Below are 52,621 nucleotides of genomic sequence, written 5' to 3' on the forward strand. Positions count from 1 at the left end.
ACGACAGGAATCCAGTGTTCATCATCTAATAGTTTGACCAGACACTTGGTCTGGACACTGTTAGTACCAATTACTCAGAGAAACAAGGGAGGAAACAGCGGAGGCTCTGACCAGCATTTTCCAATCTTCTCTGGTTACAGGTGTGGTGTCAGAAGACTGGAGGACTGCTAACATTGTACCATTGTTTAAAAAGGGAGAAAGGATAGACCGAGTAATTACAGGCCAGTCAGCCTAACCTCGGTGATGTGCAAATTATTGGAAAAAATTCTGAGAGACAGTATTAATCGTCATTTAGAAAGGCATGGATTAATCAAGGACAGTCAGCATGGATTTGTTAAGGGAAGATCGTGTCTAACTTGCTTGAGTATTTTGAGGAGGTAACAAGAAGGATCGATGAGGGTAGCACGTTTGATGGATTTTAGCAAGGCTTTTGACAAGATCCCACATGGCAGACTGGTCAGAAAAGTAAAAACCCATGGGGTCAAAGGGAAAGTGGTAAGTTGCATCCAAAATTGGCTCAGTGGCAGGAAGCAAAGGGTAATGGTCAATGGCTGTACTAGATCCCCTGCTTTTTGTGGCATTTATCAATGATTTAGACTTCAATGTAGGGGGCATGATTAAGAAGTTTGCAGATGATACAAAAATTGGCCGTGTGGTTTAGTGAGAAAGAAAGCTGTAGATTGCAGGAAGATATCAGTGGACTGGTCAGGTGGGCAAAAACGTGTCAAATGGAATTCATCCAGAGAAGTGTGAGGTAATGCATTTGGGGAGGGCTAACAAGACAAGGGACTACACAATAAATGGTAGGATACTGAGAAGCGAGGAGGAACGAGGGACCTTGGAGTGCATGCCCACAAATCCCTGAAGGTAGCATGATAGGTAGATAAGGTGGTTAAGTAGACATATGGGATACTTTCCTTTACTAGCTGAGGCATAGATATAAAGGCAGGGAGGTTATGTTAGAACTGTATAAAACACTAGGTAGGCCAAAGCTAGAGTACTGTGTACAGTTCTGGTCACCACATTACAGGAAAGATGTGATTGCACTAGAAAGGGTACAGAGGAGATTTACGAGGATGTTGTCAGGACTGGAGAATTTTAGCTATGAGGAACAATTGGATAGGCTGGGGTTGTTTTCTTTGGAACAGAGGAGGCTGAGGAGAGATTTAATTGAGGTGTATAAAATTATAGGGTACAGTAGCATAGTGGTTGTTACTGGACTAGTAATCCAGAGGCCTGGACTAATGAGCCAGAGAAATGAACTCAAATCCCACGGCAGCTGCGGAATTTAAATTCAATTAAATAAATCTGGAATATAAAAGCTAGTATCAATAATGGTGACCATGAAACTATCAGATTGCCGTAAAAACCCATCTGGTTCACTGATGTCCTTTAGGAAAGGAAATCTGCCATCCTTACCTGGTCTGACCTATATGTGACTCCAGACCCACAGAAATGTGGTTCACTCTTAACTGCCCTCTGACATGGCCCAGCAAGCCACTTATTCATGAAGGCGGCTCACCACCACCTTCGAGGGCAATTAGGGATGGGCAATAAATGGTGGCCTTGTCGGTGACACCCACATCCCGTGAATGAATTCAAAAAAGATAGAGTGGATAGTAAGGACCTATTTCCCTTCACAGAGAGGTCAATAACTAGGGGGCATAGATTTAAAATAATTGGTAGAAGGATTAGAGGGGAGTTGATGAGAAATCTTTTCACCCGGGGGTGGTGGGGGTCTGGAATTCACTGCCTGAAAGGGTGGTAGAGGCAGAAACCCTCATCGCATTTAAAAAGTACTTGGATATGCACTTGATGTGCCGTAACCTACAGGGCTACGGACCAAGATCAAAGCGACTGTGCGGCACCGTCTTTGAACCGAATGTTTCCTCACACTAAGTTGTGACTGACTGTGCCTTGCTATTGTGGAAAGTGGGATTAGGCTGGATAGCTCTTTTTCGGCCAGCACAGACACGATGGGCCAAATGGCCTCCTTCTGTGCCGTAAACTTCTATGATTTTATGACTTGGTCTGGACACTGTTACCATCAATTACTCCAGTTCAGTTCAGACTCAAAGACGGAGGCAGTCAATATCTCAAAATAACACACATGCATATGCAAATATAGAATAAAATAAAAATTCTCCACTCTTGTCTGTTAACGTGATGGTATAATCACCAACCGACAGTTTATTAAAACAAGTAGTCACTATTACAATTGTACATGAAGAAGAAACAAATGGCTTTCTCGCCCAAGTGAAGAGAGTAGGATAGCAGGGTACAAGCAATCTGTTTGTTAACTTATCACAGCAGTGCGTGTGTGAACCCAGGGTGAGGACACCAATGTAAAGTTAGCATGAGAGGGTGAAGGGAGAGCTAGAAACAGACAGATGCCAAAAGAGAAGCATAATTAAGGAAGAGGCTTTGGAGCTGCCAGGTTTCCAGTGACAGATGACTGGCCAGCTACACACACACATGCGCTGGGTGGTAAGGTGTTGGTATCAATTGATAAGAGGTACGAGGCCTTCAGTGACAGGCTGCAGGAAAAGAACATGTGATTGGACTCTTTCTGTGTATCAGAGTGTGAGAACAGGAATGGATGCAGCTAGTGAGAAATGGTGACTGTCACATACCCATGAGCAATGATAAGAAAAGGTTTAAAATACTGGGGGCAAAATTGGGCTCTGTAGTGCTGTTTTTTGGGTGCTACGAGGCCTTCTGAACTACCAAAAGCGACGTACACACACGTCCAACAGGAGGTGCACCAGACGCCATATTTGTAAAGGGGTTTGCATGCCTAACGACCACAGGCAGCATGCAGAGCAGGCAGATCATGATGTCAATCAGCTTGCAACGCTGATTTGATGCCAGCACTGCTATTTTCAAAAGCCACGCTACAGCCTAGGCCCTGTCTTAACCTCGCATAGCTGATCACGTATTCAGTGGCCTGAAGGACCCCCCACAACAACACTATTTAAAGGGATAATCAACTACTTGCAGGTTAGATGCTGGATTATTTCTTCTGGCTGTTGCTGCAATTCTCCATGTTTTGGGTGCTTTTCCATACTTGTTTAAAGTTTGAATAGTGTACAGGCAGTGGTCTGGCTGGCGTGGAAGTACTTTATTGGTGACTTAAAGGCTTGTGCACGAACCAGTTGCTTCCAGGCATGGGTGGCCTAATAGGGCTTCCTCTTGGCATTGAGCATGACGGATGAGCAGAGGCCACGCAGAACAAGACAAGCTGCTAGAAGAGGGAGGAGGGGGAGTGGGAGAAGGGCTCTTCCCATAATGGCCAGCACTTTCTCCTCCATTGGGGGTTGAAACATACAGGTGCACCTCTCCCCCCTCCCATTAATTCCTGCTGCCTCCAGTTCTGCGCCACCTTCTCCTGCAAGAAAGAGGGAAGTGTGATAGTGAGCATCATGCAATATGTTTGGGTGATGTGGGTGTCATGGTTGAATAGCTGCCAGTGTGTGCAAGCTGTTAGATGTGGGTACGAGGCTTGCAACGGTGCTAAGTGTGTGAGGGTGAGGTAAAGCATTTGAATATTAGGTCTGAGTCCTGATTGATAGAGATCATTTGTAGGTAAGTGATGGGGGTGTAGTGAATTGAGCAGTGGATGAGGCTGGTGGTGCAGTAGTTTGGATATGGCATTTGAAGAGGCACTCCTGACCTTGACAACTTGTGTGAGATCATTAAACTTCTTCCTGCACTGCATCCATGTTCTTGGAGCTATACTCTTGGCATTGGTCTCCGAGGCTATCTCTTGCCACTGCCTTCTGTCTGGGGGGTCTCTGCCCCCCCTGAGGGTACAGGACATCTCTCCTTCTTTCCATTTCCTCCACCAAGACCTCCAGTGTAGTGTTCGAAAACCCTGGTGCATGCTATCTCCCAAGGTCAGCCATTGTTGAATCGTCCACAGCACAATATTCAGAATGATCTCAGCACCACAAGCAGCCACAATGCACTGCCCCTTTAAAAGGTGCAGGTTAGCTTTAAATAGTGCTAGGCACTCACGATATTGGGTCCCCTGCTGATGCATGCTGCCAATCAACAGGTCGATGCTGGGTGGTCCGACCGGTTTTATTCTTATTATACATTTTCGTAGCGGTTTGATACAACTGAGTGACTTGCTAGGCCATTTCAGAGGGCAGTTAAGTGTCAACCACATTGCTGTGGGTCTGGAGTCACGTATATGCCAGTATATGGCAGGTTTCCTTCCTTAAAGGACTTTAGTAAACTAGATGGGTTTTTACAACAATCAGGTAGTTTCATGGTCACCATTACTGATACTAGCTATTTATTCCAGATTTATTGAATTAACTGAATTTAAACTGCCATGGTGGGATTTCAACTCAGTAGCATAACCTCTATGCTACCATACCCGTCTAAATTGATAAATAGATTGGCGATTGCGGACCAGCAGCAGTCCTCAGGAGCATCGTGGAGCAAGGAGGAAACATTCCACAGAACGGTAAGTTTAAAAAGAAAGTTTAACTTCTATTGGCAGTTGCAGCAATCCCAGCAAAACCAAGATAAGCAGGCCCGGTGCCTGCTCTGCTCAATGCTGACCAGTGTTACTGTGGGATCCTTTAGGCCTCACTTTATCATATTCTGGGGCATTTTCTGATGCTAATATAAAGTCTAATGCAGTTGAGGTGCCCTTAGCACAAAGCAAAGCCTGTTTGTGCCCATTTTGCAGACAGAAATGAGGACCAATTTCTACCCACTGCTTTGGATGAGATATTAACCTGTGGCCCCCATTTGCCATTTCAGGTGTAATAATTGGAGAGGAACTGTAGAGTTTTGCTTAAGTTTTCCCTGTCAACCAACACCCCAGAAACAGATTAAATGGCCAACCAATTTGCTTACTTGCAGGAGCTTGCTGTTTGCTTATATATAAGTGGTTATTTGTGGCTGTGAAGGGCTTTGTGACTCTTTGAAGTTGTGACAGGTGCTGTATAAATGCAGCTTTCTGTTTGACTTTAAATAGTTCTGTTATCTCAATGTCCACCAAAATAGGCAAATAGGCCCTCAGGGGGTATGTCACTGAAATGCAGCACCCCTGATAATACCCCACTGAAGTGTCAGACCATTTAGATTATGGACTCCAGTCATGAAGTGGGACTTGAACTCGCAACCCTAAGTTAATATCAACTGCTATAGATGGATGGAAGGAGGTTGCAAGGGAAGGGGCTTGATGTTAATGTTTGCTTAATTTTCAGCAGAGAATATGTTTGCCATGTGACTTCAAATTGCTAGATCTGTGGTATGGTACTGAAAGTGACTTTTTAGTCTGAGCACTGGTCCATAACTGTGACCTAACATTCCACTCCCCTTACTCAAGTTAATGGTACTCTACTAAAAAGTTGTTGATGAACAGGATGACTGAGCTGCAGTTCATAACATCTGAAATTCAAATAGAAAAGTGGGGATGGGGGATGGGAATGAGGAAATCGCCTTCTAGCACAACCTCAAAGAAAATAGAACTACAGGCGACATGAGGGATTTTTTTTACGCAGTGAGTTGTGATCTGGAATGCATTGTTTGAAAGGATGGTGGAAGCAGATTCAATAGTAACTTGCAAAATTTAATTAAATAAATACTTGAAGGGAAAAAATTACAGGGCTATGGGGAAAGAGCCAGGGAGTGGGACTAATTGGTTCGCTCTTTCAAAGAGCCGGCACAGGCACGATGGGTCGAATAGCCTCCTTCTGTGTTGTAAGATTCTATGATTCTATGAATCTATGTACCATTGGTCAGTGAATGAGTGGCGATGTACAGACCTCTGTCTGAATAGATGCTGCATAATGGGACATGTGTCATTGATCAGTGAGTGAGTGGAGAGGTACAAACCTCTATCTGAATAGGTGCTATATAATGGGACATGCGTCATTGATCAGTGAGTGGAGAGGTACAAACCTCTATCTGAATAGGTGCTACATAATGGGACATGCGTCATTGATCAGTGAGTGGAGAGGTACAAACCTCTATCTGAATAGGTGCTATATAATGGGACATGCGTCATTGATCAGTGAGTGGAGAGGTACAAACCTCTATCTGAATAGGTGCTACATAATGGGACATGCGTCATTGATCAGTGAGTGGAGAGGTACAAACCTCTATCTGAATAGGTGCTATATAATGGGACATGCGTCATTGATCAGTGAGTGGAGAGGTATAGTCCTGTATCTGAATAGGTGCTACATAATGGGACATGTGTCCTTGATCAGTGAGTGGAGAGGTATAGTCCTGTATCTGAATAGGTGCTACATAATGGGACATGCGTCATTGATCAGTGAGTGGAGAGGTATAGTCCTGTATCTGAATAGGTGCTACATAATGGGACATGCGTCATTGATCAGTGAGTGGAGAGGTACAAACCTCTACCTGAATAGGTGCTACATAATGAGACATGTGCCATTGATCAGTGAGTGGAGAGGTACAAACCTCTATCTGAATAGGTGCTACATAATGGGACATGCGTCATTGATCAGTGAGTGGAGAGGTATAGTCCTGTATCTGAATAGCTGATAGGCCATTCAGGAGTGAAATCAGAAATCATTTTTTAACACATAGGCTAGAATAAATCTGGAACTCTCTTCCACAAAAGGCTGTGGATTTTAGGACAATTGGAGATTTCAAGACTGAGATAGATAGATTTTTGTTAGATAAGGGTATGAATGCAAATTGAACAAAAGTGGGTAAATGGAGTTGATGTACAGATCAGCCATGATCTAATTGAATGGCGGAGTAAACCCGAGGGGCTGAATGGCCTCTTTCTGTCCTATGCTCCTGCAAGAGAGTTTTTTTTCCAAAGGGTGGATGCAGATAGAAATGGGGTTAGAAGGTGATAGAGGGTTATGGGTGATACAATGAATTGGTCAGAGATGGCCTTGACAGTGATTGAGACCATGGAAGTAGTGACGCCAGGAGAGATGGCAAAGTAGAAGGGGTGGATGTGATGGGTAGGAGTGTTTTAGGGACAACAGGATGGCAGTAAAATTGTAGGAGAAATGATAAGGGGAGTTGAGATGGAGATTGAAATGATCGAGGATAAGAAGTCACTGAGTGCAGAGGCTGAAGGAGGAAAGCAGGGAGGATATGTGGATGAGAAACCTGGGGTGGTAGGCGATAGAGAATAAGGATTTTAAAGGAGAGAAGAGAGGAACAAATGTCACAACAGACTGCTCTGATGTCACAATGAACCACTCTGATGTCACAACCGACCACTCTGATATCATAACAAAACGTTCTGATGTCACACCAACATCCTCATGACATCATTAAGCAGTTTCAATCCCTGACACATGAACATCCCAATTTGGGGGCAATTCTACTAGAAATGTCTGTCCTACACTGCCATTTCTACAACTTTTGTCACAAGTACTTTGAAAGCCTGTGGTGCAGTAGGTTCTTTATTAGGAACAAACAGCTGCTCAATCCAATATGGCTGCCAAGGGTTGCAAATGTTGCCTTGTCCGTATGGTCTATATCTCAGACCTGGACCTTAACCCCCACCACACACCTTAAACTGCCACAAACAGCTGGCAGGCCTTATATGGTCACATGACCCAGGGCCACATCATAACTGAGGGGTTATGTAACCTGACCTCACAATGTAAACCATGACAACACAGAACCTGTAGGAGACAAAATACAGCCAAGTGGTACAAACTGTGCATTTGTGCATGAGAGAGCAATGAGGGGCAAGCTTGAAGACAACTGTGTTCATCAAATCTGCCTAAATGTTGTAACATTACCGGAGAGCAGATTGGAAACACTGTGCAAAGGAACGGTGTTAATTATTGGAGAGAAAGAAGTCAGAGAGGAAAGAGTCATCCAACCAGAGGTCTGATTATAGACTGTCCATGAGTGAAAAAGACAGTCTTTAATTGATCATTAGTCACAGAAATTATTTGGTTAAAATGTTTATTCAGCTTGGGTAGTAGAATTTAGAGTAAAGAATAGGACGGAGCTTCTGAGAGCATATCAGACACCTTAGTGAGAGGGCAGCAATAATCTCTAATACTGAAGGGAGCAATTCTAAACCTCCAGTGGTCTGTGGAAAGACTGCTAAAATGTCCCTCAATGTGGAATCATTCTCAGTGGCCCTCGTGAAGATGATTGCTGAGGAAAATGAAAGATGTCAGCAGAAAATATCAAAGAACCTCCAGACACTGGGGCTTCATCACACAGAAATAGTGTGAATGAGTTGCCACGACTCTCTGTGCCAGCATACCATGCGGATAGCACGACAGGGGGCTGTAGTATGGGAAAGCACGGTGATGATTATTAAGGACGCCTTTGATCAGATTAGCCCCAGCACTAGCTGAGAAAGTTCTCTCTTTGGCTGCACGGTGGTTGACGATGTTAACAGGAGCACAAGCTGACAGCCAGGAAGCTGCCAGCAATCTCTTGGTTACCATGAGCTTCAGGTTTATTAATGAAGTTGTCCAGTTGACAACAAAGAATTTCTAACAAGGGCATCTTCCACTTGTGTACACGGTGAAGACCTTAACAAAAAGTCAATGGAAAATGAGTACAGCATGGTGCCTTTACTAAGAGACCATGATTCCAGTTCTCATTGGAGTTAAACAGGCTGAGCTGAAATCTGTATTCGCATCAGCACTGGGAACTTTTAGCAAGAGCATCCTAATCTATCTTGGAAATGTGAAGAAAGCCACCGACCCTACAGTGACTAAAGAGTCTTTCTCCACTGAGATCGACACTGTCTATAGTCTGTTAGTGTGGCTCAAGAAGGAGTCCTCAGAATTGAAGATCCTTGGTGTGGAAGCTTTAGGCTATGTCATCTCCCTGCTGCCCACAGACACACTGGAGGAAGAGTTGCCCAGGTTAGTTCCAGGCACCCTGTCTCTCTACAGGAAACAACCAACGCATTTTCCATCAGTGTGTCTGTGCCGGGTACTGGATGTTTCCACAGAGACATGTCTTGGGCTGAAAACACAGATGGACATCCTGCTTAACAATCTCCACCAGCAGATTTGTGTTTAGCTGGGGTCTAATCATCATATTGCTGTGCAGAACCATACAGAGATCCTTTGCTGTTTCAGAGTTCTGGCCCCAGCTTACACAGAATTATTGGTCGAATTTCTCCTACCCCAGTTAGAGAACGCTGACCAACAAGTGAGAGTAGGAACACTCAGTGTACTGAGGTATCTCATCATGTTTGAATCCTCGCACTTTGAGGGGAAGAATGCTCAGATTGTAGCTGCAATAAAACCAGTACTTCTAGACAAGAGCAGCAATCAGGAGAAGAAGCTCATTGCCCAGGTAATATGTGCCATGGCCCGGCAAGGTTACCTTGAGCCAAAGGCAATGGTGCAATTCATCAAAAAAGTGTGCTGCGTCCGTTGAATCAGGGACTCTGGTACCGCCCAATCATCAGCCAAACCAGGTAACAGATGAAGACATTGGCCGGAATTTTCACCTTTGAGTCGGGTCGGGTGCGTGCGGGCTGCGTAGCAGGTTGGGAACGCGATGTTCTGACCAGCGCGTTGCTCAGAGCGACTTTCACTTAATGGCCCCAGTTGAAAGACTCATTCCCGTTTCCCTGCCCTATTAAATGGTGCGGGTCTGATGATGTCATCGATGACTCGTTTCCAGCGCCGATATTTAAAGCAGCCTTGCACTCAACTCATTTGAAGGTTGCTAGAGGAGGATGGAACCTCACAAAGAAAGGCCTGAGTACTGTTACAAAGTAGCGAGGATGGATAGCCAAAGGCAGGGGACTGCACCACGCTTCTCAGACTAATCCTTGCATACTCTGGTGGGGCAGTCAGAGCACGCAAAGCGGTCCTCTTCACTGCTGATTGGCGAAGGAGACCGCCACAAGAGACAAAATAGCCTGGTTGGATATAACTGAGGACATCAGCAGTGAGGAGAACCTAGATCCAGTGCAGGAAATGATTCAATTATCTCATGAGGTCAGGAAAGGTGAGTGCAATGCCACACTCCCCTTCATCCTGTAGTGCCTGTCAACACATCCCCATCACTCTGCCTTCCCAAGCCTACTCCTGCACATTATTCCTCACACTAGCATATCTTCCACGTCCACCCATCCTTCTCTCTCTATGCACCTACTCACATCCCCATCTGAGTAACCACCACTGACACTCACCCTCATCCTAATTCAATCATAGCAAGTAGCATGACAGAAGGAGGCCATTTGGCAATGGGCACCCCACTTCCTCATAGTCACCCTCCACAGATGTAGCCCATCCATTCCTTACACTCATTCCATCACTCTCAAACTTCTCTTCTTTCCCTGATTGCAGGAAATAAGAGCCCAGAACAACAGAGAGAGGGAGAGAACCGAAGGTGGCCCTCCAGTCTTCGCACAACTTACAGCAGCAGAGGAGGGGCCTCGGGAGATCTCGGGAGTTCGAGAGACGCTGGCGGTGGAAGACAGAGAGGGGGCATCCCATCAACCTGGTGACAGAATCACATCTCATAAATCCATATGGTGTCCCTCATATGGTGAGTGATGTCAGCAGCCAGTGAAATGTCATCATGTCCATAATGGTAATGTTACCCATTCTTATTATAAGACTTCTAATTCATCTCTTTACTCTACCACAGGCCCATCGACTGCCACCACCGAACAGCGGAGGAGTAAGAACCTTCAGCCTCTGAGGTTGCAGCGTCAGCAGACCTAAGCGCACCCAGCACCAGTGCAGATACGCACACCTCGGTGGGTCCTGTGCGAGATAGAGTAGTGTTGTCACCTGCTTCTCACAATTCACAAGTGAGCAAGAGCAGGTGCTGTTGCAAAGACAGCAATGGAGACTTCTCACCAGAGGGCGCAGGACACTCCAAGCTCTGCTGAGCTGCATGCAGACGCTGAGCCTCGGGGACCATCCAGAAAGAGGGTGATCTTGGAGGAGCAGCAACAATTGCATGAGGCTCTGGCAGCTTTTTCAGCTGCGATGTGTGCAAATGTTCAGAGAATGGAGGAGTCCATCTCCAACGTGAGCACCACCATCTCGCAGGCGATGGCTACTTAGTGCTGTTCCATGGAAAGGATGGCCACCTGCATGGAGCAGCAAATGCGCCAGTCACATGAGCTCATGCTAGCTGTGGACAACAGATGGCAGATGCTCATAGACCTCCTCTCACAGAGGGATAAAAATTAGACTTGGGCCTTCATCGCCCCACTGTTATGCAGCAAGGTGCTCGCCAGCTCCTTGCTAGCAGGGAAGTACAGGTGGCCAATGAGAGGGCTGATGTTGAGAGGGGACATGGAAGTGGGAGCTCTTCTCAAAGCACTCACACTTCTCTCCCATTGCCTTCCCCTCATTCAGAGCCCCACATGCTCCCTCAGATCCCGATGGCCGAGTCGGCCCCTGCACAGTTGCAGGAGGAGCAGTCTTTGGCGGGGCCCTCACAGGCTCCAAAATCCAGAGGCTGTCTGCCAAAAGTGTCTAACGAGTTGCAGCAGGGAAGTGAGCAGCCTGCCTCTACCTCTGCTGAAGCCACAGGGTTGCACCTCGTAGAAGCACTCAGAAAAGAAAAATGACACAAAAGTAGATGCACACAGGTATGCGCGTGGGTGTATCAAAAATGTTAGTATCAAAAATCAGTTATTTTGATGACACACATAAATGTTTTTCATTGTACCACTTTCGGTCTTGTCCATTTTTGCCTCAATCTTGGAAGTGGCTTTGTCACTTGGAGTGAATGTTGAGACCTTATTTAACCTCGAGCATTGGGGCTTTGGGCGAGAGGAATGGATTGGTCATTGTAGGGATGCTTTATGCTGTTGTTGGGGGGTGGGCCAACTTAGTACATCATGTGGCAGCCATGTGGCTGCCTTGGAGCAAGTTAAGTAAATCTGGCCATTATGAGGCCGTCCCAGGCCTCCTGGGCAGCAATATGCACCAGTGCTGGTGCCTCTTCACTTCAGGTTCCTCCTCCTCATCTTCCACCTGCTCCTCCTCCTCCACTGAAGAGGCTGCGTGCTCAGTGCCTTGCTCCTCCTGCAGCTCCAATCCTCGCTGCTGCGCTCTGTTGTGCAGTGCGCAGTAGATGACGATGATTCTGGAGACCCTGGCTGGTGTGTACTGAAGGGCTCCTCCAGATCTGTCAAAGCATCTGAAGCGCATGCTCAGCATGCCTATTGCTTGCTCTATGATACATCTAGTGGAGATGTGGCTCTCATTATAACGCTCCTCGGCCTCAGTACTTGGCGTCTTCAAGGGTGTCATGAGCCATGTCTTCAGTGGATAGCCCTTGGCTCCAAGCAGCCAGCTGGTGAGTCTGTTTGGAGGAGCGAAGAGCTGAGGGAGGGTGGACTGGCACAGCACGAAAGAGTCATGACAGCTGCCAGGGAATCTGCCACACATATGCATAATGATTTTTTTTGGTTGCAGACGAGCTGCACATTGAGGGGGTGGAAGCCCTTGCGGCTCACAAACTCCTGAGTGATGAGGGGGTGCCTTGATGGCCACATGTGTGCAATAGATGTCACCCTGCACCTATGGGAAGTCAGCCAGAGCTGCAAAGCCAAACGCCTGCTCAGTAGCACTGGCTTCATCAGTGGCAAAGTTGATATAATTAGCTGACTTGTGGAATGTGGCATTGGTGACCTCTGTGATGCATCTGTGGGCGGCTGACTGCGAGATCCTGCCAGTGTCTGCTGCAGAACCCTGGAAGGAGCCTGAGGTGAAGAAGTTGAGGGCGGTGGTGATATCGACAGCCATTGGTAAGGAGTGTCCACCAGGTCCTCTGGGCAGCAGGTCTAGTTCCAGCAAGATACAAATGTCTGCGATGACCTGGCCCGATAGCCTGAGCCTCCTGACGCACTGCTGCTCAGTCATGTTGAGGAAGCTCATCCTCTGCCTGTATACCCTGTGTTGGGGGTATCACCTCCGGCATGGTGCAGCCCTGTGCTGACTCCCTCTGTCCTGTGGAGCATCAGGTCATTGAGGAGAAGGCTGCTGTTGTGTTGTGGCTGCTGGTGTTGTTGGTGGTGGGGCTCATCTTGGTCTGATTCCGAGGACCAAGGTGAGACAGTATAAGCGGCACCCAGTAGTAGACGACAGATAACGTGATCAGAGGGCCAACCCCTCAATGTTGTGATAGTGACTTGCAGTGTGGTGAGAGTGGCTTCCAAGGTTCCAAAAATGGCCTGCAAGCTGCAGGCACTGAAATCTGTGAACAAAGTGGAGTGAGCAAGATCCTTTCTATGAGGCTAGTAATGAGGTGTAATGTTGGAGTATTTATGTGCTTTTCCCAGCTGTCAATGAATGAACTCGCCAATGGCCACTGAGCTTCTGCCTCCCCTTCACAGACGAGGTACCCGACCTCTGTGAAGCACGTGCTCCTGAAGTTAAACTCAAAAGCTGGCATTAAAGTCACTTTTAAGGGTCTCTCAACAAGCACTTTATGATTTCAATGAGGTTGCCCGCCACTACCGATCGGGTCCATGTCACACCTTCAAAGCCACCCAAGTTAAATGTGCGAGGCGGCAGGATGGTGGCGTGTTCCCGGCGCGCTCGCTATTTCCGGCATTTTCAATGCCGACCCGCCCCCAAACCCGCACGCTCAGCAACGGGAAGATTCCGGCCTTAGTGACAGTCTGTGAAACAGTGATGCGTTTGATCACAACTGCAGTGAAGATGGAGGATGTCCTTTGGCCATTCTTACTGGAGTTTGTCATTATGGCCCAGTACACCAAGGCTTTAACAGTAATCTGTAATTGTTCAGCACATGTTGGGTAAAAAAAACTGCGAGCCAGCAGTGAAAGGTTTTCCCTTAAGTACAATAAACGTGCCAATCTCCCTAAAGCCCAGGCACTGCTGACCCGGCTCCTCATTGTGTCTTGTTGCCCATATCAAGGAGGAGGCCGAGGAGCTGCGGCACTGAGGCTAATGCAAGTCCTGAGCTTCAGTGTCAGCTGTGTCTCAGTGGGTAGCACCCTTGCCTCTGAGTCAGAAGGTTGTGGGTTCAAGTCCCATTCCAGGGACTTGAGCACATAAAGCTAGGCTGACACTCCAGTGCAGTGCTGAGGGAGTGCTGCACTGTCGGAGGTGCCGTCTTTCAGATGAGATGTTAAACTGAGGCCCCGTCTGCTTTCTCATGTGGACGTAAATGATCCCATGGCACTATTTCGAAGAAGAGCAGGGGCGTTGTCCCCGGTGTCCTGGCCAATATTTATCCCTCAAATCAACATCACTAAAAACAGATTATCTGGTCATTATCACATTGCTGTTTGTGGGAGCTTGCTGTGTGCAAATTGGCTGCATTACAACAGTGACTACACTCCAAAAGTACTTCATTGACTGTAAAGTGCTTTGAGATGTCCGGTGGTTGTGAAAGGCGCTATAAAAATGCAAGTCTTTCTTTCTCTATCCACCCAGCATCAGCAAGGTGGTGGGAAGAGGAGCTTGCAGAATTAGTTAACCATCAACCCCTGGCCGCTGTCTGCGGGCTGTGCCAGATGATAAATAAGCCCGCGTCGGTAAAGGCAGTGACTACATTATTCCCACAGTTATTCAGCGTCCCGCTCATTCATTTCAGCTCTTGTGTTAATGTTTCTCTGCTCAATGGTTTTGCTCCGGATGCTAAATTGAACCAGAGAGAAATCTCAGCTTAGTTTCAAACACCTGTTAGTAGAGATCTGTGTGTGAACAATGTGAGGACACTAAAGGGCCTGGTAGCTCAGACAAATAATAAACCAGTATCTACTTACATGGTGAACAGTGGAGGATGGGACCAGATGAAGAACCTCCGCATATTCGACAAGGGATTGTCCTGCTGGCCAGAGCAATGGTGAAATATGCTGACATCAGCCTGCCTGGCATTGTGGAACAGCTGACAGCTCAGATTCTTACTGTCCAATACTGTCAGACAGTCACAGTGGCTTTCTTCTTTGGAGAGCTATTAAAATCGCCACTGGTTTCGCACCTGCAACTCAGACACTCTGGTGAGCAGATTGCTAAGGTGTTTGCTCGACACTTGTCCAGTTGCCAGTTGCTGTGTGTCAGGGGCCTGAGCAACATTACAATTGGAGCCCATTACTGGTCTCATGAAGTGATGGGCACAATGCTTATTCTGTTGGGGACCAAGCAGAGCCAGAAGGAGGTGCTAACATTTGAGGTGCTGTTGTGCCTCTCTAAGAGCATAATTAAGTTGAGAGGAAACACTATCCAGCCCTTTGTAGACAAAATCCTCGCCAGCATTCAACCCCTCTTCGAGGCCAAGTGTGATGAAGTGCAGGCTGAAGCATTCAGCGTGTTGGGGAATTTGACCAAGTGTGGAATCAGAGGTTCCAGATCCTTCCTCTACCGACAGGTCCATTCCAACCTGGTGTGCTTGTTGTTGCACCTGGATGGAAAGAGTGAGGAGGTCACCTGGTCTGTAGTTCAACACTGCAATTGGTCATCCCTCTTATTGGATCTGCCGAGGCTTCCTCTTTAATCGAGAACTATCTAGGGGAGCCCAACGGGAGCTACATGGACCTCCTAAGAGACCTTTCGTGCCAGTTGGTTCATGATTTCCCTGACAGGAACACTTCCTAAGCCATGGATTGCAAGACCTCCCTCCACAACCCCCAGGAGCAGCTCCGAGAACATGTAGCAGCCTATTCAACTTTACTTCTCCAGCAGTCAGAACGTGTTCGACCCACCCTGAGGGTCACCTGGAGGAATAGCTGTGTAATGAACTGCTACTGTCACCATCAGAATGAAGCCTAAACGCACAGGCCCCGAACATCCTCCACCTACTCTGCTTAGCAGCAAACTGATCATTCTTTCAGCACGACTTTTAAATTTGTAGTTTTGTGAGTTGTAACTAAATAGATATCCTGTTGTGCCATTGTAACTATCGGTTGATCTTCAAATGGTGCAGGTTCCGTTGCTGTGTGACGGAGTGAAATCTCCTCACACTCACACTCACACTCACACTCTTGCCCTCACATTCACACTCACACACAGACACACCGTCACACACCCACATTCCTCACACATGCTCACTGTCACACTCACATTCACATACAAACACACCCTCCTCCTCACACACACTCATTTAAACACATCCTCGCCCTCACACTCACACACTCGCACACTCATACACCAACACAGACATGACACACACACACAGCCTTACACACAGGAATGGTAGCGTAGTGGTTATGTTACTGGACTAGTAATCCAGAGGCCTGCCCTAGTGATCCGGAGACGTGAGTTCAAATCCCACCACGGCAGCTGGGAAATTTAAATTCAGTTAATTAAATAAATCTGGAATAAAAAGCTAGCATCAACAATGATGACCATAAATTTGGTTCACAAATGTCCGTTAGGAAAGAAAATCTGCTGTCATTACCTGGTCTGGCCTATTAGGTGACTCCAGACCAACAGCAATGTGGTTGACTCATAACTGCTGCCTAAAATGGCCCAGCAAGCCACTCAGTTGTAACAAACTGCTGCTGAAAATAAGAATAAAACCAGAAGGACCACCTGGCACTGACTTCGGACATGACAACGGCATTCCCAGCCCAGTCGAACCTACAAAGCCCTCCTCACTAACATCTGGGGACTTGTGCCAAACATGGGCGAACTATCACGCAGACTCAGCAAGCAACAGCCTGACAGAATCATACCTTCCAGACGCCTCCATCACCACCCCTGGGTAAGTCCCGACCCACCACAGATGGCGGTACAATGGTTTGCAGGAGGGAGGGAGTGGCCCTGGGAGTCCTTAACATTGACTCCGGACTGCATGAAGTGTTATGCCTTCAGGTCAAGCATGGGCAAGAAAACCTCCTGCTGATTACCACCTACCGCCCTCCCTCAGCTGATGAATCAGTACTCCTCCATGTTAAACACCATTTGGAAGAAGCACTGGGGGGTAGCAAGGGCACAAAATGTACCGTGGGTGGGGGGGACTTCAATGTTCATCACCAAGAGTGGCTCGGTAGCACCACTACTGGCCAAGTCCTGAAGGACATAACTGCCAGTCTGGGCCTGCAGCAGGTGGTGAGAGAACCAATATGAGGGAAAAACCTACTTGCCCTCACCAATCTACCTGTCGCAGATGCATCTGCCCATGACAGTATTGGTAGCAATGACCACCGCACAGTCATTGTGGAGACAAAGACCTGCCTTCACACTGAGGACACCCTCCATCGTGTTGGGTGGCACTACTGCCATACTAAATGGGATAGATTCAGAACAGATCTAGCAGCTCAAAACTGGGCATCCGTGAGGTGCTGTGGGCCATCAGCAGAATTGTACTCCACCACAATCTGTAACTTCATGGCCCGGCATATCCCTCACTCTACCATTACCAGCAAGCCAGGGGATTAATCCTGGTTCAATGAGGAGTAAAGAAGAGCATGCCAGGAGCAACACCATGTGTACCTAAAAACAAGGTGGCAACCTGGGGAAGCTGCAACAAAGGACTACATAGTCCAGTAGAGAAGGCAGCATGCTACAGACAGAGCTAAGTGACCCTGCAATCAACAGATCAGATCAAAGCTCTGCAATCCTGCTACATCCAGTTGTGAATTGTGGTGGACAATTAAACAACTACCAGGAGGAGGAGGCTCCATGAATATCTCCATCCTCAATGATGGCAGAGCCCAGCACGTGAGTGCAAAAGACAAGCCTGAAACCATTGCAACCATCTTCAGGCAGAAGTGTCGAGTGGATGATCTATATCGGCCTCCTCCTGACATCCCCACCATCACAGAAGCTAGTCTTCAGCCAATTCGATTCACTCCACGTGATATCAAGAAACGGCTGAGCGCACTGGATACGGTAAAGGTTATGGGCCCCAACAACATCTCGGCTGTCGTGCTGAAGAATTGCTCCAGAACTAGCCACGCCTCTAGCCAAGCTGTTCGAGTACAGCTACAACACTGGCATCTACCTGATAATGTGGAAAACTGCCCAGGTATGTCCTGTCCACCAAAAGCAGGACAAATTCAATCCAGCCAATTACCGCCCCATCAGTCTACTCTCAATCATCAGCAAAGTGTTGGAAGGTGTTGTCGACAGTGCTATCAAGCAGCACTTACTCACCAATAACCTGCTCACCCGATGCTCAGTTTGGGATATGCCAGGACCACTCGGCTCAAGGCCTCATTACAGCTTTCAATGGACAAAAGAGTTGAATTCCAGAGGTGAAGTGACAGTGACTGCCCTTGACATCAAGGCATCCTTTCACCGAGTGTGGCATCAAGGAGCCCTAGTAAAATTGAAGTAATTGGGAATCAGGGAGAAAACTCTCCATTGGCTGAAGTCATATGGAGAACAAAGGAAGATGGTTGTGGTGATTGAAGGTCAATCATCTTAGCCCCAGGACATCGCTGCAGGAGTTCCTCAGGGCAGTGTCCTAGGCCCAACCATCTTCAGCTGCTTCATCAATGACCTTCCCTCCAACATAAGCTTAGAAGTGGGGCTGTTCACTGATGATTGCCAGTGTTCAGTTCCATTCGCAACTCCTCAGATAATGAAACCAACCATGACCGTATACAACAAGACCTGGACAACATTCAGGCTTGGGCTGATAAGTGGCAGGTAACACTCACGCCACACAAATGCCAGGCAAAGACTATCTCCGATAAGAGAGTGTCTAGCCATCGCCCCTTGATATGCAACAGATTACCAGCGCCAAATCCCCCTCCATCAATATCTTGGGGTTACCATTGACCAGAGACTTAACTGGACTAGAGACATAAATACTGTGGCTACAAGAGCAGGTCAGAGACTAGGTATTCTGTGGCGAGTGTCACACCTCCTGACTCCCCAAAGTATTTCCACCATCTACAAGGCACAAGTAAGGAGTGCGATGGAATACTCTCCACTTGCCTGGATGAGTGCAGCTCCAACAACACTCAAGAAGCGCGACACCATCCAGGACAAAGCAGCCCGTTGATTGGCACCCCATCCACCACCTTAAACATTCACTCCCTCCACCACCGGCGCACCGTGGCTGCAGTGTGTACCATCTACAAGATGCACTGCAGCAACTCACCAAGGCTTCATTGACAGCACCTCCCAATCCCGCGACCTCTACCACCTAGAAGGACAAGGGCAGCAGACGCCTGGGAACACCATCACCTGCAAGTTTCCCTCCAAATCACGCACCATCCTGACTTGGAAATATATCGCCGATCCTTTATCATCGCTGGGTCAAAATCCTGGAACTCCCTCCCTAACAACACTCTGGGAGTACCTTCACCACACGGACTGCAGCAGTTCAAGGCGGCGGCTCACCACCACCTTCTCAAGGGCAATTAGGGATGGGCAATAAATGCTGGCCTTGCCAGTGACACCACATCCCAGAAACAAATTTTAAAAAACACACCCTCACACACACACACCCACACCCTCACACTCGTACATACCCACACCGTGACACTCACACACACTCGCAGACTCATACACACCCTCGTCCTCACACACTTACATGCTCACACATACCCTCATCCTCACACCCACACACACTCACCTTCACACTCATATGCGCACTCACGAATCTCACACACCCTCACACACACCCTCACACACACTCCCTCACACACACATATACACATGCACCTTCACACACACACACACACACACACACACACACACACACACACACACACACACACACTCATCCTCACCCTCACACACACACATAAACCTGACATTAGAGACAGATCTTGCCCCTCACTCCATGCCATTCCTCGCAGGATCACCATGCTACTTCATTTATAGACTTCCCATTCTCTTACAAGCTGTCCTGAGATTGGCCTGCGAGCGGGTTTTGGGCCTCGTCAGTGCAATGCAGGCGTGCTATTGAGTCTCTGGGGCAGCCTAGCCAGCCTCTGGGCTGGAAGAAGGAAGGTCAGGGGTGAGGGGCATGTTATGCCCAGGACTGTCCTAAAATGGCGATTGAGCTCCTCTGTACGTTACAGGTCCCTGATTTGCATGTTAAAAGGGTCCATTTGCATGACTCAGGTATGTGTTCTGGCTGTCCTGTGGTGTCCCACCTGCTGCCATAACTTCACCGGAAGTATGGCACAAACCCCATAAAGTATGTCACCAACCTCCGCGCTGGGCCCTCCGTGCTGGGGTGGGAATGGAAGCCAGGGTGGCGGGTGGGAACAGGAGCCGGGATCACATATTCACCCCCGGGCCACCCGATGACATCACCTAGAATGCCCTGGGCCACCCAATGACAGCACCGGGCTTGCCCCGGGCCATCCAATGACATCACCTAGAATGCCCTGGGCCACCCAATGACTGTGCCAAGTTTGCCCCGGGCCACCCGATGATGTCACCGAGTTTGCCCAGGCTACCCAATGATGTCAGCGAGCATTCCTGGGCCACCTGATGACATCATTCTTTGGGTGTGCACAAGAGGCTCAGCTCAGCCAGTGGCATCAGTTCCAGGGACATCACCCTCACCCGTTCTTGCTGAATGAAGTTGGCCTCACTAAACCAACCTTGTAACACAAATAATGTGAAATAGTCAATGCTGTGGACTTATCAAATTCAGCCTCAGAAAAAGGATACAGCCCCCTGCGTGATCTGGCAATGCCCATTCATGAAGTCACATATTTGAAGGGGGCACAAGTCAATTGTTTGGTTGGCCTAGTTTGGAGGCTTTTCAGAGTCAAAGCAAGGTGGGACGCTGCTCAATGTGGAGGCCTCATTCACCCAGCAGCTGGGAGTTTGGTGGGTGTTTTTACAGATCCTTCTGAGGTTCACAACCACTGCCACAAATTGGTGCCATCCAGCCCGCTATAGAGTGGGGCCTGGCTCGCCAGACTGGCCAGTCCTCACAGCTACTTCATTCCGCTGCTTGTCCATTTACTCAGCCCTAAACCAGGGAAGTAGCTGCTGTGCTGCTACTCTACTTGGACTAGTTTAGTTCCAGCTCACTGAGTGCAGAACACTTCAATGATTAGTGGTGGTCGGCTTAGATTCTGTGAGAGCCTTTACAATGGCAGCAGTCAGCTCTCGACATGGTGCACGGAAACACTGCGATACTGAAGGGCGGCTCAAGTCAGTTGGTTGCCCTTTGAGAGGGGATCTCATTGAAATGTATAAATTTCTGACAGGGCTAGACAGACTGGATGCAGGGAGGATGTTTCCCCTGGCTGGAGGGTCTAGAACGAGGGGTCACAGTCTCAGGATACGGGGTAGGACATTTAGGACTGAGATGAGGAGAAATTTCTTCACTCAGAGGGTGGTGAACCTGTGGAATTCTCTACCACAGAAGGCTGTGGATGCCAAGTCACTGAATATATTAAAGAAGGAGATAGATAGATTTCTAGATGCAAAAGGCGTCAAGGGGTATGGGGAGAGAGCGGGAATATGGCATTGAGATAGAGGATCAGCCATGATCATACTGAATGGTGGAGCAGGCTCGAAGGGCCGAATGGTCTACTCCTGCTCCTATTTTTCTATGTTTCTACGTTCTGTGTTTTGTACCCCATAAACCTGCTGAATGCTTAGAGAAAGAAGCATCTGAGCAGCCTGGTACCTCCAGAAGGACCCTTCCTGCACCTGATCCTCCCATTCTGCCATGGCATCTTGTTTACTCAAGCAACAGCTCAGATACCCCTACTCAGGGAGGCGGTATTACTGACAGGGCAGTAGTGAGCAGGAGGAGCTGGGGCCAACTTTGAGGAGACATCTGTCTCTCCCCGGAGGTGACATAAGCAAGGGGCCTCAGCTGAGCATTCCAAGACCAAGATCTCAGAGGTCTACACTGTTAAAGATCAATGATTCCCGAGCATTGGTCTCACGGGCAGGCAGTGGAGACAGTCTCTTCTCCATTGGTACTGATGACAGGTCAATTGGAGGAGTCCAGAACCCACATCTGCAATGCCATAATGGAGGCAGGACATGAAGTGAGGAAACCTCTGGGGACTGGCAGTCCAGGAGATCAATGTAGCCATCGGCCAGACATTAGGAGGAGGGTAGAAGAGCTGTGGTCACTTCTGTAGTGGCAACAGTTACTGCTTCCATAGATGACAGTCTGACAAAGTAGCCTTGACTGCTCAGAAACTGCAGTTTCAACATAGTAGACATGACTCCCAGTCAAATCTGTGGTCCAGGATCGCATTGTGTGTGCTCGCATTTAGCCATCCCACCGCCCCTACCACCCCACCCCACCGCCTCATGCATGTGATTCCAGTGGGTGAACAGCCAGCAGAATGATCAGGGCCACAGAGGGGTCAGAGGAAGAGAATCATGGCAGAAATCAAGTTCTGGTGTGCAGTTTTACTGAGGGGGCCTGCCCCAATTCACTTGTCAGACCACCACCCAGAAGTGGGTGGTTTTCATAAGGAAAGTCCAGGGGTGTTATTTTGGTGAAAGGGTGAAAACAGGTGCTAAATGGGTGCTGTGCTAATAAGATATGCCTGTTTTAAAGGCTGGTTTGAGCATGCAATTTTGGGTCTAATTGCTGATTACCATAATTTGAATTTGCCTGGAGGCACTAAAACAGAGACACCTGCAGGTTTAGCACTCAGACACTGATTACAAACAATTTTCATGGAGCAGTATATGTGGGCTCCACGCACCCACTTCCACTGAAGGTGTGGAGTGTGCTGGCTGACACTGGCACATTTCAGGGTGGTTCAGGGACCGAAGGCGAGGGCGCACAGGTTCACAGATGTGGCACTGGAGGTCCTGATGAAGGAGACCCAGAGGAGGAGGGATGTCCTGTACCCGCAGAGGGGAAGGAATCCCCCTCGCCCTCATGACCCTCCTGTCCCTCTCTCCTACAGTAGCTGGTGCTGCTCTGCCTGGTCTCATGTTCTCCTCCCATTCCTCCTCTAGACCAAGGGGGACCCCTAGCAAGATGCTGATGATCAAGCATTCCTTTCTCCTGGTGACTTCTATAAGGTGTCCAATAAGGTACAGTAGCGCAGCACTTACTCTTTTTAGGTGAAGTCCTAATAGAATTTCCAGAATAATTGTTGATAGAGCATTGGTGAAGTCTTGACAAAGTGTCCCCGAAAGTCTCCTGGTGTGTTTCAAAAGTCCTCTTCAAACCTCCAGCAGCAAGTGAACAGTAAGAGGTGATATATAAATAATGCTCAAAATCCTCAACAACGGCATATTTACACCTGGTCGCAGTTAGGAGAGGGCATTAGTTCAAGTGCTAGCCACCAAAATGCCATGCAGCCTCTTTAATGTGCGCCAGCAATGAGCACCTTAACAAACCTCTGGGTATCTATTCCTAGCACATGCTTCAACTCCTTTACCAAGATGGCTCCTTGCGCTAAATGTGGGCCAAACCAGCGTTGCAGCTCAAGACCCCATCTTGGCCACCTCAGAGGCTCTTTAGCGCCTAGCGTGTCAGGGAAAATCACCCCCCAGACCTTTACGTCAGGGGAAGTTGTGAAGAGTCTGCTGCTCAGCCCACACCTTGACTCCCTTGTACAGAGCTGGTCACTGAGGCACAAGGGAGTGACTGATGTGCTGGGGCCGGTGCAGAGAAAGGCCACAAGGAAGATCGCCAGTGTAGGAGAGAACCACACAGCTTCCAATACAGAATGATATCAAGAAATCGATAGCAAAATACTGTAGATGCTGGAAATCCGAAATAACAACAGAAAATGCTGGAAAAACTCAGCAGGCCAGGCAACATCTGTGGAGAGAAAATAGAGTCAACGTTTCAGGTGAGCCCTTTGTCAAGACTAAAGAAGCACAGGAAATGAAATAGATTAAGAGGCCAGGCTGGGAGAGAACAAAAGAGAAGAAGAGACATTAAGAGGTATTAAAAATGAGATGAGATGGTGATAGGACTAGAGGAGACAAAAGATGGCTCTAGATTAGGTGTGAAATGCACTGGCAGAATGGGAGACAGCTGCCATGTGGGAGAGAGGAAAAAAAAGGAAAGGGGAGGAGAAAGGCCAAAACAAAGGTGTGGATAAAAAATATAAGTAAAAATGTAATAGGAGCCGAGGTTATGATCTGAAATTGTTGAACTCGATATTGAGTCCGGAAGGCTGTAAAGTGCCTAATCGGAAGATGAGGTGCTGTTCCTCGAGTTTACGGTGAGCTTCCATGGAACAATGCAAGAGGCCGAGGATGGTGAGGTCCGAGTGGGAATGGGGCGGTGAATTAAAATGACAGGCGACCGGGAACTCTGGGGGACACCCTTGTACAGAGCTGGTCACTGAGGCACAAGGGAGTGACTGATGTGCTGGGGCTGGTGCAGAGAAAGGCCACAAGAAAGATCGCCAGTGTAGGAGAGGACCACACAGCTTCCAATACGGAATGATATCAAGAAATCGATAGCAAAATACTGTAGATGCTGGAAATCCGAAATAACAACAGAAAATGCTGGTGTTCCGCATCATTTGTCACACAAAGAAGGATCAACACTTGAGTCAAGGTGAGCCAAATGGCCTTGCTTATCCATAGTTAACTTGCGATTTTTTGTTTGAATAAGGAAGAGATGGAGCAACGGAAGGAGGAATAGTAGTATTCATAGCAGCAGTCATATCTTATAAAACAGCTGTCACAGCCATGATCTTATTGAATGGCGAAGCAGGCTCGAGGGGCCGAATGGCCTACTCCTGCTTCTAATTCTTATGTTCTTATGTTCTTCCTCTGCATGAACGGATATGCTGCAGGAGGCAAGTGCTTGGAGACAACTGGGAAACACGGCAACTACAATTCAGTGAATGCGTGTAATCTATTGCCAAGGCATGGCTGGACCACAACATTGACAGATTTAAGGTTCAGACCCTACTTCCTTTGGCAAGGCAGCACGAGCACATGTACATCATTGCTTAAGGATGCTACTACTGCAGGGAGAAGTGTTCCAAACATTTACTTACGCTTCACCTACTCTCCTTATGCTTCTGACATGCATCATCCCAATTTAGTCCTGTTGGATGATCTGGAAATGCACTCACGCCTGCAGGAGTTAGAGAGCTCATCTTTGTGGATGGAGCAATCATAATCTTCCAGATAGGATGATATCATTAATAACTAAACATTTAAAGGCCTATTGGATTGGTATCAAATCTTATGCTATGAGGAAAGATTGGAGAGGCTGAGGTTGTTTTCTTTGGAACAGAGGAGGCTGAGGGGAGATTTAATTGAGGTGTATAAAATTATGAGGGACCTAGATAGAGTGGATAGGAAGGACCTAGTTCCCTTAGCAGTGAGGTCAATAACCAGGGGTCATAGGATTAAGGTAATTGGTAGAAGGATTAGAGAGGAGTTGAGGAGAAATCTTTTTACTTAGTGGGTGGTGGGGGTCTGGAACTCACTGCCTGAAGGGGCAGTAACTGCAGAAACCCTCATTGCATTTAAAAAGAACTTGGATGTGTACTTGAACTGCCGTAACCTACAAAGCTACGGACCAAGAACTGGAAATTGGGATTAGGTTGGATGGCACTTTTTTGGCCGGTACAGACATGATGGGCCGAATGGCCTCCTTCTGTGCCATAAATGTCTATGATACGCATAACCCAGCTGGAAGGGTAGCTGTAGAAGTGAAGAAGAGGCACTGCGCAGTTTGTGTTGCCTGCAGCTATACCCAGCAGCTTTTGGCTGTGTTCCAAAAGACGCTGCATTATCTGCAGCTGTGGAGTAGAAGACAATGCTGTTGTCCATTGGCTCCATACCTGTCTGCCATCTTCCCTGCAATTCCATGTTTGAACCTCTCCAATCAGATTTCAGCCCTAATCAAAGTCATGGAGCATCCTCTGTGACTGTGGTGCACTGTCTCTCCTCATCTTTATTTTAGCAGTTTTTAAACACGGTTAACTGCACCATCCTTCTCCAACACCTCTCCTCTGTTGTCTAGCTGAGTATGAATGCCCTTGTTTCTGAAGATCCCATAGCCTCTCTATTACAAAGTCTACCAACTTGTGTCAGCCATGGCTCTGTGGGTAGCACACTTGCCTCTTGAATCAAAAGGTTGTGAGTTCAAGTCCCACTTCCAGAAACCTGAGCACAAAATATCTAGGCTGACACTCCAGTACCGTACTGAGGGAGTGCTACACTGTCGGAGGTGCCCTCTTTCAGATGAGACGCCAAATTAAGTCTGCCCTCTCAGGTGGAGGTAAAAGATCCTACGACACTATTTCAAAGAAGAGCAGGGGAGTTATCCCCGGTGTACTGGCAAATGTTTATCCCTCAACCAACATCACAGAACAGATTATCTGGTCATTATCTCATTGCTGTTTGTGGGAGCTTGCTGTGCGCAATTGACTCCCGCGTTTCCTACATTACAACAGTGACTGTGCTTCATTGGCCCCTTTGGGGCGTCCTGAGGTCGTGAAAGGCGCTATATAAATGCAAGTCTTTTTACTTCCACCACGGTCCAATCAGCTTGGAATGTGAAAGTGGTAATATAACTACAATTAAATTGACAAATACATGCAGAAAGCTCATGGGGATTGTTGATATATGCAGTGAAAAAACATCACAGTGGTATCGGTGCTTTTCCGAGGTTGGCGTTAAGCCATGTTGTTCTTTACACTCGTTGCAACTTTACGCTGCTTCTAACCTACGCTAGATGGTGACACTGCACCTCAAAGTGGAATAGTGTTCTATCCCCACTGAGTTGGTATCGTTTCTCTTTAATGGACATGAAACAAAATTAAGATATGAAAGTGTATCCCTGAGTTCAATACCATCCTAATGGCACACTAAATTCTAACATTTTTACTTAAAATATGAAAAGGTGAGTGCTGACTGCTTGTGGACGTGGAACAGAATTCTGCATGTTTTCCTTTATACCAAATTACATTTCTGTATGTTTCCTTCACTACTCTCACTGACATTTTAATTAGATTTCTTCGGTGATTACAAATGTTTGAGCAGCTATCGGAAATGGCTAAACCCAAGGGCTGCCTTGCCTCCTGGGGAATGCTAGTCACTTCTGGATGACAAGTGCTGTTTTGTCGATCGCTCTTTGGTTACAGGTTCTTACAATTTTTCAGTGCCGGGTGCATAATGCGAGTTGCAGGCCGAAAAGGCAGCTGCAGAGAAATGCCTGGATCTCCAGTGACAGCTGTTGATTTATAAGATGTGATGTACTTGCGCCGCCTGCATCTGGCCTTGTGCCCCGGTGCAGATGTTATCCTGCACTGTGAGTCTGTCTCTGTTTACAGCCCACTCCTGGCGTGTGATGGGGTTTGAAAGTGGACGTGAGGCGGCTGCCGCTCAGCCTCTTTCCCACGCGTCGAGGATTAGCAGAGGTCGAGTCGAACAGCTGCACCGTCAGCACCAAACACTGGACTCTCTCGGAATGGAATTGAAAGGATCTGACAAGCGGAACGTGAGAAAACGGGTACGATGTACTTTCGAAGCTTTTTAAAGTTCTTTCCCGGTGTTATTTGATAGCTAAATGTCTCATTAACTTATCGCCTCAGTACTGCCAGAAATGTTTTTTTTAAACCCGGTGCTACCGGTTCTACACAATTCCTGACTGATTATTGGCTCCGTTCCTTCTCACACTTCAATCATACGCGCGAAGCTGCAGTTCCGATTGAACCCAACATTGATTAGTAGAATACAAAATTATCTGACAAAATAGTATTACAAGAGATAATTTGTCAATATTCAATTTCCTGCACATTCTCCGCCCCAGCAACACTGGACATGTGTGTGTGTGTGTGTGATGGAGGATGAGTGGATTGCAAAGACTATGGAGCGAATCATGGAAACATAGAAACATAGAAGATAGGAGCAGGAGTAAACAGAATGAGGCTAATAGTAAATTCTTGTATGAAGTTTCTCCGTGAATCGATTATCTTGGAGTAACCCGACCACTTCGCGAACTGATTAAAAATCACATTCACGGAGTAGCTGCCCTCAAATTTTAGTCTCCAATCTATCAGTTTTAATATTAGGTTTGTTCCTTGGAAACTGACAATTGTCGCTGAAATCTTCCCACGTGCCATTGAAACAAAACAGGTCAGAGGTCAAGCCCCTGATCAACAGCACAAAGCAAATCCTCTGAAGAAGCTGAACTTTAATGGGCAGGGGTTACCGAGGAGCAGGTCTCATTATTTTTTTCTGGTGCACAGTTGGATATGTTAGACTTACAGAATAACCGAGAAAGCATAATTAATATCTCCAAGATAAACACATGTAATAAATAGGCTTTATTAAATACAACATTTCAGCGTATCAATTAAATACCGTCTCATCACACTTGTCAATCAAGCAGGACATTCTCTTGCGTGTAGCCGGTAGGCAGGTAGTCTGCTTTAGACAAAATGCCACAACAGTGAGAGGAATGATGAGTCTGTCTACATCACCAGTTACAGCACTTTAAAGTCAGTAATTTTATGTGAAGAGCTTTGGGGTGTTTCCGAGAAAAAAGGGGGAGGAAGATCACAAGAAAGAAAGATTGCTTTAATATAAAGACCGATAAGATGCTATATATATATCCAAGTCTTTATTTTTCACAATTGATTTCAACACATTTTCCTCTCAGAAACAATTAAAATATATATATATAATCTTCGCTCAAATATTAGAAGGTGAGTCAAAGCGTAAGAAAGTCCTGCGAAATCATCATACAGATAAATGGAGCAGTTCGGCGTCGGGTATTTATAACTTCTGGGCCACATTGGGGCTACCGGAGATTTTCAAAATCCTATTAATCAGATGCTGAAAACCGGGTTTCCTCACGAATAGAATTCTCTGGGTGCGGATGGGAGGAGCATTCCCAGGATCTCCTAACCTCAGATCAAACTGATTCTGGCAGGGATTACAGCGTTGTCTGCGCGGTCCAGATGCTCCTCAGGAACATGCGGCGAATCGTCAAACAGCGCGGCTTCACCGAGTACAAAGAGTCGCTGCTGCTATTGTGCACCCGGGGAAGCGGATTGGATCCTGAGTGTGGGAAACCCCAAGAAACCCGGAGCTGAGCTTCCCCTGTACAGTACACGGAGGAGCTGCTGAGCTGCCGCCTGTGACTCTGGGACACCCCACCAGTTACTGCACTGTCTCAGGCACAGATCCTCTCCCTATGGCGAAGCTGATGCAATTGAAGCACAAAATACTCTGTAGAAACCTGATCAGTTAAAGCGTACAGTCGGTAACTTCCGTTTTTTAAATATTGTTTATCATGATTCATGTGATACCTGGGACATGGTGTGGGATCATGCTGTTCATCGTTCGATTTTCTGTTTTTTTCTTTCCAGTTGTTTAAAGCAGCTTTAATGCAGAGCCGACCGAATGGGATAAATAGGAGCATCAACAAGCTGAGGACTATCGTGCAAAATAGTTTGACAGTCGAGAACTAAGTCTGGAACCGTGGAAAACCTCCATCCCGAAAGTGACCGTGACTTACCTGAAGCATCTCAACCTGATTCCGCTCGCTGTCGAGGTTTTATACAATGTTACACATCCAGAAATTAAAATATCCATTTTATTATTCTTAATTATGATTATTCTCCTACAAACATCATTGTAACGAGCGTTATTTCTTTGTAGTTACAGTAATGTGTGCACCATGAAGGATACACCAGGTGTTTGCAGAAAGGCACTCGCTGTATAAAACACCACAGAACTCAGTTCAGAAGAAACTGGCGAGCCATTTGCAACAGCCGCCACAATCCAGCCAAGGCTCTGTGTTATCCTGCGTGTCCTCTACTTTCCTTCCACTCCTACCGGCTCCCGGCAGACAGTTCAGCCCCGCCCACAGCTCAGCCCCGCCCACAGCATTCCGTTAGAAGCCGGTAGACCTGAAGCACTGTGATCGTGAGAAAGTGACAGTGACACAAAATAAAACACGGGTGTATTATAGTGTAAAACAGTATTCCATAATGGAACACGCGCCATTAATACCTTCACATCGTTTCTTAGAGATATTTCTGGTTCTTTACCTGTTTAATGTCGCAATGTCCTTACAGTCACCTATCTTCAAATTGAAGGAACTGGGAAGTTTGTTAAAGGGATATTTCTAATCCTTGTGTAATGTCACCCATTTTCTACAATAATTGTAGAGCTTAACGATAATATATCTGTATATTCACGGAAAATATGTGCAGTAATTGGACTATCGGAAAACATCAGTGTAGGAGGAATATCTCCATATCATCCCTGTTGAAGTGTGTCAGGGATGAAAAGTGATTTGTCTTCTTGTTGAAGCTAATTTCTATCTTTCTGTGAAAGGTTTAGCTAATTAATAACTCAGTGAGTACTGCGTGTCCTCCAATACGCCATGTGTCAATTTAAGAATTAATGCAGAAACTCTCCTCTGAATATCTAGTATTGAACTATGTAAAATAATATCTGTCCGCGCTCTTCCATATCCGCAGATTCTGTAGATTTACTGATCAATACATGTGCGCCTTCAGAGTGAATAGATACCGTCTGTGGAACGGGATACCGGGCAACTCTGTGTTAATCTCTGTCACACATGTCAGTGTTGGAAGCTGGTCAGTCTCAATGAAGAGAGTTTGTACCTTTCCAGAAGGTTAATTTCATTTTATCTACTATAACCAGTCAAAACCGGTATAGTAGAAATATGTTTATTTTAAATAACTTCATCAAAGTTAAATACAGAAATATATGGATCTGCTGGTGTCCCGCTTATTCTCCACATTCTGTGAATGTATTAGGAAGAGTGTAGTGTTCCCTTCCGCTCCTGTGACCACCCCACTGTAGCACTGAAGGGATTAACTATTCTTTGTTGAACGTAGTTTAAATCAGAACGGCTGGGCAGAGACATGCTGAATGATCTATGTGATATATTTGATACAGCTTCACAATGGAGCAAATGTGTGTGTTATGGAAAGTACACTTGGAGATAAAGTAGCAGTGCTGTGCACCATATGAATGTATTTGTTTAATAGAATGCTTCTTGTATTGCTAGCTGAATAATCGATTAGTTCCATTACACACATGTTGTACTTGTTTAGAAATGACACCAGCTCCGACCTATGTATTCATTGACTTGCCTCGATCTACCCGCTGTTATTCTGCGATGTATTTTTAAAACTTAAATAAATATTCTTAAACATTGCTTTTATGACTGATAAATATTATGTGCGAGATTGTCTCATGTGTGTAATTGTCTAATATTTCATTAACAGTAGTTAAATTTTGCAAAAATGTTTAGCATGTCTCGGAGAGTCTAGGGTACATTTACACCGCAGCTTTATACGGCTACGCAAAACACTGACGTTCAGGATACATCCGGAGTCAGGGTGTAATGTAAATCCGGAGTCAGGGTGTAATGTAAATCCGGAGTCAGGGTGTAATGTAAATCCGGAGTCAGGGTGTAATGTAAATCCGGAGTCATGGTGTAATGTAAATCCGGAGTCAGGGTGTAATGTGAATCCGGAGTCAGGGTGTAATGTAAATCCGGAGTCAGGGTGTAATGTAAATCCGGAGTCATGGTGTAATGTAAATCCGGAGTCAGGGTGTAATGTAAATCCGGAGTCATGGTGTAATGTAAATCCGGAGTCAGGGTGTAATGTAAATCCGGAGTCAGGGTGTAATGTAAATCCGGAGTCAGGGTGTAATGTAAATTCGGAGTCATGGTGTAATGTAAATCCGGAGTCAGGGTGTAATGTAAATCCGGAGTCAGGGTGTAATGTAAATCCGGAGTCAGGTTGTAATGTAAATCCGAAGTCAGGGTGTAATGTAAATCCGGAGTCAGGGTGTAATGTAAATCCGGAGAGAGGGAATGGTCTCAACTTCACTTGGGTTTAATGCAGCATGGAGTGTAACTCCACTTTGGTGTCAAGCCAGGTTTAGAGAGTGTTCATGAATTCCTCCAACTCCTGGGAGAAGAACATTTCCAGCCAGGGCGGTACCGCCTGACTAGAACCCATTCACAGAGCCGGCACTGCAGTAAAAATGCTGTTAAATTACACCAAACATTTCCATCCCTCAAATCCAACTACACGCTGTCCTAAGAAGACCCCAGAGGGCTGTGGATGCTCAGTCGTTGGGTATATTCAAGACAGAGATCGATAGATCTTTGGATATTAAAGGAATCAAGGGATATGGGGATAGTGCAGGAAAGTGGAGTTAAGGTAGATGATCAGCCATGATCTTATTGAATGGCGGAGCAGGCTCGAAGGGCCGAATGGCCTACTCCTGCTTCTTATGTTCTTATGTCTTCAGACCCCTGAAGACGAATAAATTAAACCCAAATGTGCTACCCTCCTCAGAATAGCAGTACAGAGAGAGGGGTTCCGGCAGTTCACATTCCTGATGTATTAACATCACTGTTCTGGTACCATTAAACTAATCATATTATAACAATTACAGCGCGATACAAACGCATCACCGGGACAATGGATTGTGCTTCCAGTGGGCAAACTTTCACCGCTTTTGTGATGAAGTTCTACAACTGCACCATCTGTGGTTTCAAATATGTGGAACTGAAAGACTCATTCTTAGCACTGAACACGTTAAATCAATTTACTTTGTGACACAATCTACAACTGGAATATCCATTTTATTTTTTTAAATTGTTTTGTGTCAGTGCCTCCGAGTCAGAAGGTCGTGAGTTTAAATCCCACTCCAGAGACTTGAGCACAATATTTAGGCATGAAGCTCCAGTGAGCTACTGTTGGAGGTTCCGGCTTTTGGATGAGACGTTAAAGCTCTCAGGTGCTGATCAGTCGGAGATTTATCGCTTCATTAAATCAGCTCTACCAAGGCCCTGACTGGAGTCTCAGATGGACCGAAGAGATCTCATGATATAACAAGATCTTGTAGGAGTCTAGCAAAAAATACTGAACTCAGAGAGGTTCAACAGAAAAGGTTTAATTGTTGAGACTGCATGTTGAACACAAAATGGCATCAGAGCCTACACCAAGTCCGACTGCCTTTCATCAGTCCACAGCTTCGACTGCCCCTCCCACGCTCTGGGCTTAACTATGTTGCAGATTGAGTTTCTTAAAGGTGTGATCCTTCTTAAAGGCATGACGCCTGATTTATAGCCTACGGACCGAAAAGCGGATTGTGTCCTTTCTGTGATCGGTACGCCACAAAGCTCCCCCCAGAATCCGCTAGTAGGGAGTGTACGAACCGGCGTGGTGGCTTGATGGCACGGCCGGAATGGCTCTTGGCAGTTGGTGTCGGGAGCGGGGCGGTCGGACGCGTCGGGCTCTTAGGCGGTCTGCCCCGCGGTGGGGGTTGGCCCACTTGAATGGGTTCGTCGGGCTCTAGGTGCGCCAGCTTGAGCCGGTCGACCGACACCTTGTCAGTTCTGCCGCCCACTTCAAGGAGGAAGAACTTGTTCCCCGTCTGGAGTACCTTGTAGGGTCCATCGTATGGGGGCCGTAGAGGTCCTCGGTGGACGTCATGGTGCACGAAAACAAATTTGGCCATGTGCAGGCTAGGTGGTACATGGGTTGCTGGTTCGCTGTGCCGGCCGGTGGGTACTGGAGTGAACTGTTGTGCTCGGTTGGCGAAAGCGCGGCGTTGCTGGTCAGCCGACCAGGGGGTCGTGGCGGTGGGCAGGAACTCTCCGGGTATGCGCAGCGGCTGGCCGTACACGAGTTCCGCCACCGAGGCTTGCAGGTCTTCCTTGACCGCGGAGCGTAGGCCAAGTAGCACCCACGGGAGGCGGTCGATCCAAGCCTCGTCCTCGAGGCTGGCGCGGAGGGACGCCTTCATGGACCTGTGGAATCGCTCGCACAGTCCGTTGGCTTGGGGGTGGTAAGCCATGGTGCGGTGAACGGCCACCCCGAGGTTTCGGGCGATGGCGGCCCACAGATCAGAGGTGAACTGCGGGCCTCTATCCGACGCCATGTCGGAGGGGACGCCGAACCGAGCGACCCAGGTACCGATGAACGCCCTCGCGATGTCGGCGGTGGTGGTGGACGGCAGTGGAATGGCCTCGGGCCAGCGGGTGGTACGGTCCACGATTGTCAGCAGGTGCGTGTGACCTTGTGATGGCGGCAGGGGGCCGACGAGGTCGATGTGGATGTGGTCAAACCTTCTTTCTGGAACGGTGAATTCCTCGAGTGGGGCTTTGACGTGCTGGTGGATTTTGGCACGCTGGCAAGCTATGCAGGATCTGGACCAGATGCGCACATCTTTGCGCAGGCCGCGCCAGACAAATCGGTTGGCCACCAGTCTAATGGACGCACGGGTGCTGGGGTGTGAGAGGCTGTGGACGATGTCGAACACCCATTTTCACCAGGACACCGGGACTACAGGGCGGGGTTGTGCCAAGGAGGTGTCGCATTTGACTGTGACGGCGGACGGGCCACAGGCGACGTCGGTCAGTCACAGCCCTGGGAGGGTTGTGGGCGCGGAGAGCAGATCGGGGTCGGTGCGTTGCTCTGCTGCCAGTTGAGCATAGTCCACTGCCAGGTGGGCGCCGTGGACGGCGGGGCGGGATAGGCAGTCGGCCACCATGTTGTCTCTACCGGAGACATGCTGGATGTCTGTGGTGAATTCGGACACCGCGGCGAGCTGGCGTTGTTGCCTGGCTGACCACGGGTCCGCAGATTTCGCCATCGCGAATGTCAGGGGTTTGTGGTCGACAAACGCGGTGAAGGGGTGGCCCTCCAGAAGAAATCTAAAATGGCGGACTGCCAGGTACAGTGCGAGGAGCTCGCGGTCAAAGGTGCTGTATTTGGCCTCCGGGGGGCGCAGTTGGTGGCTGAAAAAGGCCAGCGGTTGCCAGGCCCCGTCGACCCACTGTTTGTACATGGCGCCGACCGCATGGTCGGAGGCATCCGTGGTGAGGGCTACCCTGGCATTGGGCTGTGGGTGAGCGAGCATGGTGGCGTCAGTGAGTGCCTTTTTGGTCGAGTCAAAAGCGGTCAACATGTCCGCCGACCACTCAATCACCGTTCTGTCTTTCTTACCCCAGAGGGCTTCATATAGGAGCCGCATGAGGGAGGCCGCTCCGGGAATGAAGCGGTTGTAAAAGTTGATCATCCCCAAGAACTCCTGGAGGCCTTTGATGGTGGTAGGCTGGGGGAACTGCTGGACGGCTTGCACCTTGGCGGGCAGAGGAATGGCTCCATCCTGCGTGATGTGGTGGCCGAGGAATTCGATCCTGCTGAGGCCGAATTGGCACTTGGCCGGGCTGATGATGAGCCCGTGCTCACTGAGCCACTGGAACAGGGTGTGGAGGTGCTCGATGTGTTCCTGCTTGGAGGAACTAGCTACCAGGATGTCATCCAGGTAGACAAAGAGGAACTTCAGGTCTCGGAGGACCAAGTCCATGAGCCGCTGGAAGGCCTGGGCCGTGTTTTTGAGGCCGAAGGGCATTCGGAGGAACTCGAATAGCCCAAAAGGGGTGATTATGGCCATCTTGGGAACATCGTGGGGTGGACTGGCACCTGATGGTAACCGCGCACCAGGTCGACTTTGGAGAAGACTGAGCAGCCGGCCAGTCTAGCCGAGAAGTCTTGAATGTGCGGTATGGGGTACCGATCCGGCGTGGTGACGTCATTTAGGCGCCGGTAGTCCCCGCAGGGGCGCCATCCCCCGTCGGGTTTGGTGACGATGTGGAGCGGGGAGGCCCAGGGGCTGTTGGAGTGGCAGATGATGCCGAGCTGTTCCATTGTGGCGAACTCGGCCCGCGCGATCTCCAGCTTGGCCGGGTCCAGCCTGCGGGCGTGGGCATGCACCGGTGGGCCTATGGTGGGGATGAAGTGTTCTACCCCATGCTTAGCAACTTTCGCGGAGAGGGTCGGGTTGGTGAAGGCTGGGAACTCAGCCAGGAGTGCTGAGTAGTCATCCGTTGAGCAGGCGCGGCACTGCCATGCCATTTCGGCGGGTTGGGGGGGGCCATGGCGCCCGGGATAGGTGACATGGTGTTCATGTACACGAGGCGGCACCAAGGCATGTCGACCAACAGGCCGTGGGCGCACAGGAAATCCGCACCGAGGAGCGGGGAGAGCACCTTGGCAGTGATAAACTCCCAGTGGTAGCGGCGGCCTGCGAGGTCGATGGTGACGGTGCGGGTGCCGTACGTCCGGATGTCGGTGCCATTGGCAGCAGCCAGCGCAGGGCCGCGGCCACCTTGCTGGATCTTGAGGGCGGACGCGGGGATGATGCTGCGCTGCGCGCCCGTGTCGCATAGGAAACGGCATCCGGAGGCGCTGTCCATAACGTACAGCAGCGCGCCTGTTTGCCCCACGGCCATCATGTAGGCCGGTGTGGGGGTGGTTGGAAACATGCAGGGATGGCTGCAGCGGCGTGCCCATGTGCCGAACCGGGTATGGAAGTAGCAGTAGCCCTGGGTCGGAGGGCTTGGGGGATGTGGGGGCCTGGGGGGCCTCGTGGCCGAGCTGTGTGGCCACGCGATAGAGGGTGGAGCGCGCGCCGACGCTGCGGAGGCCAGGTCAGGGGTGACGGCGTGGTTGGAGCCGGCGGACAGGAGCTTATCGGCTTCGTCGGCCAGGGCCTCGAGGTCCGTGAGGCTGGACGCCATGATCGCCGGGCGGATGCTGGGAGGTAGTTGGCAGATAAAGAGCGTGCGGAAGAGGGAGCCGGGCGGTTTCTCGTCGGTCAGAGCAAGCATGTGTGAGAGCAAGTCTGATGGTGTGGAGTCACCGAGGCCCGGGAGGTCGAGGAGGTGGCAGTTGCGCAAAAAATGGGAGGCTGTGAATTTTTTAAGGAGCGCGGCCTTGAGATGTGCGTACTTGCCTTCCTCCGAAGGGTTTTGTAGTGTTGTCCAGACTTTCGTGATTGTGGAGCTGCCCAGGAAGGCGAGGAAGTAGTCGTACATCGTTGCGTCGGCGGTGATGCCGCCGAGTCGGAATTGCGATTCGGCTTGAAGGAACCAGGCGGTGGCTAGGTTCTCCCAGAACTCTGGCAGCTTCACATAAACTGCGTTTGTGTCAGCCATGGTTATGCTTAGGAGTCGTCCTGAGCGTCGGGGTCACCAATGTAGGAGTCTACATACTCCTAGCAAAAAATACTGAACTCGGAGAGGTTCAACAGAAAAGGTTTAATTGTTGAGACTGCATGTTGAACACAAAATGGCATCAGAGCCTACACCAAGTCCGACTGCCTTTCATCAGTCCACAGCTTCGACTGCCCCTCCCACGCTCTGGGCTTAACTATGTTGCAGATCGAGTTTCTTAAAGGTGTGATCCTTCTTAAAGGCATGACGCCTGATTTATAGTCTATGGACCGAAAAGCGGATTGTGTCCTTTCTGTGATCGGTATGCCACAATCTCATATTACTCGTAGAAGAGCAGGAGAGTTCTACCCAGTGTCCACGCTAGCATTTATCCGTCAACCAACGTTACTAAAACAGATTATCTAGTCATTTAGCTCATTGCTGTTAATGGGATCTTGCTGTGCACTAATTAGCTGATGCGTTGGGATGTCCTGAAGTCGTCAAAGGCGAATAAAAATGTAAGACTGTTTCTGTCTCCACCTCTCGCGATCTTTGTTTCTCCTCACTTCTTACTATGTTTTATTTCCCCCGCTCGCCTCCCCCCATCCATACTTTAATCCGGCCCGAACTTGCCGTAATGCTATTTTCTGGCCTCCAGTCTCACAGTTCTCTCTTGACCGTGGTGCAATTTGCAATTATGCTCTGTCCTCTATTCATGCTTCACCTGAAAACTACACTTGGTTTTGAGTCCCTGTCGGACTGTTATTGGGGATTTGGTAAATAAAAACGTTGATAAGGTTTCGTTTCTGTAGTCGATCCCACAAATAACCTGTAACAATGAGCTTCATATTGTATTGCTTGCAAGTCTATGGTTAGCGGTGAAACCGACACAGCCTGGGATTCTCTGCTCTGTCGATGTTACTCTTGGTGTGTGGGCCTGCCATTGACCGCCCTTATTTACAGCCCCGCCTCTGTATCTCAGGTGGGCCTGAGGCAGTTCCTGTGGATTTTTCCCCACACGCTGAAGGTCAGGTTTAACCGCGCCTTTGAGCAAAAGGACTTGAATGAGTTCGGGTAGGAACAATGAAGATTGACAGGCCGAGGCTGAGGGGCGTCGCTTTCAATCAAATGCCTATCATTCCGCAGTAATGCGTCAATTATTCATAGATTATAGAATTGATGTAATTGAACTATGCCTTACCGTTGCTTAATATATGAGAAACCCTTTATAAATGTAAACCAGTTTGTTGCAGCCTTTTTGGTGCATTGCATTTCAAAGTTAAGTTTGCCATCTTATCTGTCGCCATTTGAAGTGGTTTTAGCTGCGCGTCACTGCAAACATGACAGGGGTAATTCCGGAGACAACCCAGCACACTAAAACCCCCGGAGGGCCGACACTTCTCCAGGACATTCCATCCCATCCGTTTGCATTCTCAAGGAGTGTAGTATAATTCCAGCCCAATAACAGGGAGAATTTCCCTTATAGCACTCCTGAGACCGATTATAAAGGCGAGAGGTGGAAACCCAGGGGGAAAATGAAAGGAATTCGGGACAAGACCCGGTGTAAGGCACGGTGGAAGTGTTAGCTTTTCCGGAAGCTTTGGAAAACTAGAAGTAAGGCAAAGTGCTTTTGTAAGAGAATTCTAGAGCCCAGGGCAGTATTGACTGAAAGATCGGCTCCTGTTTGTGGGACAGGCGAACCAGAACAAGCAGCAACCAAGAGTGAGAGGAATGGTGAGTGTGGGCTGGAGAAGCAATTCCCAGGAAGGGGGCAGCGAGGTCATAAGAACATAAGAAGTAGGAGCAGGAGTAGGCCATACGGCCCCTCGGGCCTGCTCCGCCATTCAATAGGATCATGGCTGATCCGAACCTAGACTCACGTCTACTTCCCTGCCCGTAACCCCTAATTCCCTTATCAGCTAGGAAACTGTCTATCTCCGTTTTAAATTTATTTAATGTCGCAGCTTCCACAGCTCTCTGAGGTAGCAAATTCCATAGATTTACTACCCTCTGAGTGAAGAAGTTTCTCCTCATCTCAGTTTTGAAACAGCAGCCCCTTATTCTAAGATTATGCCCCCTAGTTCTAGTCTCAGCCATCAGTGGAAACATCCTCCCCGCATCCACCCGATCAAGCCCCCTCACAATCTTATATGTTTTGATAAGGTCGCCTCTCATTCTTCTGAATTCCAATGAGTAGAGGCCCAACCTACTCAACCTTTCCTCATAAGTCAACCCCCTCATCTCCGGAATCAACTGAGTGAACCTTCTCTGAACAGCCTCGAGAGCAAGTATATCTTTTCTTAAATATGGAAACTAAAACTGTACGCAGTATTCCAGGTGTGGCCTCACCAGTACCCTGTATAACTGAAGCAAGACTTCCCTGCTTTTATGCTCCATCCTCCTTGCAATAAAAGCCAAGATTCCATCGGCCTTCCTGATCACCTGCTGTACCTGCATACTAACCTTCTGTGTTTCATGCACCAGAACCCCCAGATCCCTTTGTACTGTAGCACTTTGCAGTTTCTCTCCATTTAGATAATAACTTGCTCTTTGATTTTTTCTGCCAAAGTGCATAACCTCACACTTTCCAACATTGTATTCCATCTGCCAAATCTCTGCCCACTCACTTAGCCTGTCTATGTCCTTTTGCAGGTTTTTTATGTCCTCCTCACTCACTGCTTTCCCTCCGATCTTTGTATCGTCGGCAAACTTGGATATGTTGCACTTGGTCCCCTCCTCCAAATCGTTAATATAGATTGTAAAGAGTTGGGGTCCCAGCACTGACCCCTGCGGAACACCACTAGTTACTGATTGCCAACCCGAGAATGAACCGTTTATCCCAACTCTCTGTTTTCTGTTAGATAGCCAATCTTCCACCCATGCCAGTATATTACCCCCAATCCCGTGATTTTTTTATCTTGTGCAGTAATCTTTTGAGTGGCACCTTGTCAAATGCCTTTTGGAAGTCCAGATACACTACATGCACTGGTTCCCCTTTATCCACCCTGTTTGTTACGTCCTCAAAGAATTCAAGCAAATTTGTCAAACATGACTTCCCCTTCATAAAACCATGCTGACTCTGTCCTATTAAATTATGTTTATCCAAATGTCCTGTTACTGCTTCCTTAATAATGGACTCCAACATTTTACCAACCACAGATGTTAGGCTAACTGGTCTATAGTTTCCAGCCTTTTGTCTACCTCCCTTTTTAAATAAGGGCGTTACATTAGCAGTTTTCCAATCTGCTGGGACCTTTCCTGAATCCAGGGAGTTTTGGAAAATTGGGTCCTCCAAGGATTTGCGGCCAAGCAGCAAGGCGATTGATTAGGGCACAGGAAGCAGTGGCGCTTGTTAATGGGGTGGTGGGGGATGCAGGACTTTGCCCAAAGAGGACTCGGGTTTCAGTGTATTAATAACACTTCATGAGTTACATATGAATGGGCAGCTCATTCGTCTATTATGTAAAACATTTCCCTTGTCATCACATTAAATAATATGAATGAACATGATTGATTAAAGTGAAATCTGAGCAGCAGCATATTTGGGATTGGGTTCCAGTGCAAAGTGATTGACCCCTTCAGTTCCAGGAGTGATGCTCAGAATTTCCCACCTGTTGCTAATACAAAAGGCTCAGAGGTGACCGCTACCATATGAATTCAGTGCACTGAATCAACAATCTGTCAGAGCAGCATCAAGAATGGGTCAGTGACAGATTTACCGCTTAAACCGGGGTTCAGTAAATCAGCTACACCGAGGCCCCGTCTGGCCTCTACGTAAAAGATCGCGTGGCATTGTTTGAAGTAGAGCGGGACAATTCTCCCCGGTTGCCTGGCCAATAGTTACCCCTCAACCATCGTCATTAAAATTCATCTCTGCTGTTTGTGGGCCCTTGTTGTGCAAATATTTGCTGCCGCGTGTCCCTACATTACAACAGCTTCGGGGAATAAGCAGATATAATTTGAGACTTTACTGCAACTGCAGTACTGCTTTATAGTTTTCAACGGGGCGTCATTTACCGTCTCTTATGATAAAATAATAATTACAATAATTACAATCAGAAGACATGCTAGAAGTCTTTCTGGATGTAATCGAACAGTAACACAGAAATCCCTAAAGTGAATAGAAGGCGATCCATAAGGTGTGGATAGCATTCGTATCTACATAGAGTGCTCAATATAATTTAACAGTATAACACATGTTATTAAACAAAACTGGAATAAGTAAATGAGGATGACAGAAACAGTGTGAGTGTCGCTCCACGACCCGGAGCTGGGATCACCGATCATTCCAGTGCTGGGAGTTATTGCTCGTGTTTCCCACGTGTCGCAGACAACTGGATTTGGCCATTTGTTGTGTTTCAGTGAGCAGTGAGTGAGCTCATTCTTCTGAGCACAGCAACAACCTGCGGGGACAGGAGGCGAGCAACTATTGAAGGTACATCCCTTTCCCCAATCTGGCAGATCTGCATCAGATGGGAAGCGTTTCCCTATCAGCAATCAGCTACAAACTTCACATTACAGACTGTCCCAGCAAGTCTAGATTGATTTTAACTTTCATCCGATTCCGCTGCAAAATGTTGTTGTAATTAGTGTAATTGTCAGGAAACTCTATTAATGTTTTTATTTCAGATTTCCAGCATCTGCAGTGTTTTCTTTCTGTAACTCTATTAATGTGTTTACTTTGAAACTTTTCCCGATCTGTAAATCACTCGCCACACAAACCATTCGTAAAGCGAACGAGCAGAATGAGACAGATGTTCACACTGTTGTTCTCCAATACTCGATGGCAATGGGAGTGGGGGGCGTGGGGAGGGGCTTCTCTCCGGTTCCCACAACCTTACACGAGCCCCGCTGGCCCGGGATTACTGGCTCATTCCAGCTCTCCAGATGGTGTCCTGAGTCTCGGCCCCAACAGTAAGTCAAACAGTGTGGATAATTCCTCATTCAGAGAGGCCATTGTCCCCCTGACAGCAGCGATCGGCTGTTGAGTGTGGGAAACGCAAAGAAACCGGGGCTCACGCTTGTCCCTGTCCATTCGGAGCTATAAATACAGGAGCGGTTGGACAGAGCCGCGGCAGACAGGGCCTGTCGGGCACTTGTTTAAGGCTCCACTGCAGAGGGTCCAGGGAGTGGCTGTAAGAATATCGCTAGCGTTCGAAGACATTTATTCGGAAATAGAATCCCTCTCAAAGAACAGCAAAGGGTGCGTGAAATTATATTTAAAACACGATGGATTAACATTAGCTGTGTAATATTAATAATATATTAACCGACTGGTGTTTTTGTGAGTGACTAAAATACTTATTTGTGATTTTCAGTTGTTGGAAACACCGATGGAGAAGGTGCAGAGATCGGATGGGACCCGAAACACCGGTCTACTGGAGGCAGATTCAGGAACATCCACAGATTCAAGTCTTTAGATAGCGCCGTGCTGGAATGAGAGACGATTACCCGAAACATTAGAATCGACAGCACGTCCCCGGTAAGGCACCCAGTCCCTTACACACAACAATTGTAAAGACAACCGTTGAATCAGTTTCTTGTTCCCAAATCAGGATATTTCTGACCCGTGCCTTTCTTGTATTTCAGCTGAATTCCCAGTGACTCGGCCCCTCGATTACAGTGGAGGATACTCGAGGCGGCCTAAACCAGGGCAGCGCCTTTTGTCCGCTCCACGCACCGTGAACAATCTTAGGAAAGAAACCCACAAACATGTTCACAGAGCTCAAAATCCAGATAATGTTCTCTGTTTGCAGTCAGACCGGACCCAGCAGACAGTTCAGTGCCGCAACAACTCGGGGTGGCTGGTGAAGCTGAAACATTTGGGACATTTGCAAGAACTGAGGATCTGATAGTTCCACAATACAGAGCACTGGAGCGGTATCCTGGTGTCGAACAGTATTCCGGAATGGAAGCCGAGTCATTAATACCTTAACATTGAAGGGGATGGACAGTTTACCTGTGTAATGTCATAAAATGTGACCCCCGTGTTCTACAATATTTGTCGAGTTTCTCAGCACTGCACTTGTATATTCACAGTGACTAGAGACAGTAGTTGGGGTGACAACAGATAACTGTCGGCTTGGCTGAGATGGGAGCATTCTCACCTCTCAAACCAAGGGACATGATTTCAAGTCTGACTTGAGCACATACTCTAGGCTGACACTTCCGTGTAGCACTGACGGAGTGCTGCATTGTTGGAGGCGCTGCCTTTTATTTATTGCTCGCGTGAAGGTTAAAGGACAACACAGACAGGATTGACGAACGCCCTATTTTGGTGTTGTAACTTCTACGAAGTTGTATATGTGTAGGAGAAATCTCTCCATATTGACGCTGTTGATGTGTCAGAGATTGAAAGTGATTGTCTTGATAAGAAGAGTTTGTATTTTTGGTAGAAAAGGGTATCCAGTAAACTGAGCACTGCATATTGCAACGTGACAACAGACAGACCGAGTACAACCGATTTGTTTTGATAAACAGAGATATATTAATAATCAGTTTTACAAATTGATAATTGGAGTTTTGCTCCGTTTTACCATTTATGTGAATGGGTCCTAAAGGCTGTAGTTCTAAGGAACAGCGTTGTCATCACGTCTCAGTGGTATTGAATGGGTTAACACCAACCCGTTAATGATTATAGTCACATGCCTTCATATTGAAGGAGCTAGGTAGTTTGTTAAAGGGATATTCAGATCCTTGCCTGTGTAATGTCATAAAATGTGACCCGTGTTCGACAATATTTGTAGAGTTTCTCAGCACTGCACTTGTATATTCACAGTGAATAGAGACAGTAGTTGGAGTGACAGCAGATAACTGAGTCAGCTTGGCTCAGTTGGTAGTATTCTCACCTCTGTAAGCCAAGAGTCATGATTTCAAGTCTCATTATAGACTTGAGCACCTAACCTAGGCTGACACTTCAGTGTAGCACTGAGGGAATGCTGATAACTGTCAGCTTGGCTGAGATGGTAGCATTCTCACCTCTGAACCCATGAGTCATGAACTCAAGTCCCATTTCAGCTCATAACCTAGGCTGACACTTCAGTGCAGCAGTGTAGTTGTTGGAGGTGGGGGGTTTTTGCCCGTGAAGGATAAACGCTAACACGGGCAGGATGGGCCGAACGGCCTGTTTCGATGTTGTAACTTCTACGAAGTTGTATGTGTAGGAAAGAAATCTTTGCATATTGACGCTGTTGATGTGTCAGAGATTGAAAGTGCTTGTCTTGATAAGAAGAGTTTGTATTTTTGGTAGAAAAGGGTATCCAGTAAACTGAGCACTGCATATTGCAACGTGACAACAGACAGACCGAGTACAACCGATTTGTTTTGATAAACAGAGATATATTAATAATCAGTTTTACAAATTGATAATTGGAGTTTTGCTCCGTTTTACCATTTATGTGAATGGGTCCTAAAGGCTGTAGTTCTAAGGAACAGCGTTGTCATCACGTCTCAGTGGTATTGAATGGGTTAACACCAACCCGTTAATGATTATAGTCACATGCCTTCATATTGAAGGAGCTAGGTAGTTTGTTAAAGGGATATTCAGATCCTTGCCTGTGTAATGTCATAAAATGTGACCCGTGTTCGACAATATTTGTAGAGTTTCTCAGCACTGCACTTGTATATTCACAGTGAATAGAGACAGTAGTTGGAGTGACAGCAGATAACTGAGTCAGCTTGGCTCAGTTGGTAGTATTCTCACCTCTGTAAGCCAAGAGTCATGATTTCAAGTCTCATTATAGACTTGAGCACCTAACCTAGGCTGACACTTCAGTGTAGCACTGAGGGAATGCTGATAACTGTCAGCTTGGCTGAGATGGTAGCATTCTCACCTCTGAACCCATGAGTCATGAACTCAAGTCCCATTTCAGCTCATAACCTAGGCTGACACTTCAGTGCAGCAGTGTAGTTGTTGGAGGTGGGGGGTTTTTGCCCGTGAAGGATAAACGCTAACACGGGCAGGATGGGCCGAACGGCCTGTTTCGATGTTGTAACTTCTACGAAGTTGTATGTGTAGGAAAGAAATCTTTGCATATTGACGCTGTTGATGTGTCTGAGATTGAAAGTGCTTGTCTTGATAAGAAGAGTTTGTATTTTTGGTAGAAAAGGGTATCCAGTAAACTGAGCATTGCATATTGCAACGTGACAACAGACAGACCGAGTACAACAGAAATTCTTAATGATCAGTTTTATAAATTGATTATTAATGTTTCGCTTCTGCTCAGTATTTTTGTGAGTGATTCCTAAATGCTGTAGTTGTAACAGTGTTGTGATCGCGCCTCTGTGGTATTGAAAGGGTTAACAGAAACCAGCTGTTGACTATAGTCACACGTCTTCATATTGAAGGGGCTGGGTAGTTTGTTAAAGGGATATTCAGATCCTCACTTGTGTAATGTCATAACATGTGACCCGTGTTCTACAATATTTTGTAGACTTGCTCAACAATATATCTGTAAGTTCGCAATGAATATGTACATTAGTTGGAATAATGGCAAATAGTTGTGTAGGAGATTTCTCTCCATATTGATCCCTGTTAAAGTGTGGCAGGGATGAAAAGTGATTTATCTTCTTGTTGAAGATGGTTTTTATATTTCTGTGAAAAATTTAACTTTTTCGTGAGTCACTTAGTGCCCCGTGTTTTCCGTAACACGCATTGTACAAAAGAAATGATTGGAGGCCATTCTCGTATTACTAGCCAAATAAAATTTTTTAAATGCTTTGCGACTCCTGTTCCAAACTACTCTGTACATGATGATCTCCTGCCCCATCCCATATCAGGGATGGAAATTACCTTCTTGTTGAAGATGGTTGGTATGTTTTTGTAAAAGGATAAAATTGTAAAATAGGAAAAATGTGTGACCTCGAGAATTTTGGTCCATATTCAATAACCTGTACAATAACAACGAAACATGTTACTGCCTTCCTGAGGTCACCGTACAGCGGTACTGAAGAGATTAACAGCAGTTCTTTTGGACTACACTGCAAATCAACCCTCTGGGTAGATGTGACTCCACCGTGCCCAATGCGACCTTTATTAGAGGGGGGAGAAGGTCAGGAACTCGGGGGGGGGGGGGGAGGTGGGTTGTAGGATTGTTGATGAAAATTTCGCACGCGCCATTAACACAAAACAGGTCAGAGGTCAACCCCCACCCCCACCCCCCACACCCTGGAAACCCATACACAGTCCTCGTTCCGCGACCGCTGGGCGCCGCGAGGACTGGAGTGCATCATCACCCCGGCCAACCAAATGTTAATTTAATTTGTTGAGGTTCCTTTAAAGTTTTATTAATTTACAGACAATTTGTTTAATCACCCACACAAAAAGACTACATAGTCCTCGGAAGAAACGGGAATTTTAATGGACAGAGATTACTGAGGGCCGGGTCACAGGGAATGGAGAGAATGCTTCAAAAGAAGGGGCATTTCCTAATTTAATGCACAAGTAATGTGTGTCAATATTAACCTGAAATTCGATTAGTAACAAAAAGTTAGAGATTCCGATTTACTGATGAAATACCTGTCAGTTACAACCTTTCCAGTTCATTCATTTGAAGCGTATTTCTGCTATTTATTTGGGGCAATTCTGGGTTTGAGTATAAAACAGTGGCAGGCAAAATCCGGCCCTCGAGGCCGAAGGTCCGCCGCGCCTGACCCCCCTCCACCTAAGGTCAGGAGGCGGCTCAATGTCTCTGAGACAGCAGCGGAGTCAGAACCACCAACAGAGGCGGGCAAACCGAATCGGTTGTTTGCTGCATCGAGTGTCGTTATCACACCCGAAACCTCAGTTTCTGCTCCGTCACTGCAATGTGAAAGGTGTGTGGGTTCAGTTTTCATAAATCTGAGCAAACTTTCCAGATAACATAAATACTTTACTCGGAATTTACACAATCGAATCGATTGGAAGAGTGTTTACTTAGAACTTCTTTTAAAACTTGCAGCGAGTTTTTAGTCTCAATTCGTCTCTGAAGGAATTTTAGCGACGAATTCAAAATTAGTCCTTGGCTTGATTTAATTCCCGTGAGTTATAAAATGCTATTTTTGTTTATTGGTGCAATTGGGTGAAAGGTGTTGTCTGAATTCCGCGGGGGGACCGCCAGTCTCCCGGCGTAACTCTGGCGCAGACCCAGTTCGGTCGGGTCTCTGCAGTTTCGGGGAGTTTCCTCAGTAAAGAGCGAGGGAGCTTCTAGCCCAGGGATGGGCAAAGTACGGCCGGTTGGACGGGACAGAAATGGAAAGCGAGCCGGAGCTTGAGCTGCACAATAGTCTGGGTCCTGTCACGACTGCTCATCTCGATGACTTTCTTACCGAAGAGAGCGGCGCTGCGTCATTCCTCCGGTACTCAGAGTACCATGGCGGGGGGATCATCGCCGTCCTGGACACGGGAGTGGATCCCGGAGCACAAGGACTCCAGGTAACGGCACGCGATTGTAGGTCAGGCCTTTTGTGAAGCCTCGGGCTCCCGTACTCAGCACACTAAAAAGAGAACACCTCTCGCGGCGGAGGCCCCACAGACTTGAGCCGTTCTGCCGAACAGCCACGTAGACTTTCAGTACAACATATCATCGATCGATCAATCATTTCATTCATTTAGTAACAGAATATTTCACGCTATATTTTGTGTATTTAAGATAGTATCTGACTACCATCTGAATTTATGTTTATAAGCTATTGGGAGGGTAAAAGTGTGAGTGATAATCAACACTGAGTTGGCCTGTTGCAAATTTATCAATTTAACTCTTTGCTCTCACCAACGTGCACGGTTTCTTTAAGTTTGCTGTGCTGTATCTGTTCAGGGGCACGAGCTGGTGAGCGGCCTGCGCGGGACCTCGCGATTGCTGCTCGGCCATGCAGCCGCGCACCTTACGGGGAACATTGGTGTGCGGCCCTCGACAGCTCACCAAAACTTGTTAAGTGGCCCTCCAGCCCAAATAATTGCCCACCCCTGATATAAACCAAATGTTTATCTCACGACACAAAATGATTTACACCTTCCCTCCGAGGACTGAAGAAGATGTTGCTCAATTTCCCATCTACTATTAATACTAACAGATGCACAGGGCAGCGGCACCGCACTGATCCCATGCGGTTGGATTTCACAATCTGACCTACGCTCTCACAGTGCAGCTCAGCCAGACCTTCCACCAGGGCTCAGTAAATCGAATCAGAATCAGCTGACTAAAAATATAATTTGGCAATTTATTATTATTATGATCTTATTGTCTCCAACCATATTTGGACAGGGTTAATCATTTAAAAATGGGGAACGTGACCCCAGCTACCGCATACGTGCCCGTAGCCGTTTTTACAGTGGGTGTTGTGTCATGCGAGTATCCCGCTGTCGAGAGTTGGGACAGTTCATTAACATATTTAAATCATACGTGGACAGTGCATTTGGGAGCCTGATTTAAATTGAACAGTTGTGTGGGTTTCCCAGGGCTCAGGAAACCCAGGCTCAAGAAGGTGTGCCTTTTACAGCACTCCTGGTGGGCCAGAGGTTCCCCCAGACCCTCAAGTAAGCCTTTGGCCTCCCCTCTCCCCACCGCCCATCCCCTATGTCTCGCTAATACAAAAGCAAAATGCTGCAGATGTTGGGAATCTGAAATAAAAACAGAAAATGCTGGAAATACTCAGCAGGTCAGGTAGCATCTGTGGAGAGAGAAACAAGAGTTCACATTTCAGGTTTTGATGAAAGGTCATTGACCTGAAATGTTAACTCTGTTTCTCTCTCTACAGATGCTGCCTGACCTGCTGAGCATTTCCAGCATTTTAAGAACATAAAAAATAGGAGCAGGAGTAGGCCATTTAGCCCTTCGAGCCTGCTCTGCCATTCAATAAGATCATGGCTGATCTTCTACCTCATCTCCACTATCCTGAACTATCCCCATATTCCTTGATTCCCTTAATATTCAAAAATCTATTGATCTCTGTCTTGAATATACTCAACGACTGAGCCTCCACAGCCCTCGGGGTAGAGATTTCTAAAGATTCACCACCCTCTGAGTGAAGAAATTTCAACTCATCTTGGTCCTAAATGGCTGACCCCTTATTCTGAGACTGTAACCCCTGGTTCTTGACTCCCCAGCCAGGGAAACATCCTCCCTGAATCTACCCTGTCAAGCCCTGTAAGAAATTTGTATGTTTTAATGAGATCACCTCTCATTCTTCTAAACTCTAGAGAATATAGGTCTAGTCTACTCAATCTGATCTCGTAGGACAATCCTCCCATCCCAGGAACCAGTCTGGTGAACCTTTGTTGTACTCCCTCTGTGGCAAGTATATCCTTCCTTTGGTAAGGAGACCAAAACTGTAAAGAATACTTCAGGTGTGGTCTCTCCACGCACCCACCCCCCCCCCCCAGCCCGTAACTCTCTCACTCCCTACCCCCTCCCAATTGCTTTGCCTATTTTTTTGTTGTCCTTAATTTTTAAAATGATCCCTTGTCCTTGAATTCTGCACAAAAGCAAAAAAAACTTACTTTGATCCAATTTATCCAAACCTTTCATAATGTTAAACGCTATATAAATTTGTTGCTGTTGTTTCTTTTACATCCCCTCAGTCTTCTCTTTTCAAGAGAGGTATATATCCACCTTCCCCTGCAAGTGCAGGAGATGCAACACCTGCCCTTTTACCTCCTCCCTTCCCACTGTCCAGGGCCCCAAACACTCTTTCCAGTGAAACAGTAATTTACTTGTACTTCTTGCAATTTAGTATACTGCATTCGCTACTCACGATGCGGTCTCCTCTACACTGGGGAGACCAAACGCAGATTGGGTGACCTTTTTGCGGAACACCTCCATTCAATCCGCAAGCATGACACTGAGCTTCCAGTTGCCTGTCACTTTAACTCTCGCACTCCACTCCCACTGTGACCTCTCTGTCCTCGGCCTCTTACACTGTTCCAATGAAGCTCAATGTAAGCTCGAGGAACAGAACCTCATCTTTTGATTAGGCACTTTACAGCCTTCTGGACACAATGTCAAGTTCAACAATTTCAGATCATAACCTCTGCCCCCACTTTTTCAGCCGGCAGCTGTTGATGATTCTGCTATTCTCATTTACACCTCTTCTAGACCCATCTTTTGTTTCTTTACTTCTCCTAGTATGATCTCCTTTTGCTTTGTCCAATCATACCTTTTATCATTTAATCTCTCTTGCCTTCCACCCTATTAAAGACCTTCCCTTTTGTTCTTTCCTCCCTCCACCATTTCCCTGCTTCTGCACTTGCTTAAAACTTGTTATATCTCTATAACATTTTCTAGTTCTGACGAAAGATCATCGACCCAAAACGTTAACACTGTTTCTCTCTCCTCAGATGCTGCCTCACCTGCTGAGTGTTTCCAAGATTTTCTGTTTGTATTTCAGATTTCCAGCATCTGCAGTATTTTGCTTTTATATATCCATCGCTCCTGGTGCTGTGCAGGGAAGTAAAAGCCAAAACTGCTTTTCAGATGGAGCAGGAGTAAGAAGGCATGGAGCAGGGTGCAACATGATTCACTCTCCATTTTAAAGTCAACAAAATTGAACCCAAATTGTGCCCGATATTGCTCCCTTCTGGTCGAGGTACAATGGCACCCAAGGTTCCATGCAAACGAATTAACATAAGTCCGAATGTAAAATCTCACCTGAATCAACGCAATCATTGAGCGTAATCAAACTGGAGCAGAGCCTATGGGGCCTCAAGGTGCTAGGGTGAGGTAATATAAAAGGTGAGGGATAAATAAAATTCACTTCAGGGTGAGGCTGGTGACTACAAGGTAAGCAACACTTACCTCTCCTGCAAACATTTACAGTAATTAATTTAGATTGCTCTGTAGAGTCTGAAGTGCTTTTAACTTTTCCTTTCCTGCAGATGACTGGCAGTGAGAACAAGGCTGCCTGCAAGAAGTCCTTTAATATTTCAGTGAGGAACCTTCATGCCCTCCCCAAAAGGTTAAGGCAAGGAAAGTAAAATTGATCTCCTCAGCTGGCGTGTAACCCTCATGGGTGGTGAGGAGGTGTGCTTGGGTGGAGGAGGCTGAGGCACTCAGTGCCTCATCTACAGTCGACAGACTGGCGACCAGTGCCATGAGAAGATCAGGGAAGGTAAGAAATTAAATTTTCTAATACTTTCTGCCACGCTCCATCTGGTCATCAGACTGAGCTGAAGCAACCAGAGCAGTGACTGTCAGAGAGGCCACATTTCCCCCCTTCCCACCAAGGCTGCCAACCTAATGGAGGCTCAGGCATCTGCTGTTCAGGCCTAGGGAGCCAGACTGGAAAGCATGATGACTCACTATTTCCAGTGTTTCAATGAGGCCTTGCAGAATCTGACGGCTGCCATTGTTCGACCCAGTGGGTGCGGGTGCAGCTCAATTACACACTCGTTGGTCGACTTGTGTAGGCCAACTTGTGCCACCTTTATGGGTGACAGCACCACCCTGGACTCCAGCTTTACAGCAGCAGGCACATTTCCAGATATATACGGCAGGTTGCATGAGGCACTTCAGGATCTCAATCCTGGGATGAAGGCAGCAGCACCCATGCTCCAGAAGCAGATGGCCATAAGAGTCAGCGAGTCACAAGCCCATGGCTCATTAGACCGGCATCCTTGCACCACACTGCAGGTAGCCATGCCACGCCACCCACATCGGCTGGTAGACAGCACAGGGGGCCATTGGTAGAAGAACTTGTCTGGGCAAGGAAGCCAAGTGCGGTGCCTTAAGAGAGTCAGGGGAATTTAATTCCTGTCTCTACCACCGCCACCTTCTCTTCGTTGTCGACCAATGGGGTTGGGGAGGTGGCGGGGGAGGAGCTCCCAGGCAGCAAATTTATTTGTTAATGTTATTTCATAAATTTAAACATTCTTTGCACAATTTTTTACATCTTTACTCTATTGTTTGTGTTTAAATTTACTCCTTTTGCACAATTTCTTTACATTTTTGCACTTTCTTTATGTTTAGATTTATTGCTGTATTTGAGTAAGTGTTGGAACTTGGATAAATCTTTGCAATCTTGGTCATGTTTAAATGGTAAAATTTAATACAGAATTAGCAAAGCATTTATGTTGTTTGGTCTTACAAGTTGAACCAGAAACATTTATACATATTTATATTTAAAGAACAGCAAAAACATTTAATTTTCTATTTTATTTAACACTAATAGTTGGAAATTTAAGTTATTGTAATAAATCTCTTGTGCATTTGAACTGATCAGTGTCCGAGTCTTCTTCAGGTCACCACCCTGGGGGAGAGTGGTCGATGAGTGGTGGGGGGGATCTCATTATGTAAAATCCTGTTTGACAAGTCGTGCTCTGACCACCCTGTCTTGCCGGAGTTCAGGTTCAGCATCCCTCTGCTTGGGTTCATGAGGCACTGCATCTTCTGTCTATGTCGGCTCCTCTCCCAGGATGTCGAGGTTGTGACCATCTGCCAATATGAGGTTGTGCAGCACGCAGAAAACCACCACAATTGTAGTCACTTTCTCTGGGGAATACTGAAATAAGCCCCCAGACCTGTCCAGATATCTGAAGAGACGCTTCAGCACTCCAATTGCACTCTTGACAACTTGTCTGGTGGGCACGTATGTCTCATTATACCTCTTCTCTGCCTCCGTCTATGCCACCTGAAATGGTGACATAAGCCATGGCAGCAGGGGGTATGCTTTGTTGCCAAGAAACCATCCATCGACTGGTTCACCATCCCCTAGCATGCAGGCTAAAACAATTCCGCACAATGAGGGCCGCGTGACATGTATCGGCGTGCTGAGCATTAACATGCAGAATGCGCAGACGGATGTCACATTCAAATTGCACATTTTTCAACTTTTTAAACTAATTGATGATGTATGCAGCATCAGAACAGAT

General features: G+C 47.3%; 2 long non-coding RNA genes across 2 annotated transcripts; both read left to right on the forward strand.

The window, feature by feature from the left end:
* Positions 1–7,553: 7,553 nt before the first annotated feature.
* On the forward strand, positions 7,554–30,969 carry LOC147104589 (uncharacterized). The gene is made up of 3 exons (XR_015072400.1): positions 7,554–7,852; positions 29,150–29,334; positions 29,442–30,969. It is a non-coding gene; the product is annotated as an uncharacterized LOC147104589 (long non-coding RNA).
* Positions 30,970–41,841: 10,872 nt separating this feature from the next.
* On the forward strand, positions 41,842–45,497 carry LOC147104590 (uncharacterized). Its single transcript, XR_015072362.1, has 3 exons — positions 41,842–41,983; positions 42,099–42,262; positions 42,370–45,497. It is a non-coding gene; the product is annotated as an uncharacterized LOC147104590 (long non-coding RNA).
* The last annotated feature ends 7,124 nt before the right edge of the window (positions 45,498–52,621 follow it).

Source organism: Somniosus microcephalus, chromosome 19 (assembly GCF_052327205.1).
Source record: "Somniosus microcephalus isolate GS21.2 chromosome 19, FLI_Smic_1.0, whole genome shotgun sequence".
In the NCBI taxonomy this organism is placed as follows: Eukaryota; Metazoa; Chordata; class Chondrichthyes; order Squaliformes; family Somniosidae; genus Somniosus; species Somniosus microcephalus.